The following is a 60,948-nucleotide window of genomic DNA, read 5'->3' as shown; positions in this document are numbered from 1 at the left end:
CGTGAAATGTTAAGATCTTTGGTAGATTTTAGGTTATTTATGTGGAAATCGGTTAGATCTAAGCTATTCATGGTGGAATAATGTCAAAACTTAGTGTTCTTGAAGAACACCATGATGACATCATCCAAGAACACCTAGATCTTGGTGATTTCGCGGTTGAAATCCAAGTTTTGAAAGATAGAAAGATGGAGAATCGATTAATGAACAAAAACGTACAAGGATTAGAGCGAAATACTTACCGGTTTGAGAGAAATCTGAGAAATGGCGAGAATAGAAGGCTGGTCGGTCAGAGCTTTTCCAAAAGTGGAAAGCTTGACAAGGACAGCCCTATTTATAGGCTTCCAAAAGTGGAAAGGGTTGGCTGATCGAACAGCATCCCTGATCGAGCGGCTGCCCGATCGAACAGCCTGTTCGATCGGCTAGCCTGTTCGATCAGGTTGCCCTGTTCGATCGGCTTGCCTGGTTTTGAGTGTTTCGCGACGATTTTTGATATTTCGAGTTCGATAGTTGAGGAGTAGAGTAGGATAGAGTTTCTATTCAAATTACTTTCAGTCCCAACTACTATATCTGACATACAAGCATCCTTACAACCTATTTTCAAAGTCGGTTTCGATTGTGTTTGATTATCCTTCGATTCTTGATTGATTTTGATTGATTCACCACACACTTTAACATAAAGTAAGCATGCACAAGTAACACGTAAGGCACACACACACGTATAAAAGCATTAAAATTATCCACACTTGAGTTCGATGATTGATTTGATTAGCTTGATTATTGATTGACTAGCTTTATTGCATTGTTACTTCCTATCATTCACAGTCGGTCGTTGATTCACAGTTCGATTATCGGCCGATTAGTTTGATTATACAACACTTACTCCAAATAATATGAAAATCAAAATGAAACTAAAATGAAATTAATCTTTATTGATCTTTAATTCCAATAACAGTCAACTCTTGACTTTGACTTTGACTTTTGGGAAAACACGGGGTGTTACACTCACCTTTTGCCACGTGTCCGACAAACTTCTGAAACGACTTGGGTCACCTCAGGTTACTGTGACGGCTTGAGTACTTGCCGAAAACGGCATGAGTACTTGCCGGAAACGGCTCGGCTTGAGCACCACCGTAAACCACCACCACCCTCCACCCACCACAACCACCACCCGGATTAGTATAGATGCGGCGGATTAGTATAGATACGGCGGAGTTTGTTGAGTTGTTTGAGTTGCGAGTGGTTGCGAGTCGGAACAGTGCGAGTCGGAACCTTTGATATGTTGAAGGAAATCAGAGTTGTTGGACCTACTGGAAATGCCAACAACTTTTGACTCATACCCTACTGGAAGATTGGAAATGCCCAGTGGAAATGCCAATAACTTTTGAGTTGCGAGTTGGAACCTCTGAGTTGTTTGAGTTGCGAGTGGTTGCGAGTCGGAACAGTGCGAGTGGAGGGTGGTGGTGCTTGGTGAGGGTGGTGGTTGGTTGCAGGTTGGTGGTGCTCGGTGAGGGTGGTGGGAGGTTGCAGGGCGGTGGTGGGAGGTGAGGGTGGTGGTGGTGCTCGGTGAAGTTTGAAGTGATATGGAGACATGGAGGATAAGGAAGGTGAAGACATAGGGTAAGAACTTAAAATGCCGTTTCACGAAAATAACCAAAGGTGACAAAAGGTGACAGACTACAAAGGTGACAAAAGGTGATGGGAGATGACAGTGGAGAGAGAAATAGGAGAGAGAAAGGTGACAAAAGGTGATGGGAGATGTTTGACAGTTAATACGTGGCAAAATGTGATTGGCCTTTGAAGAAAGTTCTTACCCTATGTCTTGAGCCGGGTTGGAATTCGTGAAACGGCATTTTAAGGGGTGTCAACTGGCTATTTTTGAAAAATTGACCAAATTTTGGCTATTTTCGTGATTACCCCTAATTAAATTCATCTTTTAAGTTGAAGCTGATGCTGATGATCTGATCAGAGGCTGTGATGATGATGATTTGATGAGTTTTGTTTTATACACAACAACCCATATATATAACAGATTATACGTATTTAGTCTCTAGAAGGTAAAATGACAAAATTGCCCTCATGTGCCTTGCACATGATCAGATTTAACTGAAAAAATTAACCAGGTTAGGCCTAAAGGACAAAACGTGTAGAATTTAGAAACATAAAGTACAAAACTCATCAACTTTAAAGATAAAGGACAATCCTTGCAAACAGGTATAAAAATAAAGGATAAAATTTGCAATTCACTCTTTTCTTTTTTAAAACAAGTCATTTTAATCTTTCCTTGTATACAAAGAAGAAAAGGACAAAATTTGTTAACCATGTGTACTTTGTAAACCATGTTTGTTATGTTAACCAAGGACACAATAAATAGTTTCTCTCAATTATTAGAAATTTTCTTTCTGAACATTACCAAGGGCCCATTTCTTTTTAGAAATTCTATCAAATTTTATAAACACAAAGCGGATTATTTATTTATTTTTGTGAAGGGCGGAAAAAGATTTATGGGATAATATGTGTAACATAAGTAACACAAAATTTGGTTCTCTCCTAATAAAATACACAGAAAACCAAATTGTTCTTCTATACCATTTTCTTTTCAAAATCACAATAACACAAAATGTTGTTCTCTCCTAATAAAATACACGCAAAACAAATTTGTTCTTCTATACTATTTTCTTTTCAAAATCACAAAAAAAGCCTTTTCCATCAATGACAAGATGACTCTCTTTATTAAATTTAAAAAATTCAGTCACACACACCTAGCTCATCCTTAAACAATTCCTTAAGATGTAAATGAAAACAAACTGCTCAAACACAGAAAACTGGTTCTAGGCTGACCCAATATGTTTGGGCCCAACACATATGAATCCACAAGGCTTTAGGCCACCCCATCTCCAACATAGGCTCATAGAGGGAGTTTAATTCCCATTGGACCTACTTCATTCATCACGAAACTATTCTTCATTATCACATTTATACACATTGAAGAATACAATCACGAGAAATGAAGTAAAGATTGAACAATGACAACTTAATCATAAACCCACTTTGAAAAAATGCTGTTCAAATCTGACGATTCGATCTTTGTTTATGAAATCACAAAGCCATATCAAAATATTTATTAACCATTGTTGGTATATGATTCTACTTACTACTTACCGTACTTCTTGAGATGGGGAGGGGAAAATATCAAAGAAGATGGTGGGGGTGGGTGAGAAGATGGAGAGGGAGTGTGAGGGTTTATGTTTTAAATAAAAAAGGTGGTGATGTTATAGTGGGTGGATGACGGTGGTGGTGGTGAAAGGTGTAGATGGTGGTGGGTGGTTTAGGGTGGAGAATACGAAGTAGGTGTTCTTACTAGTGTCATATTTGGTGGATAAAGGCAATGAAAGCTGGTTTTCCTAGAGTCCTAGACCTTAGGACAAGAGTTCAAGCGCAAGCCACCCCGGGTTTTAGTCCACCGTGCGTTACGCCAGAGAAATTCTCTCTTGTGGCGGCGCAAGACTCTGCCACTAGTGGGTGGTATGACTTCTCAGGGAACGCCGTTAGCCCAACTCTAACGCCAACGTGGCCTGGTTAAGACAACATATTCTGGCTAGAGTGGGGTTAGGACCCTCTGTTTGGAAGGGTGTGGGATCTATCTTAAGAGAAGGTGGGGGGCTCCACTTAGATTCTTAAACATTAATTATTTTCTTTAATTTTTTAGTTATTTTTTTTAAAGGTAATGGGTAGTTTTGTTATTTTACATGCATTTAGGGTTGTAAACGAACCAAACGAACAAGATTACAAGAACAAGACCTTTTTCATGTTCGTTCATCAAGGTATGAACATGTTTATGAACGGTTCACGAACGCTTACCGAATGAGATTTCTTGTTCGTGTTCGTTCTTTAAGGAATTGACACTTACCGAACGTAGACGAACGCAAACAAACCTAAACAAAGGTCCTTAAACATAAACAAACGAATGTTATATATTCTTTTAAAAATATAATCTACATTTTTTCATCAGAAAGATTACGAAAAATCCACCAAAAATAAATAGATACTTAACATAATTAACACTAAACTTAAGAGGTTTGTCAACCTTTAACACAAACTAAAATTGAAATGATTAAATGTGGGATGTTGACGGACATATAGTATAACAATGGTTTCAAATTTTGAAAACTAAAGCCAATAAATAAAACTATAACATAAAAAAACCTTTAAATGAACGAAAACAAACGAACATAAAGGAACACATTACCGAAAGTTCACGAACATAAACGAACGAACACAACCCATGTTCATCTTCGTTTGTTTAACTTATCGAACATAATTTCTTGTTCGATTTTTTTAATTTATCAAACGAACGAACATAAACGAACTTCCCGCCGAACGGTTCACGAACTTTTCGCTGAACATTCGGTTCGTTTACTGCCCTACATGCATTTATCTAGTCTAGGGAAATAATAATCACCACCACCACCACCACCATCATCATCATACTCAGTAAATCCCGTTAAGGTAGGGTCTGAGGAGGGTACGATGTAGACAACCTTACCTCTACCTCATAGGAATAGAGAGATTGCTTTCAGTGAGACCCCCCGACTCGATAGTAGTTTTGCATCAAGCATTGGTCATAAGACATATGACATATAACACTCAACAATTGGGACAAAAACCCAATTAGTGCATATACCCCCTAGTATTTCGGCTATCAACGCCACCACTGATGTATGATTACCCCCCCCCCCTTTTTCGTTATTTTCAGGAAATTAGTAAAATAACGTTAAAATTAGTGCACTTTCACTTTTGCCCTCCGAGCACCCACACATATATACGTTATATTATATACCGCAAAGCGGATGTTATCAGAGTAAAATAATAATAATAATAATAATAATAATAATAATAATAATAATAATAATAATAATAATAATAATAATAATAATAATAATAATAATAATAATAATAATAATAATAATAATAATAATAATAATTTGTCGAGGGACCACTTTTGTACATCGATCAAAGTGTTCCGGAGTTTGAACCTTCGTTCATCACCCTCAAACCACCCCCAACTTTCAGCCTAGCCGCAAACAGATATTCAGTCAGGAGACTTCAACTTGAGTAAGTAAGTTCACAAATCTTCCGTTAAACCTTTTGATTCATGTTATTCTCTCCATAACAACAAATGTTTTCATCAAACTTTTGTCTATTTCAAATTAATAATATTACCAAATTGATATAAAAGCGTTCAATTTGCTTCTCTGATTATCAATTTATTTCATAATACGTTAGTCAATTTGGTATGTTTTTCACTGGTCTTGTTTTCCCTCTTTGAATAATTGTTATGCTGTTTTGATTAGCTCCGAGGGCTTCAAGAAGATGATGAGCTGTTAGCAGAAGAACTAGATGCAAAGCAAAGCAATGGCATTAAAGAATAAAGTGCAAAGTATTGTTGTGACTACTATGTGGAGAAAGAATGCATTTCTGGTGTCTTCATCAAGAACTTTTGCAACCGGTTATGACGATAATCGAATCTTGAAGTCGCCTTCTTCGCTTGTTTCTCTTGACTTCCCTGATGTCTGGAATTATTCTAGCTCTACCAATTGTACTGAATCGTCTACTCACAAACTCGGTAACTCTTCGTTCTACTTGTCGAATTCTTGCTTCATTCTTGTATGTTAGGAGGTTTATTGTCCACATGGTGTATTATTGTTATTTGTTCATGATGTGTAGTTTTTTAGGCGAGACGTGTAGTTTAAAAATACAATTTTTAGGGGTTTTAGACATGTTTTAGTTAGGCTTCTTTAGGGCTAGTTTAGGCTTCTGTTATAGGTTGATTCCAAGCTTGTTTAGGGTTGGTATAATTGTTCCAAACATGTTGAGACGGTTTTTGGCCTGAAAAATGTGTGCGCGCTTTTGAAGCGAAACGAGAAGTCTGTGCTGAGCCTGAAAAGTACGCCTAGGCGTGCGCCTGGGACAAGAGAGATTCAAAATAGGCTAAATTAAAAGAAGCAATCATGAAAGTTATCAAGTGAGGCATGTTCGAGCGAGAAGCTTGTTGTAAAAATCACCCTTGAGGCATGGGCAATCCCATCCGAAGTAAGTTGCTCTTCAGACAACCAAATGTGGGAGTGGTGCGACACAAAGGAGATAAGGCAAAGACGCACACTTCACGTAGTGGTTTAACCTTTAAGAGAGTTGTAATGATGGTCAAGAGAGTTGCAGGTATTCTTAGTTGCTGCTGCTTTCTTTGTCTTTGACTATTTAGATAGAGCTTGTTCATTCTTTTTATATTATTAACTTGTTTGTAGTTCTTTTTATTACCTTATTTTTGGGTGTTTATGAGTTATTTCCATGGTTGCAAAAGTCGCTAGGCGCTCCCTAATCGGATCTGAGAGTACTCAGGAAGTACTCGGCCATGGTTATTTCTATAAGATAGCGGGTGGGCACGTCAAATACGTGAGGCTAGAGCCTTCGCCACACGCCTTGGCTTCTTGGACCGTATTGTTGAGCGCTATTGATTGAAAGCATCTTTGCTGTTTGTGGTCACAAAATATTAAATGCAGTTTAACTTTGGCCTCGCATCACTACTCCATGAAAATTGTGTTTGTAATGATTGGTTCCATTGTTTAAATTCTTTTAATGAGTTATGCAGTCAATAGCGGTGCTATAGCGGTTAGCGGACCTCAGGGTGTGTAGCGGTCCAAATAGCAGTGGCCTATAGCGGTTCCGCTATTAGCGGCGCTAAATACCGCTATTTGGAAACCTATATAGCGGTTATAGCAGTAACGCAGTAGAATGAGGCAACACAGTAACGCAGGTAGGTGTTTGATTGTGTTAATTCTTAAATTAAATACTTCAAAGTTACTATTAGTGTTTGATTGTGTTAGTGTTACAGTTGCAACAGTTAATAGATTTGTTACAGTTGCAACTGTTAGATTAAATACTTCAAAACTATTAGTGTTTGTCTGTTTGATTGTGTTAGTGTCTTACATTATGTTAGATTTGCAACAGATTTTTGATAATGGAATGATATTATATTATACATATATTATAAAGAGAATGTAATGAATAGTACTTTTAATATATTATATTATAATAAAATATTATATATAGTTTTTTTAATAGTTTTATATAAGTTTGATAAGCTTGGTGTCAACCGGTACTTGTATCGAAAATACCGGTTCGTTATCAGTACATAAGGTAAAAACCAACACCTGGTACATAAAACGCCAAAAGTCGGCACCGGATTGATTTTGATAATTTTTTAGTTCGAGAAATTTGGTACTGCTACCAAGTACCATTTGCTCATCCCTGATCACGGGTACCGTACGAACAACAACGGTATCGTACAACTTTTTTTTAGTTTCAAGGGTAAGGATGAGCTTGGTTCCAACTGATACCGAGTCGGTATTGGTACCGAAAATACCGGTTACGGTACCGGTGTATGAAGGTAAAAACCGGTAGCGAACCGGTACCAGGAACGCCAAAAGTCGGTACCGAACTGTTACTTTGGATCTTTCGGTTCAGGAAATTCGGTACCGGTACCCATTACTATTTGCTCATCTCTGACTACGGGTTTCTACCGAACAACATCATTACCACACAACTTTTGATTTTCTTTCGGTTATTTTTTAGTGTTTTTTTCTACATTTTCTTTTTATTCTTGTCATCGGTTCCATGTGCAACGTGCTCGTAGTGATTCAAAGACATATAAACACAAACAAAATGACAAAAGAAGTTCGCCGCAACGCGGCGACGGTTTTTATAACTAGTTACTATGAATTTTGATATTACTATTAATATTTTTCAAAGATATATTTATATATAATAAAAATACATAAATTATGCATGGTATAAAAATTACCGCTATATCACCGCGATACCACCGCTGTAACCTATATATCATATAGCGGACCTTGACCGCTATTCAATTTTGGACCGGTATAACTGCATAGTTAATGAGTTATAGTTTACGTGACAGACAATATTTCTAAAATGACTATTTATACTGTCAAAATTTGGAAAAACAAATAATGAAGAAATTCACACTTAACTAGTGATATTTTAATACAGCTAGCGATCATACCGCTAGAGTAATCGATGGAAAACAAGTTTCCGAGGAAATCATATCAAACGTAGCAACGGAAGTAACAAGAATGAAGAAAACAATTGGTGAGGTTCCAGGACTCGGTGTAATTTTAGTAGGTGAGAGAAAAGATTCCCTAACATACGTTCGTAACAAGATAACTGCATGTGAAGAAGCCGGAATCAAGTTCAAACTGGCCGAATTCTCCGACAATTGTACCGAAGATGAAGTTTGTGATGCTATAATGCGGTTTAACGCAGATCCATCTTTTCATGGTATCCTTGTCCAGCTTCCTCTTCCTCAGGTAATGTTTTATTCGCTTTGAATCTGAGTTAGAAGGGTAGAAGTGTCTTTTTGCTGATGAAGTGAATGAAACAGCATCTAAACGAAGAGAAGATTCTGAATGTAGTGAAATTGGAAAAAGATGTAGACGGTTTTCATCCCGTGAATATGGGAAATCTAGCGATGAGGGGACGGGAACCGTTGTTCGTCCCGTGCACTCCGAAAGGTTGTGTTGAGTTGTTAATCAGATACGGTGTGGAGATTATGGGTAAGAAAGCGGTTGTTATCGGAAGAAGCAACATTGTTGGTTTACCTGCATCCTTGTTGTTACAGGTGTCAACCTCTCTCTCTCTCTCTCTCTCTATGTATATATTTTGACACGTTTCCGTAGGCCTGTAAACGAACTGAACAAACACACGAACAAAGACATGTTCGTGTTCGTTCATCTAACTTTAATCGAACACGGACATATAATTGAACAAATGTAATTGAACAAATTTTTGTGTTCGTGGTCGTTCATTTAGAAAATAGGCATTTTCGTGTTCATTTTCATTTATGTTCGTTCATTTAAAACCTAAACGAACAATTCACGAACATAAACAAGCAAACTTAAACTAATATAATTTAACAAATATGAAACGATAAAAATGAACATAAATGACCAAACATAAACGGACATAAAGTAGCTTTTTTTTGTATAAATTATTGATTAATTACGACAAGTTCTCTTGGAAAGCACATATTTATTACTAGAAAGCCCAATTATCAATTAGTTATATGTATATGAGTAGTTAGAAAACCTCTTTTATGTTTATATTTGTATAAATACAACTCCATATGTATTTGTTAAAATATAAACGCACATAAACGAACGAACATAAACAAACATTCACGAACATAAATGAACGAACAACACGTGTGTTCATGTTTGTTCATTTAATTAAAGGAACAAATAAATTTGTTCATGTTCGTTCATTTACTAAATAAACGAACTTCCCGCCGAACAAGTTCACGAACAGTTCGGTTTATTTATAGGCCTACGTTAAACCAATTATTAACTTGTAATTGTGGACCAGCGGCACCATGCAACAGTTACCATTGTGACTGCATTAACGCCAAACCCTGAAGAAATCACACGTGATGCTGATATTTTGATAAGTGGCGTAGGAGTCCCTAATATGGTTCGTGGAAGCTGGGTGAAGCCTGGCGCCGTGGTGGTTGATGTTGGAACTTATCCAATTGAGGTACTTAAACTTTATGGTTCGGTTGAAATTCAAATTTTGAGTTTAAATTTAGAGTTAAATGCCATTTTAGTCCCTGTGGTTTGGGCCATTTTGTCAGTTTAGTCCAAAGGTTTCATTTTTAACCTGTTGGTCCAAAAGGTTTCACAGTTGCCATTTTAGTCCACTGGGTTAACTTCATCCATTTTTTCTGTTAACGAGAAGGCCAATTCGGTCATTTTATATGGCTGAATTGCCCTTTTAGTTAACAGAATTACATACAAAATGACCAAATTGGCCTTCTCGTTAACAGAAAAACGGATGAAGTTAACCAAGTGGACTAAAATGGCAACTGTGAAACCTTTTTGGACCCACAGGTTAAAAATGAAACCTTTGGACTAAACTGGCAAAATGGCCCAAACCACAGAGACTAAAATAGCATTTAACTCTTAAATTTAAATGTAAATGTAAATTAATATGGTGTGCAGGACAAGAGTTGTGAGCAAGGGTATCGGCTGATAGGAGATGTGTGCTATGAGGAAGCATCAAGGGTAGCTTCTTTGATCACCCCTGTTCCGGGAGGAGTGGGGCCCATGACGGTTGCAATGCTGCTGTACAACACTCTTGAATCCGCTACCCGTAAGTACAATTTTGTTTAACGTGTTGATTTGATAATCGTTCAACGAGCAGCTATATGTTATGTGTTGTTAGATTAATGCGAGTGTATATTCCATATAGGAGGCACATGATGTACATCTTTCTTTAGTTTTGGTTAATTTTATTCGTAGACAACTATCTCATTCTTTTCCGCACTCCTAGAGGGCACATTTTAACCATGAAGTTATAAAATCGTTAATTCCAGTTATGTTTTATGTCTAACGGGACAAACGTGTAAAATTAAAAAATGTTAGCTAAACCAAAATGGGCTGAACGAGTCTCAATGGCGACAAAAGTTTGATTTTTTTATATACATACATACACAGGCGTACTTGTGTACGTATATTTATAGGCAAAGGCCTTTCGCGCGAAGCTGCCTGGGACGAGAGGCTCCTCTCGCACGGAAGGGAGATGGCTCCTTTCGCACGAAAGACTCTTTCGTGCGAAAGGGCTTTAACACTTAAAACCCGTTCCGTTTTCACAGTAATCTGTACAATATTCAACACACGTTCTATCTAGCCTATTCGCACAGTGACAGACATACAAAATATGCACCAACAATTCACTACTGGACATACTATAATTGTGCCTAGTCATGTGCATGCAATAAGTTGTATAACCTAGTTAATGTCAAACTAAGTCTATATGATCCATGTATAATGATGCATGTGATTTAGACTATGGATGATGACCTGGTTGCATGGGGGTTGTCGTAGTCCGGGGACCGTTTATGTGGCATAAGCCCTTAATGATGATTTATAAATGATGGCGTGATCACTTAAAATCTTATGTCTTAGCGACTTGAATTAAGAAGAGAATTACGATAACCGCATAAGCACTTGTACGTAGACAGTATATAGAAGATAATCACATGTAGTGAGAGGAAAAAAAGAAGAGAGTTAAAAATTGTATTTTATACCAAATTTGAAGTCGTAAATACATATGTTTATGTAGTTCTCGCACCACATAAAAATCAAGTTCTCACGAAATATATTAGTTCTTTGAACCTCACCCTACACACACACGTATGTATATATGTATCACGAGAGGGTGAGATTGATGGATTTGTGTGTGGGTGTCGCGGGGGGGGGGGGGGTGTTATTGTACATTTGTACATAGTGTTATTAACGCGCGAAGTGTATGAAGCCACTAAAATGTGAGTATGCGACATGTGTCTAAGCGTAAGTGGTATATGTGTTTGCACTAGAATTATGCAGAATAAAAATAAACACGTACAAATTGTACAACATATATAACTAAATACACACAAAGGTATGCAACTTATATAAAATATTTGTGCACGATATTACATAACGTATATAATTAATTGTGTAACTTATATGGTTAACAACGCAACCTATTTTTATAGTTACGCAACTTATGTTTGTAACTATGCACATTTATATTACATAATTACGCACAATTGGTGTATAATACATTGACGTTCTTTTTTTCATATAGCAATGTTATACTCATATCTCTGTTGTCAAGGCTTACACAGGCGTGCGCCTAGGCCCACTTTTCAGGCCCAACCCAGTCTTATCGCTTTGCTTCAAAGCCCCACTTCTTTTTTTCATATAGCAATGTTATACATTGACGTTCTTTTTTTCATCATTATTAGTACTAACGAATGTGTTTGATAGTGGTGTGTGTAAATTTTTAATGGGGAGGTAGCACCTTAAATATGGGTTGGCCAAACCTATATATACTAACCCCACTCCCTTCAGCGAGGGATATTATTTTTTAACGGGGAGGGCTTTGTGAGAGGGAATACGTTTAGTAGCTCCTTAAACATGGGTTGGCCAAACGTATAACCCTAGTCCCATATGTACTAAACGTACTCCCTTAAGAGAGGATATTATTTTTTAGTGTGAAGGGCTCATCATGTTTTATAAAAAGATATACGTTTAGCAGCACCCTGTCACGCAATAAAAATACATGTGAAAGTGGTATAAGTGTATTTCAAGAATATAATATGGTTTTAAATTAAAGAATATAAAATAACACGACTATCAAAATAAAACAAAGACTATAGATAGTGCAGTGTAGTCGCCCAATAGTCCAATACAATATTCACATTCTCTGCAACAACAAGTATTTTAATAATAATCGTAGATATTGACGAATGGTCTTTATATAACTTATCAGACAAATCTAGGAAACATGAGCATATGGTTTTGTCACTCCCATGTACAAAATAATATATATTAATCAACTATTTTTCAATATAAAAATCGGGTGAGGCTAAACGCACCTACTTTTTTTTGCTAAATGCAACCCTCGTGATAAAAAGTAGAGCGATGATATGACTGGTTTAGTAGAAGCAAGGGGTACATTTAGTAAAAAGCCATAGGGAAAAGGTGCGTGTAGCATAACCCGAAAAAATGAATCTTATGGAGAAGCACAAGTGGTACAGTTGCAAGTCTTGGGGACGAAAGCGCAAACACCAAACGGCTTGTTTGGAAGCTGACAATCTATGCCGAAACAACACGGCATGTTCGAGCAAGTGGATGGATCGGATGCTGTCACACAACACCTACACACTAAACATACTTGAAACGGGCCAAGCTTCCTCCGCGGCCCACCTCCGTCCATTTCGGGCATCATTCTATATTCACTCTTCCCCATTCCCACCGGCATCGGCTTTACATCTTCAATCATGTTCTCTTCTATGGCTGAAAGAATTGAAAAGAAAGAACAAAGCAGTATTGGTGAATAATATTTTCTATGTATTAAATAAATAAATAAATAAATGAAAATCATATCTCTTTATATAAAAAAATAAAGACGAAAAAAAAGATAATGATAAAGCTAACCAACTAGCTTATGATGATCATTGATCAAAGTCAATATATATCATAATACTCAAACTAAAGATATATAAATAACTAAGGGTAACAAACAAACTTAAAGATAAATGATAAATAACATGACCACTAGTCTACAGCTGGTGCGTTACTCCTATAGCGCTATACATGTTAAATGGAGGCTCGTACGAAGTTAATGGCATGTCTATCTGATTGTAACAAATAGAAAAGATAACGAATTAACTCGGCTAATGGTAGGGAAGATGGTGGCTTGCCTGAAGTTAATTTGCAGATGAAAAGAAGCAAGAAGAAGATGGAAGTGATCATGTGTTTAGTGGCATCCATGAATCTAACACAAAGAGAGGTAGAAGAAATTGAGAGAGACAAAGAAAGACATAAAGTTTTTTGTTTTTGTTTTTGAGTGAATATATGATGTGTGGTGCAGAAGGATCAAGGAAAGTAGTATTGTAGGGCTAATGGAGAAGGAATCTTGATGTGAACAAGCCTCTCTGTCACTTGCCTAGATGCTTGTATGTATGTATGTGTCTATCAATATCATGCTTCTTTACTTTCACTCACTTAGTGCTCACAATGTTAAATATGTCTATTTTCAAATCTATGATACAAGATATAAAATTAGTTTATTATACAAGTGTATTTAATATTAATTTTTTTTAACTGGATTAATATTATATTACGCAAGTTTTCAGGGAGATACATGATATTAATTTTTTTTTATATTAAATTAGTGTGTTTTATCTTGGATTGGATAAATTGTTTAAAATAAACTAGAACTATGATAGAAAATTTTTAATATTAGTACGCAAGTTTTCAGGGAGATACATGATATTAATATTTTTTTTATATTAAATTAGTGTGTTTTATCTTGGATTGGATAAACTGTTTAAAATAAACTAGAACTATGATAGAAAATTTTTAATAGAGTTAATTACATAGTTAGTCCCTGTGGTTTGTACGAAGTAACATACTTAGTGCCTAATAGTTTAAAATCACATTCTAGGGTATTAACTTTTCATTTTGTAACGTTATTTTTATTGGTTCCCAGAAACCCATTCGGTTTCAAAAATATGAAAAAAAATTAATGAGAACCTTGTATGATTTAGAAAAAAAATAGTGAGAATTAGTGAAAATCTACCAAAAGAAACCCAGTAAAAAAAAGTTCTTAGATCCGCCACTTAATTAATTTAAACATAAAATATAAAGAGAACATGTGAAAATGGTATTAATACTTTGCATATTTTGCTTTAAATGTATAAACTTACCTCTCTAGTCAAATTAGAAAGTTATTTGTTTAAAATCAGTCCTTTATTGCATGTTACTTATTTTAATAATACAACTTTAATTAAAACTGATTATAACATAGTTAGGCACCAACTTTAGATAAGAATAGCATCATTAAAAGTATTCAATAAGCTTTCGATTTACGTTACTTTAGAACAAAATAAAACAAAAGATAAAATACACTAAGCTTTTTTTCACACAATAACTTCAAAGCCATTTAGAAACAAACACACAACTCTCAAAACATGACCTACATTACATCATCATACCATCAACATGTTACAAACACACACTTGAAAGAAAATTTACAAACTACTTCCATAATACAACAATATTTCACATTTTTTATTTTTCTCATCTGACTCGACAAGCCGTCACGGGTCCAGGAGAACAGTTCGGGTTTGCGGATCGACATCCGGCACCCGCCCCAACATTTTGAACAAACTTGTGATGCATCTGATAAGCGGGATTACCTGTGACTAGAGGACGGCCCACACTCATTAACGAAGACGATAACGACACTTCGTTTGCACAACTGCTGCTGGTTTGTAAAGGCTCTAAGGTCTCGACCACATCGCTCATTAACGGTCTTGCTTTTGGATTCTGGCTTAAACAGTAGTATGCTAAGCTGCAAGCCTTTTGAGCTCCTCGGACCGAGTATTGACTTTCTAGTCTCGGGTCAATGATTTGAAGTGATTTCCTTTTGTCGTTTAGTTTGGGCCGGGCCCAGTCCACTAAGCTCTGTTCTTTGCTTGGTCGTGTTTTGTCTACGGATTTCTTTCCTGTTAGTAACTCAAGAAGAACAACTCCAAAGCTGTATACATCACTCCTTGCTGTGAGGTGTCCTGCTCAGTACATCATCACAATGTTTCAGGTCAACATAAAAGTCAACACAAATGAATTTTAAAAAACATTAAAACCACACCAACGTTATGTTACTCGTATATTAGGGGTGTGAATTTCTGACACAATCCAAAAACACGACAAAAACTTAACACGAAATTCGCAGGTTTGGGTTCAGTCTAAGCAGGTTCGGGTCAACCCAGTCGGGTTGGCGGATTGACCCATTTATATTTTATAATATTTTTTACAATATGTTTTATGTCATAAATTAAATTGGGCGCGTATTTTATAACATAATTATAACTTAAAAAAGAGAAGAGTGAATTGCAAGTTTTGTCCTTTATCTTTAGGCCATTTTGCAAGTTTTGTCCTTTATGTTTAAATTTGACGAGTTTTGTCCTTTATGTTTGAAAATCAAGCACGTTTTACCCTTTGGGGCAAAACGTGTTTGATTTTTAAAGACAAAACGTGCTTAATTTTTTAAACATAAAGGATAAAACGTGCTTGATTTTTAAACATAAAGGACAAAACGTGCTTGATTTTTAAGGCCCAAAGGGTAAAACGTGCTTGATTTTTAAACATAAAGGACAAAACTCGTCAATTTTAAACATAAAGGACAAAACTTGCAAAATGGCCTAAAGATAAAGGACAAAACTTGCAATTCACTCAAAAGAGAAAGACAAAAGATATTATAATTTAAATGTAATTGTATTATATACATTTGTGTTTTTTAGTAAATTTTAATATATTAATTTACGGGAAAAAAAAAGTTTTAAAAATATTGGGTTTAACAGGTCGTGTTCGGGTCAACGTGTTTGGGTTCATATGTATGACACGATTTTCGGGTTCGGGTTTAACAGGTCGTATTCGGGGCCTCAGGCCAACCCACAAACACAACACGTTTAGCACCCATATCGTATATGATAGATAGTTTTCAACCGGTCTTTACTCTTTCATCAAAAAACATCCCAAGTGATACTAACAACAATTGATACTAACCGACTTACTTAACTACCTTACTGAAATAAAGAGACGTTCAGTGGCTAAGCTTAAGATTTCCGACCGGAGGGTTGAAAACGTATATACCCAAAAATTTCTATAAAACCTGGGGGTAAAAACGTATATAGGGGGGGGGGGGGGGGGGGTCGGCTGCCCCCACTAAGCTACGCCAATGGAGACGTTATATTACAAGAAACTGAAAGCCATACCAGTCATAACATATTCAGGAGCAGCATAACCGTAAGTACCCATAACCCGCGTCGATACATGGGTCTCGTCCCCTTGTGGGCCAGCTTTTGCAAGACCGAAATCAGATAACTTAGTTGTATAATCCTGCAGGTCCACAGTACTTATTAACCATCAACCGACTACACAAAACTTCACAAAAAAAGATAACAACAATACTGAGAAAAATTCTCAAATCCACTTACGGAGTCCAACAAAATGTTGGAAGTTTTGAAGTCCCTGTATATTACAGGTCTTTCGGCATTATGAAGAAAGGCGAGGCCTTTTGCTGCCCCAAGAGCAATCATCATTCTTGTTGACCATGATAATGGTGCACTTGTTTCTAAATACCTCAAAAAAGCACACAAATTAAGTTAAGAAAACAAAAAAAAAGACTTTAGCAATATTTGATAAATGTTAAGAAGAGCAACTGAAGCATTTGAACATAACTGATTCGTCAGTATTAGACGACAGATAAGTGACAATAATATACTATTAATTATCTTCAACTAATACTGTAAATGAACCGAACGTTCATGAACTGTTCATGAACTTGTTCGGCGGGAAGTTCGTTTATGTTCGTTTATTTAATAAATGAACGAACACGAACAAAAAAAAAATGTTCGTTTAATTAAATGAACGAACATGAACACACCTTGTGTTCGTTCGTTTATGTTCGTGAACATTCTTTTATGTTCGTTCATTTATACGTTCGTTTAAATTTTAATAAATACATAAATAGTTATATTTATATAAATGTTAGGTTTTCTAACTACTTATATAAATATAACGAATTAGTATATCAATGCACACTTATTTAGATGTGTTTTCGGATGAAATGTAATATATTAGACTTGTTTCTTCAATCATATTAATTTATTTTTATTCAAATATGTTCAGTTAATTGTTTTTATGTTTGTTTGTGTTCGTTTATGTTCATGAACTGTTCGTTTAGGCTTTAAACGAATGAACATAAACGAACACGAACATGCCCGATTTCTTAATGAACGAACACGAACAAAAAAATGTGTTCGATTATATGTTCGTGTTCGTGTTCGTGTTCGGTTAAAGTTAAATGAACGAACACGAACATGCCTATGTTCGTGTTCGTTCGGTTCATTTACAGGCCTCTTCAACTGCTAAGGTGCTTTTAGGTATTTCTTTATTGGTCAAAGACTCGCCTCAAAGGTATGTTTTGTATCAAATATTTATTTCTAATGCAACGTAATTAAATGTCATGAGAGTGAGACATTATGGTAGCACAAGATGACCAAAAAGGGGTGGAATAACCGACGATCGGGTCAAAAGACAGAAAAAAGCATTAGATAACAAGGATAGAGCTAGAAGATAAAAAGAATATATTATTAGTGCATGATGATGAAAAGATAACATAAGGGCTATAATGCTGATGACAAAGATATTATATGATCATGGCAGTGTTTAACGAAATAAGATGAAAAAATAAAGTACGGTTCCAAATGCTGAAATATCTTTGGTTACCCAATGTGGCTTTCATATAAATATATAATCAAGGTTTAAAAAAACGGAAACGAGTTTCGAGGCGTTTTCCCTTCGCCTCACGAGGCGTAAGCCTCGAGGTGAACCGACGCGTAAGCCCGAGGCGGAGTTAAAAAATAAATATAAGTATTATATATCTTATAAAAATAGTAATACTGACTAAATTCATCATCAAATTCATCAAAATAATCAAAAACATTAAAACACACATAAAAAAGACATAAATTGCTTGAAATTGACACAAAAACTCAAAAACATCAAAAACAAATATCAAAAACCCCTGAGGCGCAGCCTTTTTAGCGCCTCAACCCCTCTGAGGCGCACAAACAGTATAACCCCCCTGAGGCGCGCCTCAGAATCGTTTTTTGGCCGTTTCGCCTTGAGGCGCACGTCTCAACCGTTTTTTAAAACCATGTATATAATTAGGTGCAATTTACTGTCAATTGTTATATGAAGTTCTATTTGTAAACAAAACAGTAGCCCACATTAATTAGAAGAGTTAATTACTGTTTTCGTCCCTGTGGTTTGTCAAAAATCACTATTTCAGTCCATTGGTTTAAAAATTACGATTTCAGTCCCTGTGGTTTCACTTTCGTAACAATTTCAGTCCACCTCGTAACCATTTCAGTCCCTGTACTAACAGAATAAATGGATTGAAATGGTTACGAAAGTAAAACCACAGGGACTGAAATGGTTACGAAAGTGAAACCACAGGGACTGAAATCGCAATTTTTAAACTAATGGACTGAAATAGTGATCTTTGACAAACCACAGGGACGAAAACAGTAATTAACTCTAATTAGAATAATCCAAAAAATGGCAACATTTTGAGAAGTCTAAGGTAGATCTCACACGTATCCAAAGTCAGACAAAAGTTCAATGTCTTAATTATTCTTTATAGATCTTAAGACAAAAAAAAAGTAATCAATACATCCACTCGCTAAGCCATCAAGAACCCTATTTCCTTAAAATAAAAGTTATTCAGCTAAGCTAAATCTGTATTAGCTTGTCATATTTTTGGTCCTTTTGGAAAGCGTAAAAGAATGACAAAATCACACCCACATTCAAAATTTCAGTTTTTAAGATAATTTATAACACTTGATGTACCATTAAGAAGTGATCTGTACAATAACAAGAGCATTAGGTATGCCTAGTAAATAACTGAGTTCTCGACTGTTTTTTTCTGTTGACAAAATATGGGCCCTTGTATATTATTTTTGAAGTTCGATCATTCCTTCTTCATCAAGAGTTCGACACATCAACCAAAGTTATAATTTTTTTTCATCTCATGAGCATCTGACTCGAGTGTATGTAATGTGTATGAACTATGAAACCTTGATGGCCGACACAAAATAAATTTTGATCATATCTAGGAAGCATAATTAGCAAAATTTATTTTATGCTCGTCTATTTTATTTTCCAGCACTATCTACTTTATGTTTATACCGATACTTTTTTTACATTTTTTAATAGAGTAAATTACGAAAATCGTCCTTTATGTATGTCAGTTATTGCAAACTGTGTCCTTTATCTTCAATAGTTACAGAAAGCGTACTCGATGTTTGCAAACCCTTGCAAGTTATGTCCTTTAGCCCTAACTCAGTTAATTTTTTTGTGGTTAAATCTGACCAAATGGACCCCACATGAGGGTATTTTGGTCATTTTACTATCATGTGGGGTCCATTTGGTCAGATTTAACCACAAAAATACTCTCATGTGGGGTCCATTTGGTCAGATTTAACCACAAAAATTAACTGAGTTAGGGCTAAAGGACATAACTTGCAAGGGTTTGCAAATATCGAGTACGTTTTCTGTTATTATTGAAGACAAAGGACACGGTTTGCAATAAGTGACATACATAAAGGACAATTTTTGTAATTTACTCTTTTTAATATGATGTGCCCCGCATTCATGAGCCCACGCTTGAGCCTATGCCCTTTGCACCTTGAGGCTTTTAACAACTTTCTTCTTGCTATTGCCATACTTACTAAACACTAACAGTCTAATAGTTCAGATAATGCTAGCAAGGATGTAATGTTACAACCACAGTAAGCATTCAACTTATATTACAACAATTAGCACGACTAATGATGCTACATACTAATCATGCAGTACTAAAGCTAGAAACAAAGAATGAATAATATTAACTGGCAGAAACAAAAATTCATAGAAAGAAGGTGTGCATACTTCGAAAGAGATGATTTTCAAGGCTTCCACGAAACATAAACTCATAAACAAGCAATCTATGATCATCTTCACAACAATATCCAATCAGTTTCACCAAATTCGGATGCCTGAGCTGACCAAGAAAATTAACTTCCGTCTGCCACACGAAACACCATCGCCCACGTTAATCAAAACAGCCTCAACCGTCCAACACACAAAAACAAAACAATAAATAAAGAGTGAATTGCAAGTTTTGTCCTTTATCTTTAGGCCATTTTGCAAGTTTTGTCCTTTATGTTTAAATTTGACGAGTTTTGTCCTTTATGTTTGAAAATCAAGCACGTTTTACCCTTTGGGGCAAAACGTGCTTGATTTTTAAGGACAAAACGTGCTTGATTTTTTAAACATAAAGGACAAAACGTGCTTGATTTTTAAACATAAAGGACAAAACGTGCTTGATTTTTAAGGCCCAAAGGGTAAAACGTGCTTGATTTTTAAACATAAAGGACAAAACTCGTCAAATTTAAACATAAAGGACAAAACTTGCAAAATGGCCTAAAGATAAAGGACAAAACTTGCAATTCACTCATAAATAAATAAACTTACAAGCCATTCTCTATGACCTTGAAGTCCCTCCTTATTAAGAACCTTAACCGCAACCGGCAGAGACTTAAGCCCTACCCTAACATTCTCATCAATATAACCTTTATAAACCGTCCCGAAACCCCCTTCACCGAGAATATAATCCGACCGAAAGCTCTTGGTAATAGTTTCAAGCTCAAACAAGGTGAAGGCAATCACATGAGTATACAACAAAGAGTTATTCCTCAAATCCTCAATTACATTCAAATTGTTTCGAGGCGTTGACGGATCACTCAGATCTGAAACTGACCGACTATGCTTCCTATCCAAACCCTGATTCTTACCAGATACCACCTGCATCTGCTTAACTGCCAATAATCAACCACAACATATTATTTTTACCAAGGTTGTAAGAATTGCTAGGCGCTAGTCGGCCAGTGAGGTACCGACTAGCTATTAATCGGGATTAATAGGATTGGGATTTTATATGTAATTTTCAGCCCCACTTGCGGTATGCACATATAATGTATATATGTGTGGGTCATCTGGGGGGGCAAAAGTGAAAGTGCACTAATTTTAACGTTATTTTACTAATTTCGTGAAAATAACGTTAAAATGCGGGGGACGGTTAATCATGCATCATGTGATGGCGTTGATAGCCGAATGACAAGAGGGTACATGCACTAATCAGCCTTTGCTGAGTGTTATGTGCCTTATGTCCAAGGGGTGATGCAAAACTACTATCGTATCGAGTCGGGGGTCTCACTAGAAGCAGTCTCTCTTGTAGGGGTAAGGTTGTATACATCTTACCCTCCTCAAACCCTACCTTAGCTTTGCTATTGGTGGGATTTACTAAGTATGATGATGATGATACACACATTTTTTATGTATTATTTTAAGTAGACATGTTTTAACACGTTATTCGACCCGTATTTTCAAGTAGATACGATTAATTGCCGGAATATACCGGTTTTGGTCAAAAATCTTGCCTAAATTTGGACGGAATCCCTAGACTACCACGGATTTTTGGCCAATCAGGACTGGATTTGACTAGTGTTGAACGCCTACTGAATAATTGAAATGAGATAAAAATTACTCAGTAAACCTATGACTAGCTATTAATTAGAGGGCATTTTTACAACCATGATTATTACTATGATTATAATTATAAATATTATTGTTACACAAAATGCAGATTAATTTAAGTGACTTGTAAACGAAGCAACAACGTAAAGGTGACCTAGATCTGGAACAACTAATATCGAAAAGTAACAATAATAATAATAATACCTTGATGATGAGCATCGGAAACGACGGCGGATTCTTCGCGAGTGCCGCAATTACCCATACTGATGGAATGAGGTGGAAGAGGATGATTGAAATTGAATCGTGCAGTATCTCATTATTCGTCGGAGGTGAGTAGGTACTCCGCCGCGGACGCCGGTGCCGGAGGTCCGGGTGCGGTGGTTTTGGGGTGTAGTGGAAGTGGAAGGTGTGATTCCTGAAATGAAACACGCTGTCGGTAAGGTCAGGTCAGTCAGTCGCAGTCGCAGTCGCTTCCGACTCTTTCTTCGTTATCATCGTCGGATTATTATGTCTAATAAATCCTTTTTATTTCTCTATTATCTTATACAACTTTTTAATATTTCATAGGTTATTATAAAATGTATTATTGTATTGTTTTCATGGGAAAACATCAAATAGTAAGTTTATTTTAGCTAAAAAGTGTAGGAAGCAATAGAATTAGGAGATGTGGTAACATTTAAAATAAAGAAAAAGGTATTTTAGTCAATCCAACACTTTCTTCTTCCTTTTCAAAACCCACTAACTTCAAAACCCACCATCTTTAACCATTTCTTCACTTTCTATCTCAATAATCACTACATTATAGTGCGATTTTCATCACCAATTAATGATTCAAACACCCGATCAACGTGTTCTTCAGCTTTTTTTGAAGAGAACCCAGTTTAATTTCATGCAAAATCTCGTTTTTTCGGGTGATTTTGAAGATAATCACTCGATCCGTTCGATTCGAGCGCTTGTCACACCCCAACCGATGGCGGAATCATCGGGGCATGACACTGAGCGAAACAGATTGTCCAGAAGTTTCCACAACAACTATCATTACTATTTAGTTTAATTAATACGTCTCATACCGTATCCCAAATAGTAAAACAAATTATTACAGATAACTAGTCAAATGTTCTGTTCCGACAACTCAGATTCAAATATAAATAACATAACAATTGTTCAAATGCTTCTAGAGACTCGATCTGCAAGATCTACAAACAACTATGCTCTAGACGCTTATTCTAAGCTCGCCTTCCTAGTATATAAGCATCCTAATTGCCTGTCACATACGTTAAAATAAAGTCAATACATAAAATGTAAAGGTTAGCATACAAGTTTGATATAGCATATAGAGTTCGAAAATAGTTTACGCATAACCAGCACGTACACAGAGGAAAACGAAGCATGTTAATTATCGACATGGATCTATCGATACCAATGACTGCGGGTTGACTGCCCGAGGCAGTTCGCAATACATGATTACCACCGTAATCCATGCAAGTAATTGTCCTTAACAACCCCCGTGTGAACGGGTGCTGAGTCCAAACTATAGTACTACGTCGTTAAGGCAGGTAGACAGCATTCCACGTGTAAACATAACAACAAGCATTCATTTAGTCACGTAATACATGCAGAACGGTTAGCGTTTAAATAATTGAGTAGTGTGTTCGATTGTGATTTTAGATAAGTAACGTATGTAACACCCAAAAGTGCTAAAGCAAAAAGGGTTCGAGTATACTCACAGCGATTGATTGATGGGTTGAAGGGAGCGCTTGAGAGTAGGGTTAGCCTGAATAGTTCGATAGTATAACGATGAGTAACGCGTTAAATGGAAACAAGTGATGATGGGTCGAACAGCCTAGTCGATCGAACTGTAGGTTCGATCGAACGGGTTGTTCATTCGGTTAGACAGCCCGTTCGGACAGCCTGTTCGATCGGCCGGTAGGCTCGATCGGTTGGACTGTTCGAGTGGATTGTTTCTTCCTTTGAGTAGGATGTGTTTGTGTATGATGGCTTGTCCTTTTGAGGTTTTCGTTGTAGTATTTGAGAACATTGAAGTGTTCTTACCTTTCAGGTCGATCGATCGAACATGTCGATCGATCGAACAGGTCGTTCGATCGGCCGGCTTAACCGATCGGTTAGACACTTCAATAGTAAGTCCTTAGCAGGATGTCACCTGACCGGACAGCATGTCCGATCGGGTGGCACTCCAATACGTCGAACGAGTTGAAAAATCGATTAAGGGTTGAAGCATAGTATCTCATGATCCGAACAGTAATTCAACCCAAACCGTAGTTCGTTCGAACATCACTTCGTTCAATACTATACTTCATGAAATTGTTAAAGAGTGGGGCCATGTGCTAGCCGATCGACTAGCCTGGTCGATCGGTCAGCATTCTGACCTGGTCGGCCTGTTCGTCTAACACTTGGTTGTTCTGATTGCTTGACGTTATATCGAGGTATTTTGACAACGAGCTGAACCATGGCACCTTTGTTCTTACTTGTTTCCCCTGCTCGGACAGGAATCACCCAAGTCCGGCCGGTGAACGTTTCGGAACGGTAGTTTAACGTTTAACCCGAAATCGGTGAACCTCGTAGATAGAATCCAAATCTTGAACCACACACCATTAGAATGATTAGTGAGTTGGCTCAAGCTCCGTTTCTACCGGTTTGAAGGCATTGAGTGTAAAAGAGTTGGAAATCCTTCTTTCAATCCTCCACACCATGTAAATGTTCAGATCTGTGATAGATCTTAGTTTGTTTCTGTGGAAATCGGCTAGATCCAAGTGATTCTTGGTGGATTGAGGCCAAAACATGAAGTTCCTCAAGAACACCATGATGACATCATCCTAGAACACTTAGATCTTGATGATTTCACGGTTAGAAATCAAGATTTGAAATATAGAAAGGTATAGGAGTGTGCATAGATAAAAAAACGTACAAGATTTAGGATGAAATCTTACCGGGATTGAGAGAAATCCGAGAATAGTGAAGAACACGAGCTGGTCGGTCAGAGGGTTTCCAAAAGTGGAAAGAATGACAATGACAGGCCTATTTATAGGCTTCCAAAAGGGGAAAGAGCTGGCCGATCGGCCAGGCATCCCGATCGGACAACCTGCTCGATCGGACAGTCCGTCCGATCGGCTGGGCTGTTCGATCGGCTAGGAGCCAGATCGATCAACAGCCTGCTTTGAGTGTTCGGTGCGACGATTTCTGATATTTCAATTTCGATTGAAGACGATACGAATACGATAGAGTTTCCTATTCAAATTACTTTTAATCCCAACCATTATACCTACATACAAGCATCTATATTTCACACTATCCTTTCACTACCATTCATCATAATTCGATTTTGATTGAGTTCGATTGAGTTTCGAGTTTCGATTTGATTGATTACCACACATAACATAAAGTAAGCACGCACAGGTAACACGTAAGGCACACACACACGTAATATAACACCAAATTCGCATAATTCGAGTTTCAAGTTCAATTGATGATTCGATTAGCTTGATTATTTATTGATTGACTTTATCGCATTGTTACTTCCTACTATTCACAGTCGTAAAGCGTTTCACGTCGATTAAACATTCGATTCGTTCGATTACTTTGATTAACAACACTTACTCCACATAATACGAATAATAAAACATAGAATAGACTAATTACAGTCAAAGAAGTCAAACTTGACTTGGACTTTGACTTTGACTTTGACATTCGGTAACACGGGGTGTTATAGCGCTGATATGTGTTTCAATCATTCAAAATTCGTCAATTGTTGAAGAAATCACTTTCGATCCATGTAAGAAATTCTTTAATTTCATTTTTACGATCTGGGTTTTTTATTTAGTCATTGCGTTTTACGATCTTGGCGGGAGTCTGGGGGCAGCGCCCCTGGTAGCGGGGTCCAAGGGGCAGAGCCCCTGGCTGGGGTTCAACTCGGAAATTTTTTTTTCTATTAAATTGTTGTAGTAAAAATGCATCAGAAAAATTAATTTTCTGTAAATTGCCTCTGGAAACTGCATTGGTTCAGACAGTTCACAGCACAGACAAAACTATTGTCATGGTTCAATGCGTTTTAGAGAGAACACTTTCTTTGGTGTTTTTAGGCAATTGCGTTTTAGAACTAAAACATTTTTATGTGTTTTCTGGCCATTGCGTTTGAGAAAAACACATTCTTGAAGTGTTTTTGGTGCATTGCGTTTTAGGTAAAACACTTTTTTAGGTGTTTTCAGTCTATTGCGTTTTACAGAGAACACTTTCTTTGTTTTTTAGTCAATTGCGTTTTAGAATGGGTCTTTTTAAGTGTTTTCTGGCCATTACGTTTTACAAATAAGACATTTCTTTGTGTTTTGGGTGCATTGCGTTTTAGGTAAAACACTTTTTTATGTGTTTTCAGTCCATTGCGTTTTAGAAAACAGACATTTTAAGTGTTTTATGGCCATTGCGTTTTACAAATAAGACATTTCTTTGTGTTTTTTGTGCATTGCGTTTTAGGTAAAACGTTTTTTTATGTGTTTTCAGCCCATTGCGTTTTAGAAAACAGACATTTTAAGTGTTTTCTGGCCATTGCGTTTTAGAAATAAGACATTTGTTTATGGCTAGTCACTCAATTCTTTATTTGTTGATCACATAAATATAGTGTCTAGGTTGAATCCAACCCCGTCGTATAACCGCGTATTCAAATAGATTATAAAAAACCTGGAATGGGTTTAAAAGATTGTCGCATGGTTGTACAAGTTGCCTCTCGCCCTCTATGGTCGCATGAATTGTCGTTGTGTTGCCTCTGTGGTCGCACAAATTTCGGCCCCATGATTAAACTATCTTTAATTAGGTTTAAAAAGTTAAAATTTCATATTGAGTTTAGTTGAGGAATTGGGTTAGATGACAAATAGGTCTAAATGGCCTAAATTAAATATGATTGTTAATGACTTAATGGGTTTAAAAACATAATAGGTTAAAAAAACTATAGCCTTTTATTATATATATATATATATATATATATATATATATATATATATATATATATATATATATATAGAGGGAGAGAGAGAGAGCGTGAGAGAGTAGGAGTTGACTACAAAGCCGATTTTTCCTACAAAGTATTGGAAGCCACATGCTAATGACATGTGGCAATTAGTTATTTTAATAAAAAGGGCAAGACTGTAATTTGATATTTATTTTATTTTTGAGATTTATTGTATTCTAAACAAACATATGAGAAATTTAAAGAAACCAAATATCTCATTGATTTCGAACTGACGGTTATATTACGATTGGTACCATGTTTATCATTCTATTTGCAATTCATCATCTTCTTTTAAAGCACATTCAATTCGTATTTCACCTGGTTCGTCACAATGTGTTTTATCACTAAAACACACTACTATGAACACATCCAGTATCCAACTTCAAGTGTAGTAGTGAAACACAATACTATGATCAAACTTAAAAAAAACACATTGTCTTCAACAAAACGTACTGAATACATGTATATGCAGGATCTAATAACAATGTAGCTTTAACACATCAATTCTTAAAACAATATCAATGTAAAAAAATAACACCTTTACCAGTATAGCCACTTTGTTCGTCACATTGTGTTTTATCACTAAAACACATTACTATGAACACATCTACTATCCAACATCAAGTGTAGTAAAACACAGTACTATGATCAAACTTTAAAAAACAACACCGTCTTCAAAAAAACATATTGGATACATGTATATGCAGGATTTAATCACAATGTACCTTTAACACATCAATCCTTAAAACAATATCAATGTAAATAACATTGTCTTGACATTGTGTTTTATCATAGTATTGTGTTTTACTACACTTGAAGTTGGATATTGGATGTGTTTCATAGTAGTGTGTTTTAGTGATAAAACACAATGTGACGAACCAGTTGAAATACGAATTGAATGCGCTTTAGAAGATGATGAATTGCGAATGGAATAATAAACATGCTATCAGTTGTGCTTATATTACAATCCGAATTTGTTATCTTGAATCATTATTCTAGCTATTTTTTGTATGAAAGAGGGTTTTTTATGCTTGAATTTAGAGAGAGAGGGAAAATCGCGAGATTGTAGGGGATTGTGTTATTTATGACAGTTATTTGATTAATTTAAAACACGTAAAATGACCAGACTACCCCTAACTTGTTATGACAATTAATTAATGACACACAAATATTACAAAAATGCCACTGACTTGATCTCAACCATTAAACACCCCATCGGATGGCCCAGATCGCTTCCTATACTTTGTAAGAAAAACACATTTTGCGCAGGAACCTTACTATATATCTCTCTCTCTCTCTCTCTCTATATATATATATATATTACAGAACTCTAAACAAAGTATAGGAAGCGATCTGGGTCATCCGATGGGGTGTTTAATGGGTTGGGTTCATTTCAGAACTCTAAAATATTACAGAACTTTCAGAACTCCTAACAAACAATCATGTTATATATATATTTTTGTATCTAGGATCTTTTTATCATCTATTATATGTATTTCTTTGATTACATAAATGTTAAAAGTAGTTTACATACGTGTAATAGCCAAATTATATATATGTGTCATAACTAATTATATATATGTAAAAAAACTAGTTTACATATGTGTAATTTTAAAATTACATATAAAAAATGATAAAATTACTCTTAACATGTAAGTAATCGTAAAAATACACATAATAAATGATAAAATTATCCTAAACATAAAAATATATAAATAAAAAGATTGTTTATTAGGAGTTCTGTAAATATTTATAGAAATGTTCCTTAACCTACATAGGCCTCACATGAAAGTGAACCATGGGCAGTCACCGACCCAGCCCTTGGTCCAAACCAACCATGTAACACTGAGAACTAACTATACACATTTGTATAATGTCATAAAATATAATTAAAGGAAGTGGGAGAGAGAAATACGGACGGTTACATAGGTGACAACTGTACCACATATAAAGCAATAGATACAAATATGTTATGCGGTTCTTATAATTATCAACATATTTGTTGGTTCTGACTCAGCTTTCCCCCATATATTAGTTATATTGCTTATATTTTGAATTATCTTGAAAGAAATGATTGAATGATCAATCATATTTCTAATCATCTATCGTTCAATCATCTTGTTTAACATCTTAAAATTTCAGAAATGATTAGTTTTTATATGATTATTTTCTATTATACTTCCAGTGATTTGTACATATGAAAATAAAATAATAAGAAACTTAACAAAAGTCTTGATAAGTGAAATCTTTCCATGAAAATAAGGAAATTATAATATTTTTTAGTAAAATATAATATAAAATACAGGAAAATAACAAAAGTCAAAAGTAGACAAATGCAGAGTCAAAGTCAAATCTATACCTCATTTGGCGTTTTACTTAAAGTATTGAATATTGAATTGTTGATAAATCATTAATCGCATATTCAAAGTTTGGCAAAGAAATTAAGTTTTTGGTTGAGTTTAGCCTAAACTTTGAAATTAAGTTGAGTTGCGATCGTGATTTTTGGTGTATGGTAGTAATGCATTTTGGAAGAAAAAAAGTGAAAATTTTGTAAAAGTTATCAAATGTAGTTTCTTAGCTTATTGGTTGATATGATGGATTTTCTGGGGTGTTTCATAGCTTATGGGTTGATAAGTAATATGGAGGATATCCTATATTATGCAAGTGATTTATAGTAATATAATGAGGAAGGTTAACGTACATTACGGCTTAACGTATATCACGTACGACAAGTAATTACTAGGGGTGCAAACGGGCCGAGCTACTCGCGAGCTACTCGAGCTCGCTCGAACGAGCCAAGCTTAAACGAGCTCGAGCCTAAAAACAAGCTCATTTAGTAAACGAGCCCGAGCCCGAGCTTCGCTTATCGAGCTCGAGCCGGCTCGCGAGCCTAATCGAGCTTTCTGTTTATATATTTTTTTTATTAATATATCAAACATATATTTATATAATAACAATTACCATTTATATAAATATAAAAAAATAATTAAATTATATGTATAATAATAACTAATATAAATTAATTAATAAATACTAAACGAGTCGAGCCCGAGCCGAGCTTGAGATTGAAAAATTACCTTCGAGCCGAGCTCGAGCTTCAGAAATAAAGCTCGAATCGAGTCGAGCTCGAGCTTTCATCTGTTAAACGAGCTCGAGCCTGGTCAAGCTCGGGCTCGGCTCGTTTGCACCCCTAGTGATTACGCACGTTTATTTTAAAATCACGCACGTTATAACTCAAAAATCCAAAATCACGCACGTTGAAACACAATAATCACGCATATTGAAAACATTAATCATGTATGTTATAGAACAAATCACGCACGTTGTCATACGTGAACTACGTTAAGCCGTAGTGTACGATATATTTTTTCGTAATATAATATCTATGATGTGTGACTTTCGATTTGTAATTAGTTTCAATGTTTCATCATCGTAATTAGGTGATCAAGAGACATGGTAATCAACTATTGTGGATATTTCTAGTTGAAACTCAAGTGAGTACACTAATTATCCCAAACGGGGCCACACGTTAAATATGGTTTTATAATGTTTATTGGATTGGATATCGATTTATTATATTTGTTTAGATCTGTTTATTCGGAATTTGGAATTTTATTTTCACTAACCAACAATCGAACCAATCTAAACTCACAAATGTCTAACCGAAGTGAACCCAAAACCGATCCGAAAATACTAATTCACAATTCGGATATGGTTATGAACCGGATTGAAACGCGAATTAGCAATTCGGATAGTTTTTTTTTGTTACGGGTACGGTTTGGTTTTCATTTTTTTTTTCACACTCCTACACTAATGTTATATTTGTGAAAATTTTTATGTGTATAATGGAAAGAAGTGTATCGTTGTAGTTAATGTTAAAGACTATGCGGTACATTAGTGTCACATCGTATGGAATACTTAGGTATAGTTATTGTGATGCTTAGATGATAGGTGCGCATCCAATAATGAAGGCAGATAAAGTGTAACATCAAAAAAACACTTCAAACGGGTTACCGGTTACGTAATGATTTCAAACGGGTTACCGGTTACGTAATAATTTCAAACGGGTTACCGGTTGTTAATAAAAAAAACATCCTACAAGTCACTAAAAAGGAATCTCCTTACATAACATATCAATTCATCTTAGAGTTAAAAGAGTAAAATTCCGTTTTACTCCCTCACTTTAATGGTTTTGCCCTAAATCTTTCAAAATAGTCATTTTACTCCCTGATCTATGAAGGCCTTCATGATTTTGCTCCCCGCCCCTAAACGTCATCCACTTTAACAGTAATGCAATTTTTTTCAATTTTTCAACCAACAAGGATTGCTTGAGCTGTGATTGATTAAAATTAATTGTTTTTAACCTCCGGTATATTAAAATAGATTTGAGCAAAACTTATTGATTTGAACAATTCCTCCATAAAAGAAAACCCAATTTATTTGATTTATGTATCAATTGAGTTATATTCTTTTAACCATTTGCTAATTTATATCTAACCACACACATTATTTTAACTACTTATCTCAGTTTCAAATATGGATTAACTTATGATTCTCTCTAAGCAAAAACATACCTATCGAATATTTTATTGGTTATAAATCTCGTCTTATTATTTGATGCTACCTCCATCCGTTTTCTTTCTAACCTACCCTACAAGACCATGATGATTCATTCGGTTTAAGGTATCTTGCAATTGCGGAAAAAACTGAAGCAGCTAAACAAGCAAACAAAGAGGAAATTTAACCCTTTTTTTTCTCAAGAAAGGCCCCAAATTTCAGCTTCGCTTTGGGCCACCAAAATGATTGAGCCGGCCCTGGTTCCGGGGGAGGGGGGGGGGAGGGGAGGGGTCCGTCGGGGTCACATGGCACCTCACCTCCCCGATGTGTTTCCCCGACCACACCCCACCGCCTTAGGTTTTGATAATAACGGCATTTAGGTCATTTCACAATTCACACCTACTTAACTTAGGACTATGCGAGAAATGAGTGAGCAAAAGTTTACGACTATAGCTGTTATTTTAGACGGTTAGAGACTATGTAAAATTTGAACAAACGACAAAGACTATCCAGACATTTTTCTCCTTTATTTATAAAACTTTTAAAATACACTTTGAACTAGGAGATGGTATGGTCCCCACATTACATCTAACAAATCTAATTAAAAAGATGACTGTAGTTCGCTAAATATTTCTGATCCTTGCACCATCTTTTCTATATCCTTATGTAATATTCATTGTCAAAAAACATAAAAAAATCGATTTTTTTTTTGAATGGCTAACGTTGTACACCATGGGGATTGAACCCCTGACCTCTCCTATCCTAAGCTCTATCTAAACTCATCAACACCACTGGGCTATTCCCATTGTTTTAGAAGAATAGCTGCTTATTAACACAATCTGTTCTGTATCTTTATGGGGTGTTAATAGTCAATAACTTAAATTCCTTTAGCGATTGTCTAGAATAATAGTTAGAAATTTAAAATGCCTTTTTGTTTGATTGAGGGAGCTTGAACCTTTTAGGTTAGGAGCTTGAAGCTTTTGGTTAAACGCTCCTACTAGTAGTGAAGGGGTATGGTCCCAAAAAGCCGCGCAAACCTCCTCTTAGCTTGCGCGTGAGACCATACTCCTTATTTCAGTAAACTTATTAATAAGGTCCTCGCGCGCCACACTCCACGTTCTGATCTACCCCGCGCGAGGCACGGCCCTCAAGAGGCTCAGATATCAGCACTTAGCATGAAACGTTGGAACAAATGAGCATACTAACCCCGCGCGGGTTAGTTTGCTGTCCAACAAGAACCACACAGTAAGGAAGCGCACGGCTACCTACAGTGGTACACAAGGTACAAGTGGCAGTAAAAGGAGCCAATGAGCGTCCAGCAGGCTCTGGTCAATCGTGCGCCACGATCGTCTGACGAGAAGTACACAAGGACGCCTACGTGGCACCAATCAGAGGACGGAGACAACTGTCCCACGATCTCCACTTGTCTGCTGATGACAGAAGGACAACAAGGCCGACAGCAGTGACACGTGGTTCCAATCAAGGTGCGCCAGCACCGAGGAACGTCTAGAAGCCACTAAGCGGTCGACGCCAGTGAGACAAAGAGCATATCCGTTTTGTTGTCCGCTTCCGGCCCAAGGCCCATCAGCCCATAACCCCTTACACCTCTCCGGCTATAAATAGAGACCTCATTCCACAGGTTAAACATTCTATTCCCTCTACTCTCACTCTTAGCACTTAATTACTCTCAAAGCAGTCGCTTATTCTCACGCCGGAGCCTGGTTAAGAGGGAAACCCCCACATTCCCCTCTTAACGAGTAACGGTGTTCTGTTTTGCAGGATCGATTATCAAGTCGGAGCTCAAATATCCATAAGAAGATTAACCATTATGAAAGGAACATAAACCAAATCTAATTAACTCCCTAATTAGATCAGTGTTTCTTCATTGGCGCCCACCGATTTTTTCTATAACCACCCTCATCTTCTTTTATTTGAGCCTTTGACATCTTTTTCATCATTCGACTATGGCTGGTCAAGGAATCATTCCAGAGTTCGTTTTCGGAACCAACTCTAACACGGCGTTGGGTGCAGGAATTCAAAACTTCCAAGCCCAACAAGTCGAAGAAATCGGCGAAGTTGAAATCACCAACACTGGGGGTCCACGCGGGAGCATCACCCGCATCACCCAAGTGGTCACCCCAGGGAACAACGGAGAAGGACCTTCGAACACAGCGCCACCTCAAAATGTATCTGCATTACTAGGCTTACCAGAAGGCGAAACCCCGGCCTCGTGGTATGCCAAGAACATCGCCACCATCAATGCAACATATCAATCGCTGATCGCGCAGCAAGCAGTTTTGACGGCAGAACCGTCCTTGGTCACCCCTCAGAGTCAGGGGGTGCGCCAAATGCCCCCACCAGCCAATCTACAAGGTAGAATCAACAGGCCTCCCCCTACAAGACGTTTAAGCGTACAAGACACGCGCGATACAAGAGGAGAAACGGATAGTTACTACGACTATCCGTCGAACCTTCAACGAGGCCCTGTTCACAGCCGGCTCACGCCGCGCAACATGAACAACGAATGGGAAGAAACGGACCCGTATGATCCCACATGGGAAGGTGACGAGGAATCGTCAGTCTTTAATCGTTTACCAAAAAACCATGAGTACTACAAGCCAAGACAACACATTGGCTACACAGAAGAAGCTGAAAGAGATTTCCGCCTGGCATACCGACCAGCGGAAGCTGCGGAGCACTCCAAGTTTATCCCGAAAATTGCACTCGCGCCGCTTTCACGAGAGAAACTTCCCCCGACTGTCGGGAAATTCAATGGATTGACTGATCCAGACGATCACGTCAGAACGTTCACGAGTGTGGGCTGCATGGGAGGTTGGAACATGCCCATGTGGTGCCACCTGTTCATTCAAACTCTTACCGGGGCGGCTTGCGCCTGGTTTGACAGCCTTCCGCCTGGGAAGATTAAATTATGGACAGATTTCAAGACGCAATTCTTGAGCCACTTTAGCCAACAACGTCGCTACCAACGCGACACAGCCGAAGTAGAAGATATTTGGCGAAGAGATGGTGAAGGTCTGGAGGACTTCATCACGCGTTTTAACAAAGAATGTCTGGAAATAGGCGGCGTCAGTGAGCAACTCATGCGCTGTCACTTCAAGAAGGCCATACGCTGCGATAGTCTCATTAGAACCATCACAGGCAAAGATGGAATGCTAAAGGAGTGGGATAAACTAATGGAAGCCGCAAAAATCGTCGCGCAAACTGAGGAGTCCCTTGCTGGTGGAAAGGGCTACTACCCTGAAGATCGATTCTCAAGAGGAAGTACGCGCGACAACAACAACAAGCGTAACAAATACAAGAGTAATGACTGGAAGTCTGAGAGACCAAGAGGCCGCGACGACAGGCCGCGCTACAGAGAAGATGCGCGAGAAACGATTGACCGAATTGGTTACAAGAAGGCGGTCAGAGACGACAATCGTGACAAACACTGGACTCCGCTCACAAAAACGCCAAAGGAGGTATTGATGACGGAGAATCACGATTTCAAGGCTCCCAGGCCAATGACAAACAAGAAAGGGCAAGACCCCAACTTGTACTGCGATTTTCACAAAGATTCAGGGCACCTGACTGACGACTGTTATAGCTTGCGCCAAGAAATCGAGAGAGCGCTCAAAAGCGGTAAGCTAAGCCATTTAGTGAAGAATGTACGCAAGGAAACCCGTCAACTCCAGCGCCACGATGAAGGGAACCACAAAAAGGTCCGACGACTAGAGACTCACATGGTCAACGGACCCAGGTATAGCGCGAAAGAGAAAGGCAAACGCCCCTATGAACCTTCTTGGCAAGAGCAGCAGGTTATATTTCCGGTAGTGCGCGGCGGACCTCGCGCCACACGTCCCGTCGTCATTACCGGTATAATTGGGCATTATGAAACTGACTACATATTCATAGACCCGGGAAGTACTGCCGACATCATTTACGAACAGTGTTTCAATCAGTTGGATGAGGAGGATAAAGCGAGACTCGAGCCAGTCGATTATCCTTTGTCTGGATTTTGCAACGAGATGGTTTTTCCACTCGGACAGATCAGTTTCCCCGTCACGCTCTCTGACGGGAAACACTCAAGAACAACAAATGTGAACTTCATGGTAATGCCAGTGAAATCGAGGCATGATGTGCTTATTGGGAGGGAAACACAAGGCGAGCTAAACATGGTGACTTCAACGCCCCATTCTGCGATAGGTTTCCCAACCAAGACAGGAGTAGCAATCATATATGCCAAGAAAGAAGTAATGTCAACTGAAGAGCTGCGCCCAACAAAGGCGGCGAAGGTCTCCACGACCGAGCCAGAGAAATGGATTTTAAACCGAAAATACCCAGAGCAGACCGTGACAATTGGCCACGCCATTTCGTCAGACATCAGAACACGTCTAAAGCAACTGCTGTTTCGAAACATGGATATATTTGCCTGGACCCCGGCAGACATGATGTCACACCCCGAATTTCCACGTGTCACCGGTGGGCCCGGTGTGGGGTACAGTGACGTAGTTGGCATCGTCATAGACAATCAACACAAATAATAATGCACAGCGGAAGCAGAATAGAAACATTTCAACTTTAATTAAAATGCAATAATAAATATCACAGTCGTTGAAATGGATCCACAGGCGGATCAATAAAACAGAGATAAATAGTTCAACAGATAAATGTCGTCCGAGTTTGCGAGACTATTGTGGACGCTCTCTAGGAAACAGCCAGCCTATTTCCGTATAGTACCTGCACTTAATCTTTTGAGAAAAATACGTCAGTTTACACTGGTAAATACAAATCGACTGACTCATTTTGAAAATGATTTAAAATTTATTTAAATGCACCAGGCATAAATATTTTATTAACTTGGGATAATCATTTAATATGAACTTGTGAACGAATTACATGCACTTATATCTCTGGTGGCCCGGGATCTACTGTCCGGGCTAGAGATTTAATTGACACACCACATCAAAGAGTTATACACGACGGGTGTACGCCTACACCCCGTGCTCTGGTCGTGGCCATCTCGTAAGATAATGCCAAGGATATCCGGGACATGGTCAACAACCCCCCAAAGCCTTTTAAGTAAGACAAAACTGTTTAAACGAAATCACACAAGCTATTCAAGACTGAACACCCATAGGGAGCAGGACTTGTGCGCCCGATCAAGCGGTATTTTAAATACCGTACCCCAAGCCCGTATAGGGAAAATAAGTCAAAATGTATTTACCTGAGCAAGTATAAGTCACAAACGATAAGTGGTGGTAGCTTTTACCGGGCTTCCTAATCTGGAACAAAGGTTTATAATTAACCTATTAGATTCCTAACGGCCTTTTATTTAAGCTTAAGCTTTGACCGGTTAGTTTTAGGAGTGATACGGTTTACGCACGATTAAGCGAAAGACCGGATAGAATGTGATTTAGACCCGACAAGTTCGAATACTTGTATAATACGGGTATACTAAATACATTCTGGATTTTGAAGCAAAAACGATATCGTTTGACCCGTTTCGGTCAATTTACGCAAACTAGTTACGTAAGCCGAACCGAACGCGAAAAGGGCGATACGGGTAGCCAAAAGATTCAAATGCAAGTTTCCTGAAGTAATATGCTTAGAATATGATATTATATCAGTAAGTTATGTCCTATATTGCCCGGGATAATTTTAAACTCAATTTATGCCTTAGAAGGGCATTTTGGTCATTTAAAAGATAATAAAAGGGTAAAATTAGAAATCTGAGTTTCGGGTCTGGTTCATACAGTAAATATACTTAATATATCATATTATATCAGTAGGGTATGACCCATATATCAAATCTACCATTTAAAACCAAACTATGCACCGTAGGGGTATTTTAGTAATTTCACAAGGGCTAAAAATGCCAAAACTGGAAACCTGAGTTCAAAATATTATACTTACTGTTATTATATAAAAATATGTGATTTACATCAGTAGGTATAAGTTTTGTGGGTTTAAAACAAGCACAACGCTTACTATGCGTTAAAATGCTAAAAATACGGTTTAAGGGCGTTTTCGGGTTTTCACAGTAAATCTGAGATTTTTATATTTCCAGAATACTTAAAATAATTTATTCATCATATAAAATCAGTAGAAAAAGGTTTCGGGTCAAACGGAGGTGTAAAACTCTTTTTATGGCTAAAACGGTCAAAACCGACATAAGCCGAAATGGCTAGGTGATCTAGGATCCGTTCAGCCAAAAATTAATTAAAAATCACCAAAATTCCCAGAATATTATATATAATCAGTTGGTAAAAAGTTTCGTGTCAAAATGTGGCCAGAAACGGGTTCTACGCAAAAAGGACCGTTTATGTAAATTTATAATATAGTTTTACGCTAATGGCCATAACTCACAATCTGGACCACCAACTGATCCGAAACTTTCGGTGCAAGTTTATATAATAAAAATAAAGATTTCTATCCTTTCACTTTTCCAAAAATCCCGTTTTAAATCAAAAAGGGCAAAATAGTCAACTTTATGCATAAACCGGAAACAAGCATTCGAATAGGCTAAACATAGACTCAATCAACGAAAGTTCCAGAAAGTTTAACTAAAATAATAATAGTCAAAAATACTTTCCAAAACAGATCTTGAACATGCATGTACGAATCCGAATCGATAGTCTACGAAATAATCGTTTTACAAGACTTTCGGTTCCGATTCGTGGCTATACTATAGAGTGTCGAGTTGATGATGATTAAAACACATTTATATATATGTTACAAGTTATTTTCAATGATCAATCAGGTTGCATGTCATCTATATCATTAATCATGTCATTTTTCGCAAAAATCACTTCTGTTGACTTTTTAGAATTAGGTTTGACTCGACATTAAGCATGCATGTAGTGGGAATCAGTTAGTACCCTTTAGAGGGTTTGTTTCCCACATAAATACTAATCTATAACAAGTTTCAATTCGAGAAATTACTGAAAGAAATCCGTTTAATCAGAAAGTCAAAGGTTATGAACACCCAGTTTGACTTTTAGCAATTAACACAACAAGAATGGATCAAAGAACGAATTGAAGGCTTACAAGAGTCCTATAGATGTTAAATGGTCACTAGGAGTCGGCCTTGTTGATCAGAATCCCTCCAGAAAGCTTGCTTGAAGTGTTCTTGAGAGCTCTTGAGAGAATGCTCCTTGTTCTTCACTTGCAAATGATCAAAATGAGATCAATTCTTGTTTTAAATCAGTATTTTCGAGCTTACTGTAGTTGTAGGCTTGCATGAAATGTTATTGGTGATTGTGGAGGCAAGTTACAGCTGTTTGTCACTCAAATTCGGACCCAAATCAACCCAAATTCGATTTTCTGCACCTGATAGTCCCACGCGGCCCGCCTGGGTCTGTCCAGGCGGGTCGCCTGACCTGCTGTTCAGCCAAACATCTTTCAAACATTGACAGCTTTGACCCCTGAACTTGTACGTGATGTTTCGGCTACTTTTCTCGACCCGTAAACCCCCAAACTTGGTTTTTAAGGACCTTAGGACTTTTACCAACATGGTAATGCCCTCGGATAACTTTGCGCTCAACCGAAAAGCCCTAAATTCGACGTTGACGCTTTTAGTCCCTTAAGTACGGTTTTGGCCATAACTTTCTCATACGTTGACGAAACTTCATGAAATTTTAACCACATATTCTAGTGAGTATATTTTAGCTATACAAAGCTTCGGGTCTGCCAAAAGTTCACTCAGAGGTATAAATTAAACATGTTGACACTTTTGGCCCCTATAGTTTACAATACTTCACTTTCGTGCAATTTCCGCGTCGTATGATCCATGACCCATCCGTTAAAGGTTATAAACATTATGTGGGGTTATCATAGAGTCTATTTATCCATTGTTGACACTTTGGACCCTTACGTTCCATAGTTTTCACTGTTTGTCACTTTTAGTCCCTCTAAAGCATGTTTTCACATAACGGAACCTTATGACACGTGTCAAGACATTATTGGACGAAATTTTTCGAGGTGTTACATCCTCACCCCCTTAAAAGAAATCTCGACCCCGAGATTTATTCAAACAAATGGGGATATTTATCTTTCATCGTGGATTCCACTTCCCACGTGAATTCGGGACCTCTACGGGCATCCCATTTGACCTTAACAATAGGTACTTGCTTCCTTCGAAGCTTCTTTACCTGTCGATCCTCGATCGACAAAGGTTTTTCGACAAACTTTAGACTTTCGTCTATGTGTATATCTGTATGCGGTATAACCAGTGAATCGTCAGCGAAACACTTCTTCAAATTACAGATATGGAACACATTATGAATGGCACTAAGCTCTTCAGGCAAGTTTAACTTGTAAGCGACTGCCCCGACACGTTCGATTATCTCGAAAGGTCCTATATATCTCGGGCTCAGCTTGCCTTTCTTTCCAAATCTCATCACACCTTTCCAAGGTGATACTTTGAGCAATACTTTCTCACCCACATCAAAGTGAAAATCTTTGCGCTTAGGATCCGCATAACTTTTCTGCCTATCCCTGGCAGCTTTCAAACGATCACGGATTTGAACGATCTTGTCTGTCGTCTCAAAGACGATATCTGGTCCAGATAACTGGACATCTCCAACTTCTGCCCAACAAATGGGCGATCTACACTTCCTACCGTATAGGGCCTCAAAAGGCGCAGCCTTTATGCTGGAATGGTAGCTATTGTTGTAGGAGAATTCAATCAGTGGTAGGTGCTTATCCCAACTACCACCCAAGTCGATCGCACATGCACGAAGCATGTCTTCCAAGGTTTGAATAGTACGCTCGCTCTGACCATCAGTCTGAGGATGATAAGCCGTACTGAAATTCAAACGAGTGCCCAACGACTGTTGGAAACTCTTCCAAAAATGTGACGTATATCTAGTATCCCTATCAGAGATAATAGATATAGGTATACCATGTAGCGCTACTATCTTATCGACGTATAATTGTGCTAACATATCTGAGCTATACGTCTCCTTGATGGGTAGAAAATGAGCTGACTTAGTCAGTCTGTCAACTATGACCCATATGGTATCATTTCCCTTTTTCGTTTTCGGCAACTTGGTGATAAAATCCATTGTCACCATTTCCCATTTCCATTTGGGAATTTCAGGTTGTTGAAGCAAACCTGACGGCTTCTGATGCTCAGCCTTGACTTGCGCACAAGTCAAACACTTGGCCACATACTCGGCCACGGACTTTTTCAAACCAATCCACCAGTAGTTTGATTTCAAATCCTGGTACATCTTATCAGCTCCAGGATGAACGGAATATTTAGAGCTGTGGGCCTCCTGGAGGATAACATCCCGAAGTCCTCCATATACTGGAACCCATATTCGTCCGTTTAGGCGTAACATTCCATCCTTGTCGTGGGATAACTGCTCCTCAGTTACTCCCAACTTTTCTGCAGGATAGTTAGCTTCCAGCACAGCTTCCTTCTGTGCAGCTAACACCCTTTCATTCAAATTATTTCTTATTTCAATGCGCTTGGCATTGATTCTGATCGGTTTAACCCTTTCCTTTCTACTTAAGGCGTCGGCAACTACATTTGCCTTGCCTGGATGGTATCTTATCTCACAGTCATAATCATTGAGAGTTTCCATCCATCGCCTTTGACGCATGTTCAATTCCTTCTGATTGAACAAATGCTGAAGACTCTTGTGATCCGAATAAATTATGCACTTGGTTCCATACAAGTAATGTCTCCATAACTTCAAAGCAAATACAACCGCACCCAATTCCAAATCGTGGGTGGTGTAGTTCTTCTCATGCACTTTTAGCTGTCGAGAAGCGTAGGCAATGACTTTGCCTTTCTGCATGAGTACACAGCCCATGCCAGTATGTGATGCATCACAATATACCACAAATTCATCTATTCCATCGGGCAATGTCAACACTGGCGCATTGCTCAGCTTCTGCTTCAGAATGTCAAAGGATTCCTGCTGCTTAGGGCCCCAATCAAACTTAACCTTCTTACGGGTCAATGAGGTTAGGGGCGCAGCAATCCTTGAGAAGTTCTCGATGAATCTCCTATAATATCCTGCCAATCCGAGGAAACTACGAATCTCGGTAGGCGTCTTCGGCTCCTGCCAATTCATGACTGCTTCGACTTTAGCGGGATCTACTTGGATACCACGCTCGCTAACAACATGTCCAAGGAATTGGACTTCTCGAAGCCAAAATTCACACTTTGAGAATTTGGCATAAAGCTTCTCTTGATACAGAAGTTTGAGAATACAACGAAGGTGTTTCTCATGGTCAGCTTGGCTCTTCGAGTAGATAAGAATGTCGTCAATAAAGACGATGACGAACTTATCTAAATAAGGTTTGCAGACGCGATTCATGAGATCCATGAACGCGGCTGGTGCGTTAGTGAGCCCAAACGGCATCACTAGGAACTCGTAATGTCCATAACGAGTCCTAAACGCAGTCTTGTGTACGTCTTCCTCCTTGACCTTCAACTGATGATAACCTGACCTTAGGTCAATCTTGGAGAAATAACTTGCTCCTTGCAACTGATCGAATAGATCGTCGATCCTGGGTAACGGATACCGATTCTTGATAGTGACCTTGTTAAGCTCACGATAATCGATGCACAGACGCATCGAACCATCCTTCTTCTTAACGAACAAGATTGGCGCTCCCCAAGGAGACGAGCTAGGTCTAATAAAACCTTTGGCTAAAAGCTCATCCAACTGCGTCCTCAACTCCTTCATCTCCGTTGGTGCCAATCTGTATGGTGCTCTTGCTACAGGTGCAGTGCCTGGAATGATATCTATCCGAAACTCTACTTGCCTATCCGGTGGCAAACCGGGTAGTTCTTCAGGAAATACTTCAGGATATTCTGATATAACAGGGATATCCTCAATCTTCGGCTTCGGCTCATCTATGGTAACTTGTGCCATATAAATGACACAACCCTTCTGCATGCATCTGGATGCCTTGAGCATGGACACTTGCTCGGGCAATCCATGTTGGGTATCTCCTTGAATAGTAAGTGACTCACCGGACGGAGTCTTAACTATTACTTGCTTTCTGTTGCACAGAATCTGGGCTTGGTTACTCGACAACCAATCCATGCCTATTACTATGTCGAATCCAGCTAACTTAAAGGGAAGCAAGGATAACGGGAAGGAATGATTCCTAATGGATATAACACATCCATCTAGAACAGTCGAGGCGGTTTCTAAGGTTCCATCGGCTAATTCCACCTCATATTTCACACTTAAGGTTTTAACAGGAAGTCTCAACAGTTTACAAAACTTATTATCTACAAATGACTTATCAGCCCCCGAATCAAACAAAACTCTAGCAAATATATCGTTTACAAGAAACGTACCGGTAATGACGTTATCGTCAAGGACTGCTTCCTTTGCGTCCATTTTGAAGACTCTCGCATTAGTCTTCTTCCCTTCCTCGGCCTTCTTCGCAAACTTTGGACAGTTGGGCCGAATATGACCTTTTTCGTTGCAACCAAAACACGTTGCATCTTTCATTTTCTTGCAGTCCACCGCCTTATGATCTGTGGACTTGCAGATTCCACATCGCTTCTCCGAAGACTGGGATTTTGTTTCAAACCGACACCTCCCAAAGTGGTGTCTCCTACAAAACTTGCATCTGGGTTTTTCACCCGACTGATGATCACTCTTCCTAGACCCCGACCCTTTCCTGTGGTCGTTGTTCCCTCTATGTCGCTTTTCAGATCTCCGTGAGGTGTCATCCTCACGTTTCCGCTTGTTCTCCTCAGAGCTCCTCATAGCTCTCAATCTTACCACATCCTGAGTGAGGGAGAGGGATAGATCTGCTACGGATCTAAATGTAGTAGGTCTTGAAGCTTTGACGCTGGCTTTAATCTCCGGTGCCAGACCCCCAATGAATCGAGCAATCCTACGCGGCTCCGGGGTCACCAAGTAAGGCACTAAACGAGACAGCGTGTTGAACGTAGTAAGATACGCTTGACAATCGAGGTTCTTCATCACTAAGGATACAAAATCCGATTCGATTCGCTCGACCTCGTGCTGTGGACAGAAGTTCTCTTTAATCAGGGCCACAAACTGTTCCCACGACAAACCGTACAGTGTGGCCTTACCGGCAGCTTGTAGGAGTGACTTCCACCACGCTAACGCATCTCCTTTGAATGACTGGGACACGTACTTCACGACGTCCCTATCAGCACACCCGCTGATATCAACTACAGTGTCCATCTCGTCAATCCACGTCATGCAGTCGACGGCTCCTTTTTCCCCAGTGAATTCTCTGGGCTTGCAGGATACAAAATACTTGTACGTACAGGACCTGCTGTACGTGTCATGCTTCAGCTCAATCTCCTGCTTTGGGACGCTGCTGTGGTTGGAGGAATGATTATCACCCTCAACTTTCTTTGGCTCACTCTTTTTAGACGGCGGCTTACTATGAGCCCCAGAATGAGTCTTAGCCTTAACATGCGTCACTGAGCGGGTTCTACTCTGAGTACCACTAGATTCTTTGAACTGCCTATCCATAGCCTTGGCGACAGCATTATCAATCAGTGCTTGCAATTCTGCACCGGTAACGTGAATCTTTGCATTATCTGAGCGTTCCCCAGAATGACTGTTGGTTTCTTCCGATTTGGCCATCGTAGCTTTAAGCTACAATAAAGGACAAGGTCTTATTTAGAACCTAACAGTATTATCGTCCTAGACGATCTATTAACCATGGTATCAAAAACCTTAGCAGTTAATTTAGTAAGTTTCATTCAGGCTCTTATTAGCAATCAAGGAATGAAAATATATATATTGGCACCATAGGCCTAGTCACAAGGACAATCACTAAATTATAAATTTAGATTTTTATAGGACTATAAATTGTATAATTAAACAAATAATCCTTTACTAGACAGAGAGTCATAAACCACAACTGTCATTATATAACATAGTTATAACCCGTAGGTATCAAGCCATTAATAGACTTGTGTACAGATAAAATCTGTAGATATTTCTTTACTAGGCAGGGAGTCATAGACCACAACTGCCACTATATGACATAGTCATAACCCGTAGGTATCAAGTCATTAATAGACTTGTATACAGATATAATCTGTAGATAATTTATTAAAAAGGGTGGCTTGTGTGATTCTACAGATCACGCTTAGCCAGAATGTTAACATGTTCTCAGATGTTAACAGGGAGTTGAATCCTTTCAACCAGGTTTTACCATCAGGGCCAGGCCTGTTAATAAGGCATTCAGGCTAGGTTATACCTTACTAAGATTCTTATAAAATGGCAAATCAAATAAAAATTGATATTTTCCATTATTTTAATATTATTCATGCATATAAATAAAATGATAAATTCAAATTAACCATTTAAATTTCCAATAAAATACCAGTACATAATTGCCCTAAACGGGACTTTGAAATAACATAACTAGCATGAATAACATGCCCGCGCAGGGGCTAAACAAGTACAACAATAACGAAATAAAATAAAACAAACCCCCGCAGGGGTTAACAGGATAACATACCCACACAGGGGTAGAGAAAGATAGATATACCCACGCAGGGGTAGAGTACTGGAATAAATGTCCACGCAGGGACATGAGTACAAGAAATGATAATCGAAGGATTCAACGATCCTTCTTGCTCTTACCCTTGAGCAAATCGAATACCTTCTTAAACATGCCACTGGTGCGTCGGCGATCCTCTCGCATGTTGTGCTGAAACTCGCGTCGCATGCTATCAATCCCCTGCAGGATCTCCTGAACCTGCGGCGGCGACATCATAGGCGCCGGTGGTGGTGGCTGGTAGTGCTGCGGCTGCGGCGGCTGGTAAGACTGCGGCTGCGGTGGCTGCTGGTAACCCGGAGGGTAACCAAAAGTAGATGGGCCGGCAGCCCAAGGGTCTCCAAGTGGACCACTATGTGGGAGTGAGCTGTAGTTCACAGCTTGCCAATAAGGGTCTCCCGTGTAATCATAACCCTGAGGGAATACCTGCTCGAACGGGTTGAACTGAGCGGCACTAGCATAAGCCGGAATCGGCTCTCCAAAATTCTGCGGCGGCAGAGGCGGGATCGGAACAGAAGTAACCTCCGATACGGGATGCTGAGACTCCCCTGTCTCAGACTCCCCGGGTAGAGACGTGTAGCGGCTGCTACTAACACGTGGAGGGGTGCCTATGCGAATCCCTCCGCGCGTAGACATGCGCGCATTCCTCCTAGGCCTCTGAGGCGGAGGAGGTAAAACTGGCGGCGGCGGTGGTGACGGAGTGATCACGTCACGCCACAGGGCCTCAGATAGGTCCTGCGGTAGAGGCGGCTGCTGCTGGAGCTGCTGCTGCTGCGAGTGGTGCTGTGAGTGCACCGGCGAACCATGGAGCGATTGAAGCATCGGAGTACCATGGAGTGATTGAAGCATAGGAGAGTTGTGGCTAGGGGTGAAGTACCAATCATGTTGCTTGAACCTCTCCTGGAAGCTGTCCACACCATTAAATGGTGATCCTGTGTATGGCGACCCATCCGATATCTCAATCGGGTGGTTTGGTGTGCCTGATGGTGGGAGCGAAGGGTCCGTCTCCTCGTCTACGTCCATCTCGTGACCACCAGGAAAGTGGTCCTCCTGTCCAAGTGGGTTATGGCCCACTGGCTCTTCCACATAAGCATTAGGGTTATACAAACCCTGGTAGGCTGGCGCTGGGTACTGCTGTGGTGACTGGTGCAATGGTATGTATGATCCAAGCGAATCATGGGGCCCGTTCTCCGAGTGGGGCCCAAACGAGTGGGGTAACGACGGAGAAGTGCTCGCGGAAACCGAATGCCTAGCAGGCTCGGCAATAGACCTCCAAAGGTCGTTGGCGGCTGTGTGGTGTGTAGCAGATGGGGCCCGCCTATGCGAGGGGCCAGCCTCATGATCATGGGATGTAGGAAATCCTCCACGACCTCTCATCCTTGGCGGCATCCTGATCCTGTCAAAAGTCAAACAAGTTGCGCAACAAAATATATAAGACAATGCAATAATAAATAAAAATAAATTAAACGAAATGTTGAACATTTCCTATGTTCCTTGTCTAGACTCGAAAATCGAGGAATGTGCAATTGTGTAACTGAGATTAAACACATTAGGATAGTGTTTAATTCACTCAGCGTTGGCTCTGATACCAACCTGTCACACCCCGAATTTCCACGTGTCACCGGTGGGCCCGGTGTGGGGTACAGTGACGTAGTTGGCATCGTCATAGACAATCAACACAAATAATAATGCACAGCGGAAGCAGAATAGAAACATTTCAACTTTAATTAAAATGCAATAATAAATATCACAGTCGTTGAAATGGATCCACAGGCGGATCAATAAAACAGAGATAAATAGTTCAACAGATAAATGTCGTCCGAGTTTGCGAGACTATTGTGGACGCTCTCTAGGAAACAGCCAGCCTATTTCCGTATAGTACCTGCACTTAATCTTTTGAGAAAAATACGTCAGTTTACACTGGTAAATACAAATCGACTGACTCATTTTGAAAATGATTTAAAATTTATTTAAATGCACCAGGCATAAATATTTTATTAACTTGGGATAATCATTTAATATGAACTTGTGAACGAATTACATGCACTTATATCTCTGGTGGCCCGGGATCTACTGTCCGGGCTAGAGATTTAATTGACACACCACATCAAAGAGTTATACACGACGGGTGTACGCCTACACCCCGTGCTCTGGTCGTGGCCATCTCGTAAGATAATGCCAAGGATATCCGGGACATGGTCAACAACCCCCCAAAGCCTTTTAAGTAAGACAAAACTGTTTAAACGAAATCACACAAGCTATTCAAGACTGAACACCCATAGGGAGCAGGACTTGTGCGCCCGATCAAGCGGTATTTTAAATACCGTACCCCAAGCCCGTATAGGGAAAATAAGTCAAAATGTATTTACCTGAGCAAGTATAAGTCACAAACGATAAGTGGTGGTAGCTTTTACCGGGCTTCCTAATCTGGAACAAAGGTTTATAATTAACCTATTAGATTCCTAACGGCCTTTTATTTAAGCTTAAGCTTTGACCGGTTAGTTTTAGGAGTGATACGGTTTACGCACGATTAAGCGAAAGACCGGATAGAATGTGATTTAGACCCGACAAGTTCGAATACTTGTATAATACGGGTATACTAAATACATTCTGGATTTTGAAGCAAAAACGATATCGTTTGACCCGTTTCGGTCAATTTACGCAAACTAGTTACGTAAGCCGAACCGAACGCGAAAAGGGCGATACGGGTAGCCAAAAGATTCAAATGCAAGTTTCCTGAAGTAATATGCTTAGAATATGATATTATATCAGTAAGTTATGTCCTATATTGCCCGGGATAATTTTAAACTCAATTTATGCCTTAGAAGGGCATTTTGGTCATTTAAAAGATAATAAAAGGGTAAAATTAGAAATCTGAGTTTCGGGTCTGGTTCATACAGTAAATATACTTAATATATCATATTATATCAGTAGGGTATGACCCATATATCAAATCTACCATTTAAAACCAAACTATGCACCGTAGGGGTATTTTAGTAATTTCACAAGGGCTAAAAATGCCAAAACTGGAAACCTGAGTTCAAAATATTATACTTACTGTTATTATATAAAAATATGTGATTTACATCAGTAGGTATAAGTTTTGTGGGTTTAAAACAAGCACAACGCTTACTATGCGTTAAAATGCTAAAAATACGGTTTAAGGGCGTTTTCGGGTTTTCACAGTAAATCTGAGATTTTTATATTTCCAGAATACTTAAAATAATTTATTCATCATATAAAATCAGTAGAAAAAGGTTTCGGGTCAAACGGAGGTGTAAAACTCTTTTTATGGCTAAAACGGTCAAAACCGACATAAGCCGAAATGGCTAGGTGATCTAGGATCCGTTCAGCCAAAAATTAATTAAAAATCACCAAAATTCCCAGAATATTATATATAATCAGTTGGTAAAAAGTTTCGTGTCAAAATGTGGCCAGAAACGGGTTCTACGCAAAAAGGACCGTTTATGTAAATTTATAATATAGTTTTACGCTAATGGCCATAACTCACAATCTGGACCACCAACTGATCCGAAACTTTCGGTGCAAGTTTATATAATAAAAATAAAGATTTCTATCCTTTCACTTTTCCAAAAATCCCGTTTTAAATCAAAAAGGGCAAAATAGTCAACTTTATGCATAAACCGGAAACAAGCATTCGAATAGGCTAAACATAGACTCAATCAACGAAAGTTCCAGAAAGTTTAACTAAAATAATAATAGTCAAAAATACTTTCCAAAACAGATCTTGAACATGCATGTACGAATCCGAATCGATAGTCTACGAAATAATCGTTTTACAAGACTTTCGGTTCCGATTCGTGGCTATACTATAGAGTGTCGAGTTGATGATGATTAAAACACATTTATATATATGTTACAAGTTATTTTCAATGATCAATCAGGTTGCATGTCATCTATATCATTAATCATGTCATTTTTCGCAAAAATCACTTCTGTTGACTTTTTAGAATTAGGTTTGACTCGACATTAAGCATGCATGTAGTGGGAATCAGTTAGTACCCTTTAGAGGGTTTGTTTCCCACATAAATACTAATCTATAACAAGTTTCAATTCGAGAAATTACTGAAAGAAATCCGTTTAATCAGAAAGTCAAAGGTTATGAACACCCAGTTTGACTTTTAGCAATTAACACAACAAGAATGGATCAAAGAACGAATTGAAGGCTTACAAGAGTCCTATAGATGTTAAATGGTCACTAGGAGTCGGCCTTGTTGATCAGAATCCCTCCAGAAAGCTTGCTTGAAGTGTTCTTGAGAGCTCTTGAGAGAATGCTCCTTGTTCTTCACTTGCAAATGATCAAAATGAGATCAATTCTTGTTTTAAATCAGTATTTTCGAGCTTACTGTAGTTGTAGGCTTGCATGAAATGTTATTGGTGATTGTGGAGGCAAGTTACAGCTGTTTGTCACTCAAATTCGGACCCAAATCAACCCAAATTCGATTTTCTGCACCTGATAGTCCCACGCGGCCCGCCTGGGTCTGTCCAGGCGGGTCGCCTGACCTGCTGTTCAGCCAAACATCTTTCAAACATTGACAGCTTTGACCCCTGAACTTGTACGTGATGTTTCGGCTACTTTTCTCGACCCGTAAACCCCCAAACTTGGTTTTTAAGGACCTTAGGACTTTTACCAACATGGTAATGCCCTCGGATAACTTTGCGCTCAACCGAAAAGCCCTAAATTCGACGTTGACGCTTTTAGTCCCTTAAGTACGGTTTTGGCCATAACTTTCTCATACGTTGACGAAACTTCATGAAATTTTAACCACATATTCTAGTGAGTATATTTTAGCTATACAAAGCTTCGGGTCTGCCAAAAGTTCACTCAGAGGTATAAATTAAACATGTTGACACTTTTGGCCCCTATAGTTTACAATACTTCACTTTCGTGCAATTTCCGCGTCGTATGATCCATGACCCATCCGTTAAAGGTTATAAACATTATGTGGGGTTATCATAGAGTCTATTTATCCATTGTTGACACTTTGGACCCTTACGTTCCATAGTTTTCACTGTTTGTCACTTTTAGTCCCTCTAAAGCATGTTTTCACATAACGGAACCTTATGACACGTGTCAAGACATTATTGGACGAAATTTTTCGAGGTGTTACACATGACCGGTGTCCCGCGCAACATCACCGAGCATTGCTTAAACACGTACCCCTCTGTCGAGCCAAAGGTCCAAAGAAGGCGCAGCCTAGGAGCAGACAAGACAAAAGCAATGAACGAGCAAGTATGTGAACTGCTCAAAGCCGGGATCTTGCGAGAGGTAAGATATCAGAGTTGGGTTGCGAACCCAGTGATGGTCGAAAAGTCAAACGGCGGATGGCGCATGTGCGTAGATTACACCGATCTCAACAAGGCGTGCCCAAAGGATTGCTATTCCTTGCCTGAGATCGATAAAAAAATAGATTCTCTCGCGCCATACCGATGGAAGTGCTTTTTGGATTGCTACAAAGGATACCATCAAGTTCAGATGAAGCTAGAGGATGAAGACAAGACAGCGTTCAGAACTGATCTTGGAATCTTCTGCTACACAAAGATGCCTTTCGGCCTGAAGAATGCAGGCGCGACATATCAACGCTTGATGGACAAGACCTTTGCAGGTGACATCGGAAAGCATATTGAGGTTTACATCGATGATCTAGTGGTTAAAAGTCCCGAGGAGGACCAAATGTTGAAAGACATCGAAAAAACGTTCAACTCATTGCGCAGCGTAAATATGAAGCTAAATCCAGCCAAGTGCTCTTTTGGCATGGAAGAAGGGAAGTTTCTAGGCTTCATTGTCACGAACGGCGGTTTCAAGGTGAATCCAGAGAAAGTACAAGCTATAGAACGAATGCCCTCACCGCGAAACATCAAAGAAATGCAACGACTGGCCGGCCGACTGGCCGCGCTTAATCGTTTTCTCTCCAATCACGCCGCAAAGTCGTATCCCTTCATTAGCACGTTGCGCAATTGTGTGAAGAAACAAGAGTTCAAATGGACCCCGGAGGCCGAAACAACTTTTCAACAGATGAAAGCGTGTCTGATCGAACTCCCTACCCTGACTGCACCATTTGAAAAAGAGCCCCTCGTACTGTACTTATCCTCCTCGGATAAGGCAGTAGGGTCAGTATTATTGGTCGACAGAAACGGAGTACAAACCCCGATCTACTATGTCAGCAGGGTACTCACTGACCCAGAAACAAGGTATTCCACAATGGAAAAGCTGGTTCTTGCGCTATTACACGCCTCCCGAAGGCTGCGCCGATACTTCACAGGCCATGTGATAACTGTGCTTACAAACTTCCACATTGGCACTATACTACAGAAGCCTGAGACATCAGGCAGGTTGGCAAAATGGGCCATTGAACAGGGAGGCCATAACATCTTGTACAGGCCACGACCAGCCATTAAGGGTCAGGTCCTAGCCGACTTCATCACAGAAGTGCCGGCCGATAAAATCAAGGAGTGCGAGCTGATAGAGACTCCCGAGAAAGATGCAACAGATGAAACTTGGATGCTTTACACCGACGGGGCATCAAATGAAGATGGCGCGGGAGCAGGATTGCGCCTAGTGAGCCCAGAGAATCACGAGTTTACTTACGCCATTAAGTTGGACTTCAAAAACACCAACAACGAGGCTGAGTACGAAGCATTTCTGGCAGGCTTACGCCTCGCCATCAAAATGGGAGCCAAAAGCTTGCGCGCACATGTTGACTCACTCCTGATAGCCAGTCAAGTAAATGGCATATACGACGCGAAGGGAGAAGTCATGGCTTTGTATCTGGAACAAGCGAAAGAATTGCTCCAACAATTCAAATCTCACAAGGTTATACACATCAATCGCTCCGAAAACAAGCCAGCTGATGCCTTGAGCAAGCTTGCCTCGACCTCCTTTCAACATCTTGCCAAAGATGTAAGGATAGAGGTACTCAAGAATCCATCGGTGCTGCTGCGACAAGTGAACGTGATCGAAACGGGCCAACCTTCATGGATGACCCCGATAATCCAGTACTTGCAAGAAGGGGTACTCCCTGAAAACAAAGCGGAAGCGAGGAAGATCCAAAACAAAGCCCTACACTATGAAATGAACGGCGGTATTTTGTACCGAAAGTCCTTCCTGGGGCCACTACTGCGCTGTGTGGACCCCCAGGATGCGAACTACCTGATAAGGGAGATCCACGAGAGGATCTGCGGCATTCACTCCGGACCACGGATGGTTGTCGCGAAGATCATGAGCGCCGGTTACTACTGGCCTGGTATGCATGTCGACGCACTGAAGGAGATCCGCAAATGTGACTCTTGTCAGAGGCATTCCCCAAAAACACCGCGCCCCAAGAACGATCTTATCCCCGTATCCACCGCATGGCCCTTCCAGCAGTGGGGAATTGACATGGTGGGACCCTTCCCGGATGCTCCCGGCGCCGTAAAATTCATCATAGTGGCTGTCGATTACTTCACAAAGTGGGTGGAGGCCAAAGCCCTGGCATCCACCACAGCTATGATTGTGCGCAAGTTCATCTGGAGCACATCATATGCAGATTTGGCCTCCCGCTCAAAATTGTAACTGACAATGGCACCAACTTTGCATCAGAAGATCTCAAGAAATGGATGAAGGAGATGAAAATTGAACACACCTTCACATCTGTTGCGCACCCCCAAGGCAACGGACAAGTAGAAAGCGTGAACAAATGCATTGTCGAGGGAATAAAGGCCAGATTGGGGACAAGGCGACGAGGATGGGTTGATGAGCTCCCGAGCATCTTATGGGCTCATCGAACCATGCCAAAAACAAGTACCGGCGAGACGCCTTTTAGCTTGGTCTATGGATCAGAGGCAGTTATCCCGGCGGAGATTGGCCTACCCTCACCACGCATGACAGCGGTCAACACAATTGATAATGAAGCGGAAAGACGCCTTGGCCTAGACTTGTTGGAAGAAAGGCGCGAAATCGCGCGAATCAGAGAGGCCAAGTACAAGACCCAGCTGGAAAGGTACTACAACACAAAGGTCCGCATTTGTACCTTCACTCCAGGGGAATACGTCTTCCGCGACAGTGAAGCGTCAAATGCAGAACGCCCAGGGAAGTTGGCACCTAAATGGGAAGGCCCATATCTGATCCACGAGGTCCTGGGCAAAGGGGCCTATAAGTTACGCACCCTAGATGGCCACATCTTACCACGAACATGGAACGCGCAACAACTGCGCAAATGTTATATGTAACTTACTTCGGCCTTGCGCCCGTTTTTACTTTCCTGTGTCGGCTATACGCTATTAGCAATTAATGTATGAAGGCCTACGCGCCCATTCCAGACTTAATGAAAACATACGACATGTTTTTCTATTACATTTTTTCGTTACAAATGCATGCTAAACTTCTGATTAGCGCGAAAACACTCCAGCATTTTAAAAATTTGTTGACAAGAACCGCCTCCAAGGTCCTCCGCGAACAAAGCGCGAGACCGGGCGGTCACCTTTTACTTAAAAGACACTTCCATTTATTCGAGTTAATTTAACCTGCGTTTTGACAGCAATGCAATAATTGCAACGGAAAAAACGAAAACGATTCATATAATAAACTTGCGCAACAACGCAGCATTTACAGTCAAGTTGCAAAAGACAATCACAAGGCACAAACGCCTATCAACAACCTATTCTATTCATCGCGTCGATCACCATCATCATCTCCGTCATCCTCACCATCGTCATCGTTGCCATTATCATCACCATCTCCACCATCATCACCAGCTGGTTCTTCATCGGATAATTCGACGGTAACTGGTGGATCGAGGACTGCTTTAAGACGCTGACACCAGTCGTCTTTCTTCAAAGATTCCACAACCAGATCCATGATAGGCAAGGTAAGGTTGTCATACGAGTTTTCAGCATGTGCAAGCGCAGCATCAGCATGTTCAGTCACCGAGCAATGGCTTACATCAAATTCCTGCCCTAGCATCTGCTCAACGTGATTGGCACATTCCAAGTAACCTCCTCGATGACCCACCGCACGCGCCGCATCCGTGAGAGCAGCAACGGCACGATCTAGCTCGCCAGCATTTAAGATGGAGTTGGCAACCTTCAACAAAAGAAAAGCGTTAAGGACAACCCTTAGCAAGATGGAAACATAAAAGACAGAAGTACAAACTTACCAGCACTACTCCACGAGTGCGCATCCATTCAGCCTCCGAGACAAGCGTATCAACGATGCCTTAGGCCTCGGAGTAGTTGGTCTGAGCCACGTTAAGCGCGGCAGTGCTGACAGCACGCACCTCCTCAGCGGTAGCAGCCTTAACCCTCTCGGCCTCCAGGTCGATCTCCAACGACTCACATCTGTCGATTTGCTCGTTCAAGCGACGTTTGAGCTCCGCAATCTCAGCGTCCTTGGCGTGGAGATCTCTGTCCTTGCTGGACAGCTGCACCTTGGCCTCAGATAACTCAACCTGGAAGCCGACAAAACAACTTAGGCGAGTTTGTTAACAACATAGCAAGAATAAATGAAAACAAATAAACTAACCTCCATCTGCTGCTTGGCAGCTTTCTCTCCATGCGCCTCCTCTACCTTCGATGTCAAATCAGCAACTTTAGCCTCAAGATCAACAATCTTCTGTCGAGCCGCGTAGGCGCGCTCGTTGTCTTGGGCGCAGATACGTTTGAACTCGGCCTTCTCCTTGGCGAGTTGCTCCTCAACATTGTGGAGTTTCTTTTGCAGGCCCTCGCGGCCCCATTCTTCGGCCTTCTTATCGGCTTCAAATTTGGCTCTCTCCTCATCAAAAGCAGCCTTGGACTTTTCAAACTCAGCAATGCGTTTTAACATGCGCTCACGATAACCCTCCCAGTCGTCGCGCTCTCTAACCATTGTTCGCCATTCGCGAACTATCTGGTGATTGGCAGCACGAGCGTTGGCCTCTCCAAGTATAAAGGTGCGATATAACAATTCATGGGGCTTCGCCCTTTGCCGATTGACCTCTGCAGGAGTAAACGAGTTCAAGAACCACTCGCGGCAAGGGCCGAACTCATGGAAGGTATCTTTCTGTTTTAAGCCCCAGGGGGCTTGATGAGGAGCATCACCGCGTTCTTCTTCGGTATAAGTTTTGTAATATAGGTCACCGACAGTGTCCTTCGCCCCAATCACGTTTGGGTTATAACCCCCAGCTCCACCAGAGCTCGCGCCGCTAGAAGTAAACCGACCCGACCCCTTAGAAGTAGTGATCTTGGATCGATCATGGGTCTCGACATGCGCGGAGTGGGTAGGTTGGGCGACCTCAGGCCCCTGAACATTGGCAGGCTGATCCATAGCCTTCTTCTGTGCCAACTCCTTCTCCAAGGCCTTTTTCTTCGCCTCTTCGGCTGCCTTCTCCTCCTCCGCCTTCTTCTTCCTCTCTTCTTCATCCTTCCTCCTCTTCTCCTCCTCCGCCTTCTTCTTCCTCTCTTCTTCATCCTTCCTCCTCTTCTCCTCCTCAACTTTCTTTTTCCTTTCTTCTTCTCTCTTCTGATTCTCCTCTGCCTTTCGCTGCGCCTCGGCAGCCTTCGCAGCGTCCTGAGCAGCAGTATCAGAAGACTTGATGGTAATCTTCGGCCTTTTCACCCCTGGCTCACTGAACTTGACACCCTTCTCAGGGGTCTTCTTCTTGATCTCTGTGAAAATAAGGGTTGATGCATCAGGGTTACGAGAACCCGCGCTCCCAGAGCTTTTTGAGCCGCCCGCTCCAGTTTTTGTTTTAGCTGTGCGCGGTAAGCCTTCAAGTGAGTCACTGACTATAACAAAATCGTCTAAGTCACTTTGTCGGAGGCGAAGAGTACCTTTATCAGCAGCAGCGGTTGCGCGACTAGGGCCAGTCCCCTTGCTGGTCACTTCAGCATCTACCTTCGTCTTCTTCTTCTTCGAGGGTTTCTTCTTCTTCTCTTCTGGGTCAATCCCCAGGTCGCGCAACACACCTGCAAAGATTTTAGACCACGAACTTAGCTCGCCGTTGGAAGACCCTACTGACTCCTCGCTGGAAAGATAGAGAATCTCTTTCCCAGCAGAAGTCACAGAGCGCAAAGGACGAGGTTTAGGATATTGCGCACCTTCAGTAGCGGTTGGCGGCGAAGCAAAGGCACCTTCAACCGGAAACATGAAGTTGCCCTTAATCTGGTCATACCAGCTTTCTTCATCATCGCGCAAGGGGCGCACGCCCATGGAACCACCAAATGTGGAGAAGACAGCTTGATACAGTTGCGCCTCTAAACGTGAATACAAAAGTAACAATTAAAGCAAAGTACTTGAAAAAAAAGAAAAAGGGTGATAACTGACCTTGATCGCCGATCTTCAACACCGGAACCTCCCTGCTGTTGGGTGACCACTGGTCACTCATCTTAGCCGCTACTAAAACGTTTTCCCCAAACACCCGATTTGGGGTTGGGGTCAACTGCTGATACCACCGGGCATTTTTCGGAATTGGGAGGTCTTCCTTCGGTATTGACTCAGTCCAATCCCTAAAGGGCATGGCAATCGGCAAAACCTCTTCACGGATGAAGAAGAACTTAGGTTTCCAGTCATGGAAACTCTTCGGGGGGTTTAGCAGAATCTTCTTCGCCGCACCACGGCTTGCAAAGGAGAAGAAACCCATCGTCCTCTGCAACTGGTAGAAAGCCCGAAACTTATCCACAGATGGCTCAATGCCATGAGAATGGCACAAGAACTCGAAGTGACGAACCCTCACCATCCCGGGTGGGCTCATCTGCGATAGATGAAAGTTGTAATGATGAAGAATGTGGCCCATGAAGTTTGTAGCCGGCAATCTGAAGTTACCCTGAAGAAAGAAGTCTTCATATAGGGTAATGTATCCAGGTGGTGCATCAGCCGCGGTCTGGCCCTGAGCCGGATACCGGGCATCCCACTCTGGTGGGAATCGGAAGCTCCAAACGATTTGTTCGAAAAGCCCTAGGTCCCATCTGAGGACAGGAACTGGTCCTTCCTCAGTAGCAGCAGCTTCTTGATGTTCTTCACTCATTATATCGAAAAAAGGAATCTGGAAAAACTTGAAGAAAATCTTGAAGATTTGAAGAAATCTTGAAGATGTGAAGAACCAACTTTGAGGATTCAAAGAAGGAAATTTGAGAGAGTAAGAAAGCAACGAAGAGAAGTGAGGATCTCTCACATCTCTTCGGATATATATACCCATCGCATTTAATGCGATGGGTAACCGTGCCGCTTTCGCCGCTAGGCTAACCAACGAGAGGCTGCCACGTCAAGCGGAAAACTAGGGGTGACGGTTACCACGCGCGCGTGGGCCTCACTCTCCTGACACGAAGTACAACCGCCGCAGACGGCATGATGACACCCGTGCCAGAGGTCAACTCAAACGTCGCACTCAACGACTTATCCCACCAACTTGTCAGAGTTCAAATTTCGAAGTTTTCCCGCCATAAAAATTACAAGTAACTTTAGGCAAAAGCTACATGAGCCGCGCAAGCTAAACGCCACCTTCAATAACCTTGCGCGCCTGATCGGACAAACAATAAATCCCTCAAAACCTACCTTGGTAGCTGCGCAATTGGAAACAACAATTTCCACATGCACCACACTAACCAAGATCAAAAGCACATTTTCTCCTTACTCTTGTTTTCATTAAGTCCAGAGCTCCAACCACTTGCGTTGCGCATGGTGCAGCACTGGACTGGGGGGACTTGAAGGGGTATGGTCCCAAAAAGCCGCGCAAACCTCCTCTTAGGTTGCGCGTGAGACCATACTCCTTATTTCAGTAAACTTATTAATAAGGTCCTCGCGCGCCACACTCCACGTTCTGATCTACCCCGCGCGAGGCACGGCCCTCAAGAGGCTCAGATATCAGCACTTAGCATGAAACGTTGGAACAAATGAGCATACTAACCCCGCGCGGGTTAGTTTGCTGTCCAACAAGAACTGTGCACACAGTAAGGAAGCGCACGGCTACCTACAGTGGTACACAAGGTACAAGTGGCAGTAAAAGGAGCCAATGAGCGTCCAGCAGGCTCTGGTCAATCGTGCGCCACGATCGTCTGACGAGAAGTACACAAGGACGCCTACGTGGCACCAATCAGAGGACGGAGACAACTGTCCCACGATCTCCACTTGTCTGCTGATGACAGAAGGACAACAAGGCCGACAGCAGTGACACGTGGTTCCAATCAAGGTGCGCCAGCACCGAGGAACGTCTAGAAGCCACTAAGCGGTCGACGCCAGTGAGACAAAGAGCATATCCGTTTTGTTGTCCGCTTCCGGCCCAAGGCCCATCAGTTTTCTTTCTAACCTACCCTACAAGACCATGATGATTCAAATATGCTAATTTATATCTAACCACACACATTATTTTAACTACTTATCTCAGTTTCAAATATGGATTAACTTATGATTCTCTCTAAGCAAAAACATACCTATCGAATATTTTATTGGTTATAAATCTCGTCTTATTATTTGATGCTACCTCCATCCGTTTTCTTTCTAACCTACCCTACAAGACCATGATGATTCATTCGGTTTAAGGTATCTTGCAATTGCGGAAAAAACTGAAGCAGCTAAACAAGCAAACAAAGAGGAAATTTAACCCTTTTTTTTCTCAAGAAAGGCCCCAAATTTCAGCTTCGCTTTGGGCCACCAAAATGATTGAGCCGGCCCTGGTTCCGGGGGAGGGGGGGGGGAGGGGAGGGGTCCGTCGGGGTCACATGGCACCTCACCTCCCCGATGTGTTTCCCCGACCACACCCCACCGCCTTAGGTTTTGATAATAACGGCATTTAGGTCATTTCACAATTCACACCTACTTAACTTAGGACTATGCGAGAAATGAGTGAGCAAAAGTTTACGACTATAGCTGTTATTTTAGACGGTTAGAGACTATGTAAAATTTGAACAAACGACAAAGACTATCCAGACATTTTTCTCCTTTATTTATAAAACTTTTAAAATACACTTTGAACTAGGAGATGGTATGGTCCCCACATTACATCTAACAAATCTAATTAAAAAGATGACTGTAGTTCGCTAAATATTTCTGATCCTTGCACCATCTTTTCTATATCCTTATGTAATATTCATTGTCAAAAAACATAAAAAAATCGATTTTTTTTTTGAATGGCTAACGTTGTACACCATGGGAATTGAACCCCTGACCTCTCCTATCCTAAGCTCTATCTAAACTCATCAACACCACTGGGCTATTCCCATTGTTTTAGAAGAATAGCTGCTTATTAACACAATCTGTTCTGTATCTTTATGGGGTGTTAATAGTCAATAACTTAAATTCCTTTAGCGATTGTCTAGAATAATAGTTAGAAATTTAAAATGCCTTTTTGTTTGATTGAGGGAGCTTGAACCTTTTAGGTTAGGAGCTTGAAGCTTTTGGTTAAACGCTCCTACTAGTAGTGAAGGGGTATGGTCCCAAAAAGCCGCGCAAACCTCCTCTTAGCTTGCGCGTGAGACCATACTCCTTATTTCAGTAAACTTATTAATAAGGTCCTCGCGCGCCACACTCCACGTTCTGATCTACCCCGCGCGAGGCACGGCCCTCAAGAGGCTCAGATATCAGCACTTAGCATGAAACGTTGGAACAAATGAGCATACTAACCCCGCGCGGGTTAGTTTGCTGTCCAACAAGAACCACACAGTAAGGAAGCGCACGGCTACCTACAGTGGTACACAAGGTACAAGTGGCAGTAAAAGGAGCCAATGAGCGTCCAGCAGGCTCTGGTCAATCGTGCGCCACGATCGTCTGACGAGAAGTACACAAGGACGCCTACGTGGCACCAATCAGAGGACGGAGACAACTGTCCCACGATCTCCACTTGTCTGCTGATGACAGAAGGACAACAAGGCCGACAGCAGTGACACGTGGTTCCAATCAAGGTGCGCCAGCACCGAGGAACGTCTAGAAGCCACTAAGCGGTCGACGCCAGTGAGACAAAGAGCATATCCGTTTTGTTGTCCGCTTCCGGCCCAAGGCCCATCAGCCCATAACCCCTTACACCTCTCCGGCTATAAATAGAGACCTCATTTCACAGGTTAAACATTCTATTCCCTCTACTCTCACTCTTAGCACTTAATTACTCTCAAAGCAGTCGCTTATTCTCACGCCGGAGCCTGGTTAAGAGGGAAACCCCCACATTCCCCTCTTAACGAGTAACGGTGTTCTGTTTTGCAGGATCGATTATCAAGTCGGAGCTCAAATATCCATAAGAAGATTAACCATTATGAAAGGAACATAAACCAAATCTAATTAACTCCCTAATTAGATCAGTGTTTCTTCAAGTAGCGTTTAGAAGGAGCTACAAGCTTTTAGAGAAAAATGACTATTTTAACCTTTAAAGATAATGAATTTTGTAATGCACAAGCTTTTTAAATTTTTAGTTATGTCCATTTGGTTATTTTATACATTTTATTAAAAGCTCCAGCTATTTTGACTAACACCAAATATATTTAAAAAGCTACAACTACTAGCTACCAGCTTCCTGCCACAGCCACCAGCTACCAGCTTGACAGCTTTCAGCCATCAGCTACTTTTGTCAAAAATACCCTATATTTGGATTGGATTTATCTAACAAGGGGCCAAGGGCGGACCTAAGGCTAGACCAGGGTGGGCGGGCGCACCCTCAGGAAAAAAAAATTTTAGTGTTAAGTTCCGTCGAAAATCCCGTCCGCACCCCTTGGAATTTTTCGTCCGCACCCCATGAAATTTTCTGTCCGCACCTCTTGGACTTTTTCGTCCGCACCCCTTAGGTAAAAAGCGTTTTCAATTTATATTTTAAAAATATTCTTTAGTAAACTCCTATTTTATAAAAAATGCTACCTAAATTATTTTACTTTTAATACCTAAATAACTAAACCCAAATACCCAATACATTTAACTAGCCTACTACTAAGTCTTAGCCCAATAAACAAACCCAACAAATCATCAATATTTCAAACTAAAATAAAATAAACAAGCCCAAAACCGTTACATATTCTATCCTGCTCTCTTTATCGTCCTTGCACGCCAGCGATCAGAACATCAACAGCGACAACAGTGAACAGTCAGCAGCCGCATACCACCGTAATCAGTCACGGGTAAGTTTCTTTGTT

The 60,948-nt window shown here is 40.0% G+C and overlaps 2 protein-coding genes across 5 annotated transcripts; one reads left to right on the top strand and one right to left on the bottom strand.

Moving 5' to 3' along the window:
• The first annotated feature begins 5,011 nt into the window (after positions 1-5,011).
• Positions 5,012-10,391, top strand: LOC110942052 (bifunctional protein FolD 1, mitochondrial). Of its 3 annotated transcripts, XM_035977742.1 has the most exons (7): positions 5,023-5,116; positions 5,352-5,623; positions 6,647-6,811; positions 8,068-8,384; positions 8,459-8,695; positions 9,439-9,606; positions 10,071-10,391. In XM_035977742.1, exons 3-7 carry the CDS (start codon positions 6,790-6,792, stop codon positions 10,239-10,241), a joined length of 915 nt encoding a protein of 304 aa, XP_035833635.1. In that variant the 5' UTR covers positions 5,023-5,116; positions 5,352-5,623; positions 6,647-6,789; the 3' UTR covers positions 10,242-10,391. The 3 variants fall into 3 exon arrangements, with proteins under 3 accessions (XP_022039451.1, XP_035833635.1, XP_022039446.1); XM_022183759.2 differs by lacking the exon at positions 6,647-6,811 and having other exon boundaries at positions 5,012-5,112; XM_022183754.2 differs by lacking the exon at positions 6,647-6,811.
• Positions 10,392-14,467: 4,076 nt separating this feature from the next.
• Positions 14,468-22,297, bottom strand: LOC110942034 (probable serine/threonine-protein kinase PBL8). 2 transcript variants are annotated; one of them, XM_022183727.2, is made up of 6 exons: positions 21,972-22,297; positions 20,706-21,049; positions 20,121-20,256; positions 16,622-16,758; positions 16,400-16,523; positions 14,468-15,193 (listed from the first exon to the last, which is right to left on the bottom strand). In XM_022183727.2, exons 1-6 carry the CDS (start codon positions 22,027-22,029, stop codon positions 14,703-14,705), a joined length of 1,290 nt encoding a protein of 429 aa, XP_022039419.1. In that variant the 5' UTR covers positions 22,030-22,297; the 3' UTR covers positions 14,468-14,702. The 2 variants fall into 2 exon arrangements, with proteins under 2 accessions (XP_022039419.1, XP_022039428.1); XM_022183736.2 differs by having other exon boundaries at positions 20,706-21,041; positions 21,972-22,296.
• Positions 22,298-60,948: the final 38,651 nt, after the last annotated feature.

Source organism: Helianthus annuus, chromosome 1 (assembly GCF_002127325.2).
Source record: "Helianthus annuus cultivar XRQ/B chromosome 1, HanXRQr2.0-SUNRISE, whole genome shotgun sequence".
Lineage (NCBI taxonomy): Eukaryota > Viridiplantae > Streptophyta > Magnoliopsida > Asterales > Asteraceae > Helianthus > Helianthus annuus.
Note: the sequence above shows the minus strand (reverse complement) of the source record. Positions and strands in the feature narration are given on the sequence as shown.

What these genes read in the sequence shown, in the direction of transcription:
- LOC110942052 (XM_022183759.2), top strand. Translation starts at nt 5,398, where the DNA reads ATGCAAAGCAAAGCAATGGCATTAAAGAATAAAGTGCAAAGTATTGTT. An exon ending in ATCGTCTACTCACAAACTCG is followed by an intron (nt 5,624 to 8,067) that starts GTAACTCTTCGT and finishes ATTTTAATACAG; the next exon opens with CTAGCGATCATACCGCTAGA. An exon ending in TTGGAACTTATCCAATTGAG is followed by an intron (nt 9,607 to 10,070) that starts GTACTTAAACTT and finishes TATGGTGTGCAG; the next exon opens with GACAAGAGTTGTGAGCAAGG.
- LOC110942034 (XM_022183727.2), bottom strand. Translation starts at nt 22,029, where the DNA reads ATGGGTAATTGCGGCACTCGCGAAGAATCCGCCGTCGTTTCCGATGCT. An exon ending in TTCCGATGCTCATCATCAAG is followed by an intron (nt 21,050 to 21,971) that starts GTATTATTATTA and finishes GATTATTGGCAG; the next exon opens with TTAAGCAGATGCAGGTGGTA. An exon ending in TCCTGAATATGTTATGACTG is followed by an intron (nt 15,194 to 16,399) that starts GTATGGCTTTCA and finishes TGTACTGAGCAG; the next exon opens with GACACCTCACAGCAAGGAGT.